Source organism: Bidens hawaiensis, unplaced genomic scaffold (genome assembly GCF_021521415.1).
Source record: "Bidens hawaiensis isolate Kalapana, Puna unplaced genomic scaffold, B.hawaiensis_p1.1 tig00012479_1, whole genome shotgun sequence".
Lineage (NCBI taxonomy): Eukaryota > Viridiplantae > Streptophyta > Magnoliopsida > Asterales > Asteraceae > Bidens > Bidens hawaiensis.
The window spans coordinates 687,122-759,210 of NW_027492022.1; the positions used below are offsets into that span (position 1 = coordinate 687,122).

The 72,089-nt window shown below is 36.7% G+C and overlaps 3 protein-coding genes and 4 pseudogenes across 6 annotated transcripts; 4 read left to right on the top strand and 3 right to left on the bottom strand.

Moving 5' to 3' along the window:
* The first annotated feature begins 7,468 nt into the window (after positions 1-7,468).
* LOC143541288 (beta-glucosidase 18-like) lies at positions 7,469-10,100 on the top strand (annotated as a pseudogene). The gene is made up of 12 exons (XR_013136736.1): positions 7,469-7,639; positions 7,705-7,771; positions 7,859-7,917; positions 8,007-8,082; positions 8,176-8,250; positions 8,336-8,423; positions 8,502-8,754; positions 8,842-8,957; positions 9,037-9,289; positions 9,386-9,488; positions 9,572-9,680; positions 9,878-10,100. The product of XR_013136736.1 is annotated as a beta-glucosidase 18-like (transcript).
* A 2,701-nt stretch (positions 10,101-12,801) lies between these two features.
* On the top strand, positions 12,802-13,949 carry LOC143541289 (uncharacterized; annotated as a pseudogene).
* A 6,474-nt stretch (positions 13,950-20,423) lies between these two features.
* On the top strand, positions 20,424-33,029 carry LOC143541267 (exocyst complex component SEC5A-like). Of its 2 annotated transcripts, none has more exons than XM_077034144.1 (21): positions 20,424-20,851; positions 20,951-21,102; positions 21,273-21,361; positions 22,781-22,975; positions 23,054-23,178; positions 23,261-23,419; positions 23,572-23,676; positions 23,947-24,021; positions 24,107-24,244; positions 24,322-24,483; positions 24,604-24,702; positions 24,841-24,967; positions 25,050-25,260; positions 25,433-25,545; positions 25,623-25,842; positions 31,346-31,439; positions 31,858-31,935; positions 32,032-32,088; positions 32,158-32,307; positions 32,470-32,634; positions 32,764-33,029. In XM_077034144.1, exons 1-21 carry the CDS (start codon positions 20,516-20,518, stop codon positions 32,971-32,973), a joined length of 3,060 nt encoding a protein of 1,019 aa, XP_076890259.1. In that variant the 5' UTR covers positions 20,424-20,515; the 3' UTR covers positions 32,974-33,029. The 2 variants fall into 2 exon arrangements, with proteins under 2 accessions (XP_076890259.1, XP_076890260.1); XM_077034145.1 differs by having other exon boundaries at positions 24,616-24,702.
* A 193-nt stretch (positions 33,030-33,222) lies between these two features.
* LOC143541236 (ultraviolet-B receptor UVR8-like) lies at positions 33,223-35,919 on the bottom strand. Its single transcript, XM_077034113.1, has 6 exons — positions 35,338-35,919; positions 34,939-35,151; positions 34,743-34,853; positions 34,192-34,560; positions 34,005-34,112; positions 33,223-33,631 (listed from the first exon to the last, which is right to left on the bottom strand). Exons 1-6 carry the CDS (start codon positions 35,680-35,682, stop codon positions 33,302-33,304), a joined length of 1,476 nt encoding a protein of 491 aa, XP_076890228.1. The 5' UTR covers positions 35,683-35,919; the 3' UTR covers positions 33,223-33,301.
* A 1,377-nt stretch (positions 35,920-37,296) lies between these two features.
* LOC143541268 (vesicle-fusing ATPase-like) lies at positions 37,297-43,515 on the bottom strand. Its single transcript, XM_077034146.1, has 20 exons — positions 43,310-43,515; positions 43,005-43,100; positions 42,821-42,902; positions 42,692-42,742; positions 42,429-42,596; positions 42,197-42,351; positions 41,995-42,103; positions 41,101-41,200; positions 40,963-41,018; positions 40,590-40,655; positions 40,431-40,513; positions 39,506-39,639; positions 39,215-39,425; positions 38,981-39,112; positions 38,825-38,885; positions 38,615-38,733; positions 38,442-38,529; positions 38,216-38,338; positions 38,080-38,145; positions 37,297-37,679 (listed from the first exon to the last, which is right to left on the bottom strand). The coding sequence occupies exons 1-20, from the start codon at positions 43,468-43,470 to the stop codon at positions 37,536-37,538; spliced, it is 2,205 nt and encodes a 734-aa protein (XP_076890261.1). The 5' UTR covers positions 43,471-43,515; the 3' UTR covers positions 37,297-37,535.
* Positions 43,516-57,543: 14,028 nt separating this feature from the next.
* LOC143541269 (choline transporter protein 1-like) lies at positions 57,544-62,233 on the top strand (annotated as a pseudogene).
* Positions 62,234-63,412: 1,179 nt separating this feature from the next.
* On the bottom strand, positions 63,413-66,347 carry LOC143541270 (uncharacterized; annotated as a pseudogene). Its single transcript, XR_013136730.1, has 2 exons — positions 66,269-66,347; positions 63,413-64,796 (listed from the first exon to the last, which is right to left on the bottom strand). The product of XR_013136730.1 is annotated as an uncharacterized LOC143541270 (transcript).
* Between the last annotated feature and the right edge of the window lie 5,742 nt (positions 66,348-72,089).

Consider the following 72,089-nt stretch of genomic DNA (forward strand, 5'->3'; position numbering starts at 1 on the left):
AGTTGGGTTCTTGAAGACACCCACATCCGCAGGCGCAGAAGAGATCGCGCGCATGGTCATGCGGATGGGGATCACACCAGCCCTGATATAAAAAAACCTCTCAGACCAGTCATGAAGGCTCTTGAATGAAACAGTGCAGCACTTGACCTTCTGACTGCGAGGAATAAATGAGAACCAAGAATCTTGGATCTTGGGCTTATAAAAAAATTGAAAGCGACGAGGGGTGGGCTCCTCGCGCTGAGATTTGCACATGAACTCAAAGTGAGTCATGCGCACGAGTCCAAACGGATGGACTTGGGATATATGAATCCCATAAAACCTAAGCAGCGCACCCACAAACCTTGTCATCGGAAGACGAAGGTTGCAGTGGGTGAAAAAATGGCAGTAAAGGGATATATAGCCGGTAGGCGGGTCCGCCGCCGTTTGCCCGGCCGCCGGCAGCATGCAGCCATACTCAGGGAGAAAACCCTGAGAGGCGATAAGGCTGTCAAAGTCGGCCTGCCTCAGTTTGCAGGGGATCTCATCCCACTTCTTCACTGCCTTGGTCCTCCCTACCTCCTCCGATGAGGCCTCAGCAGCCCTCTTCCCCTTGCCGGTCTTCTTCAATGTAGACATTACTAACGATTTCACACGGCGATGGATAGAGGAGATTGTGTTGTCTGAGCTATCAGACATACAACTGTAAAAACGGACAAAGGATGCTTCTGAAGAACAGAGATCTGGAAGCAGAGGACAAGTAATCGGAATAGAATGAAAGAAAGGAAAGCTTCGAATAAACAACAAAGAAGATGAAGAATAAAAACTCTAAGGGCTTGCTTTTATAGGCCCAGGAGAGAGAAAATTTGGTACTAATCGAAGTTCACGCGCCCCCACTCGCAGGTGTAAGCCAACGCGAGCGCGACACGTGTCCCTGACACTGTGTGAGGGGACACGAAAAGAAACAATACAGGTGCTGCCAGAGTTCACGCGCCACCACTCGCAGGTACGAACCAACGCGAGCGCGACATGTGTTCCTGACACTATGTGAGGGGACATGAAAGGCAACTGTAGCACCTCGAGCACACGAAAGGTCTGACACGTCTCCATCACTGACGCATGTCAACAACAACCAACCACGTACAAGGACGATTCGTTTTCAACCAAAAGGATAGAATTTCGCGCACCGATGAGTAATAAGAAGAAAAGACAAACCCTATTAAAAGAGCAACATATTAAGTCTAATATCTATCTTACCTCGCTCGCGCGAGACAACACACACATTAGACTGGGGGGGCTTGAAGAGGTATGTACCCGCCTCAACACCGAGCGAGGCGGGTCAACCCACAAAATATAGACAAGAGGTTTGAAATCAAGATATTATGAAGGCACAAAGCCAAAACATATGCGCATGGCGCATATCACATATGCTCACGCATATCACATATGCTCATGCATCACATGCTCAGGCATCACATATGCTCACGCATCACATATGCTCACGCATATCACATGCTCACGCATATCACATCTGCGCGTGGCGCATCCGCGCGTGGCGCATATCACATGCTTGTGCATATCACATCTGCGCATGAAACATCTGCGCGTGAGAATAAAGAGAAGACCTCGCGCATCCTCAGGATAAGCGCATATCACACATGCACATAATCAACCTCGTCCTTATCCAAATCAGGATTAGGGCAACCTTGATTGTGCACGTCAGACAACCTTCCAGAAGGTATCTTTTTAAGGAATAAGAATATGCTGATGTTGACAGCTGCCAATGAAAGGTGGACAACTCAGCAAAACCCATGTGCTACCACGTGATTATAACCAATGAAAAAGCACCAGGTGTCCCAATGACACGTGGCGCAAAGCAATTGGAAGAGGCCAACAAGGCCCTAATTGGGTCTGAGCCTAATCATTGGAAACCCTAACACTATAAATACCACATCAACTCCACAAGGAAGACACACCCAATTACAGAGTATTCAGCTATATTAAGCAATACACTCCAATTTCCTTACTCTCATATTATTATCTTCTCCTACAAACTCTTATTCTCACACCGGAGGGTTACCCCAAAGAGGACCCCTCTGTCCCTTTCTGAGGGGTAAGTTTACGGTGCTGTTCATTTTGTAGGTGGAAGAACCTAGATCCCATAGAACCATCGGTGGAATAGCATAATCACACCCGAGGAAAGTAGATCGTTTACCAGTGAGTCGATCCACGTTTCTTCAGTAATTTTTTTTGTTATTATTATCTTTTGAATGACCGTTGAGGTAATATTATCATTGGAGGCTTGGGGGTGCTCGATGACTACACCCCTCTCCATCTTCTTTTTTTTTGTCGATAGGGGTGGTGTGGTGTTTCCACCAGGATGGGCGGCATCGCTGGCCACCTCGTGACCACTCTGTCTGACCTTAGAGCATTCACAATTCATTCCCTAAAGCACGCTATCCATCTTTAGAGCATTCATAATTCATTCTCTATTCACATTCATATAATTACATTAAAAATTATAACTTTTTATCTCTCATTTTTAATTAAATAATGTTTTACCTTCATCATTACATTTTCTCTCCTCCAATCACAATAACTTTCAAAAAATATTAAAAAATTAAATAATGTGGATAGTGTATTCCCAAATTTACTGATTAACATTAGCATGTTTTCTATTCTCCACTCACAGCCACCACTATAACTAGTACTTTACCCGTATGCGAGAGTGTGACGACTACATCAATAGAATATTATCTTTCTAATAATATATTTAATATAATAATGACAAAACTATTTTTCTTTGCGCTTTATAAAAAAACATAGCTCATTTTACTTATGTAGGTCCCAAAACAACCACACGAATGGTTTTGCTCTTGATAAAGTGTTGATACGGGTGCGGTAAATCAAATGACCGAACTAAAGATAATATAAAGATAGAATATAATTGAACGATCTCGTTGTCAGCTAAAAGGTTAATAACATTAAACAAGAACCGACCCACCCAAGGTGAGCTCCCCTTGGGTGCATGATTTACACCTTACAAAACACACACAAATAAAGATGATAAACAACATATTTATAGCCTTAACAACATTCTAGAAAATTTCTCGTTGAAGTTAAATGCGTGCCGAAGCTCTAGTCTCGGATCCGGAATTCTTGCCCACTTTAATTATTTACTTAACCAAATATATATTTAACGTGTTTCGTCACATTGATATCGCAAGTCATAATTTGGCCCTACAATCACCCTCTTGACTTATTATATCAATTGTTTAACCGCGTCAAACATCCTCACGAATCACCCGACAAACCGAAACCGCTTTGCTTCAATTCACCCCCTCAAGGTAAGACCCGCCTAATTTAATGAAGGAGTTCTCGCTTTTCTATCCATCTCGGATCTTCAGTAATATAGGCTGAGATGAGCTCGAATATTCACAAATCGATTTCGAATTACCGGATTCAATGATCGATGACAAAACTTACTATTTCATATCCAAATCCAAAGAGTTCGAAGTTCACCGCTCGGATGCAACTTCCCGGACGTCTTGGAAAAATATAAATAATAAGTTTTGAAAACTCGGTCAAACAATGGCGAAACTCGAGCAAATTTGCTCCGGTTGCACCAAGTCTGTTGGTAAAACAAGCGTGATGCAGCTGTGAGCCGACACAAATTCCAACAATTTCGGGTTACGGTACTGAAACTAAACCAAACCTTAACGGCCAATTATAACAAATTAACATATCTAAAAAATCATGTGTTTTCTACGGCTAACCAAAAAGATTTCGGTCATTATCAAATTACGACACCAAAAACAAAATCAAAAAAATAAATTCGTCAACACCCATGTGGTATTCGTCATTTTTGGTTTGATTCATATTTTTATTTGTACGGTAAACCCGACCCGTTTGGTTTTTCGGATCCTTTGATAATAGTAAAATAGTGTATTTTAAGTTATAATCATGTTTCATAGTTGTCCTTTCTTTTAAGGCCCTTAACGGTGTTTAAAATGCTTATTCTATGCTCAAAACGACCTAAAACGAACTACAAGAACCAAACTTGCCAAAAAACTAACCAAGACAAATCTCATAAATATTTTACCAACTATAAAATATATTTTTTGTACATATTTCTTTTAATTATTATAATTTTTTTAATTAATTTATTTAAATTAAAGGTTTTACTTTAATTCAAAAGTTAATCAACCAACTTTAATGCATGTAATTCAATTGATAGAGATTGGTGACAACATCCTAAACTTTTCCTTATAAATACCAGCCCATTCCCACCCATTTTCAGCTGCTCATCTCTTCCTTTCTCTTTAATTTTTGGATTTGTAGAAGCAAATTAAAGTGTTCTTGCTTAAGTTGACTTTAAAACTCAAACGGAACAATTGCTTGTTTTTCAATCCGATTTGAGTAATGTTTTGGGATGTTTTTAGTTTGTATTATTCTTATATATATATACGTTTCATTGTTTTCCTTCTTCAACCTTGGTTGATTAAGGTGCTTATGCCATCATAAGGCACGTCTTTGCTTATTAAAGACTAGTTTGACCTGATTTGGGATTTTTACTCGTTTAAAGTTTCTGATTTTTATTTGAATTTGTTTGCTGGTTATTTGACCATAAGGATTTGTGTAATAAGATGGTAAATATGTACTAACATCACATAATGAGTGGCATAATTGTTTTGCATTAAAAACCATTTCAAAACATCAAGAACATAGTTTCTAATGGTGTTTCAATTCTGGACAGAATTCGATCATCAAATATTGGACCATAACTTAGTCATGAAAAACTGTATGGTGCAAGACCAAAGCCTATGATGAATTTCATTGAGTTGTGGTTCAGTGGTTATATAACTCCGTCTTAATTCATTCGTATGGCTTCTCAATTACTGTTTTAGTTTTAGTACGTAGATCTGTATCAATTGAGAAAACCGGCTGTTTCAGCCTATCTTGAGTCATAATTTGGTGAAAATTTTTAAATGAAAGATGTTCATAACACCCTAATTAAATAGAATGGAGATTAATATATAATTATTATTAATAATGAAAATCTAGAAATTAAAAAGAAAAGAAGATATCTTGAGATAAGATACTATTGAAATTACATATACGTTGTTAAATACATCACATACGCGACTGCATGCAATAAATAATGTCATTGACATTTGTCACAGTCAGTTTTTTATTATGTATGGATTGATGTCAAGGGGTCAAGTAATTCTATAAATGATGACAAATATAAGAATGATTTATAACAAAAGAAAACCTCTAAAATAATAATGAAAAACTAATAAAAAAATCATAACTTAATTTTTAGTAAAAAACGAAAAAATTAAAAACAAAAATATGTTTTCACCGTCTTTCTTGTTTTCAAAAACATAACACAATGTTGTGGAGAAAAAGATTATTGTGTCTTTTTATTTATCATCGTGTTTTGTGTTTATTTTTGTCATTAATTGTGTCTTTTTTCCTTGATATTGTGTTATATTACGTTCGGGATTGTGTTATATTTTGCGATATATTATGTCTTTTTATATTATCATTGTGTTTGTTGTTTATTTTTATCATCGTGTTTTTTTTGTCAGCATTGTGTCTTTTCATTGTCGTTTTTATATATATTTTTTGGAACGGGAATAACTGGGGAAACATTTTAGTTTTATTTTTTTTGTTTTTTATTTTTATTTTTATTTATGATTTTATAATTAATTTTTTTGAATTTTTTTTACCACAAATCATTCTCACACTTCTCATATTTATCTCTATTTGTATTTTAACTTTTCTCTTGTGTCAAAAGTTTAAAAACTTTTAAACAAAATTTATCATTTACACCTAGACATTATCAATTCTCTTTGTAAAGATCTCAATTTCTATTGTTTCAAATGACCTTTAAATTTAATGGCTAGGGGGTGGCAGTGGTCATCCAGCTCCCTCCCCCCCTCTCTCTTTTGCGCTTTAGCGCTACTTCGTTGTGTTTCTAACGACTCCTAAACCCTTACAATGGTCACCCAGGCCCATCTTTCAACCATTTTTTATATTTTTTATTCAACTAAAATAACTAACTTATTTTCAAATTTAAAACATAATATTAAATTAAATAAATAAAAATAAGATAACATAAAATTCATAATAAAAAAATACATCATTGAAAAAAATAAACATAAATTAAAATACTAAGTTCGTGATATATAAAAAAATTCCTCCACATCGGATTCGTCGTTGTTGGTATCGGAAACTAGAAGCGCAAGTGCGCAACCGCAATTGGAGCGTAAAACATGGGATGATGTTTAAGAAAATCCCACATGGCAACGTGACTGAAACCTCTATTTGTCACTTGGTTTTGTTACTAACGATGTGCCTCTAAATATGATTCGGTATTGGGTCTCACTACACATGCAGCTATGTACAATTAGTGAAATCTCATAACCTTCGCTTTCAAATCCTTTAACTTTGAGCAAACTTGATGTTTGGTACGACCGGGACGACCAAACTGATTTTGAAAAACGTCATGAACCGTTGTCCAAAAGTTGTTTTGTTGTTGCGCACGTTGTTTTGGTCCATCACATGTATCCAAGCCATTGTCAAAGCAACATCTTCATCGTCGGTCCAGGGATTTGGGCCATTTGTTGATTGATTATTTTAAGTGAGACATGAGAGAAAATTAACTGAAAGAGTGAAATTTTGTATCGGTTGAATAGGGATTGAATTTACAGGGTAAATTTACCGTTGGAGGTTTTAAGTGTGCTTGGCGATTACAGACCTCTCTTATTATTATTATTATTATTATTATTATGATGATGATGATGACAAGGGTGGGGCGGTGTTCCTGGCCGGGTGGCACCGATGGCCACTATGTGACCACTCTGTCCGCCCTTAAAGCATTCACAATTCATTCTTTATCCACATTCATATAATTACAATAAAAATCATAATTTTTCTCTTTTATTTTTAATTACCTAATTTTTTATACCTTATCATTATAATTTCCCTTTTCCACTCACAACCACTTTCATAAAATATTAAAATTAAATAGTGTGACAGTGCATTTCTAAATTACTAATAAATAGTAGCATTTTCACTACTCTCCACTCACAACAATATTTGCAAGGGGGACCGGACTACCTCTGACTTAACATAATTTTTTTTTTAAATTGGCCATCCAGCTTTGATAGGGATTTAGTTGATTTTCTTTTTCTTTTTTTCAATCCTAGAGCTCTACTCTCAATATTTTATTTCACTGATTGCAAATTATCATGTAAGCAATTTTAAGATGCAATATATAATTATGTATCACGTACGCATCAAATCTTCATCATATCTTATAAAAGAAAAAATAAATCGTAAAATACTGAAAGGATAAATATTAAAAATGATAAAATCTATATGTGAGTGATGGATTGAGCGGAATTATGTTGCTTATATAAGTTCTGATTTTTACCTGGATTTTATTCAAATCTATTGAGATTAGGAGAGCAAGTTTTAAGAGATGGAGTTAAATTCAGTAGCAGTTTATCTTCTTTTTGTCTTTTTTGCTTCTTGTTGGATTGCTGAGGCTTCCATCAATGCCGATGAGCCAAGATTTAATCAACATGACCCGATCAAAAGATCCGATTTTCCACCCAAGTTTCTTTTTGGAGCAGCCACTTCTGCTTATCAAGTATTATGAATTGACTCCTCATTTTTAAATCTATTTTCACCTTAAAAACATGCAATTGTTTGCAGATTGAAGGTGCTTATCTTGAAGATGGAAAATCTGTCAGCAATTGGGATGAATTTTATCATTCCAAAGGTTAGTGTCATATATGCTTATTGGTGGTGTTTGATCAATTAATTTATACGTCATTTTTTTTGTAAAACCGACGCCATTGGTTATTAGGATGTTCAGAAGATGGTGAGAATGGAGACGTTGCAGATGATCACTACCATCTGTTCATGGTATCATTCTTATACATGCTCTGCATTGTTACTGATCAGAAACAATTTTTTTTATTTTTTAATAATTATTCGATCTTGGTTTTATACAGCAAGACATTGATATGATGCATTCTCTTGGATAAAAAGCATATCGGCTTTCGATATCTTGGACTAGAATTCTACCAAGTAAACTTTCTAATATTAATGCCTTAATTCATAATTCATTTGTTTAGAATATAAACATTTTAAATTATATTGCATTTGTAATACTTCTTTTAGACGGGAGATTTGGTGAAGTTAATCCTCTGGGAGTCATGTTCTACAATAAGATCATCGATAATCTTATACTTAAAGGTTAAATAAAACTTGTTTTCTTTAAATGAAATACAAAAGAAAAAAAAAACTATTCTGGTTTTATTAATAAGGCGAAATTGTACAGGAATAGAGCCATTTGTGACAATTCACCATAATGATTTCCCTCAAGTACTCGAGGAAAAATACGGCTCTTGGCTTGACCCACAAATGCAGTATGTTTGAATGTCTATATAACCTTCAAAACCTACTGATATTGCGTGTTTGGGTTATTAGTAACACTTTCCTTGCAGGGACGATTTTATACATCTTGCAGAAACTTGTTTCAAAAGTTTTGGAGACCGCGTGAAATATTGGATCACTATCAATGAACCAAACGTGCTGGCAGAGATGGCTTATGAAAGAGGGTCGTTTCCACCGAACCACTGTTCGCAGCCTTTTGGCAACTGTCTAGCAGGCAATTCTGATGTTGAGCCTCTTTACGCTATGCACAACATGTTATTGGCCCATGGCAAGGCTGCAAAGTTATATCATGACAACTTTCAGGCAATTAATAATCTTTTACTTTTTATTTCATAAAGTACTTATTATTTTTAGAAGTTAGATGCATAATCTCTATACTTGTTCTTGCAGCCAACACAAGGTGGATTGATAGGACTAGTTGCAAATTGTTTCATGTTTGAGCCACTTACAGACAGTTATTTAGATCAAAAGGCTGCAGAAAGAGCCATGCTCTTCAATGTTGGTTGGTAGTATTCTAAACCATGCCTAAATATATCTTTTTTAACAAAAAGAATGAAAAAGTTCAAATATTTTTAATCCAAACAGGTCACTAGATCCGCCTATATTTGGCGACTACCCTCAAGAAATGCGTGAATATCATGGAAATGAATTACCAACATTCTCCCAAAAGGAAAAGGAATTCATGAAGAATAGTCTTGATTTCATTGGGATCAATCATTATTCAGCTTTATATGCTAAAGACTGTACTAATTCTAGCTGCACAGACACTGCTAATCGCGCAATCAAGGGTTTTGTGGAAATTATCGGAGAGCGTAATGGTGTGCCAATCGGTGATCCTGTACGATACTGATTCTTTTGCAAGTTCATGTGATGCTTATGTTTGTTTTTTTCTTATTTCAATTAGTATAAAGGTGAGTGATTTTGAATTTCACAGACATCAATGGCAAGATTTTTTGTGGTCCCTAGAGGCATGGAAGAGATTGTTAATTATATGAAAACTAGGTATAATAACACACCAATGTTTATCACTGAAAATGGTTAATTAGTTTTCTCACAATCAACGCATGTTAAGTATGTAATATTGTAATCCATATTACTATATCAATGAGTTTTCTTTCAGGTTATTCATCACCAAATATTCGGGATGTACGAGTTGAAGATATTGTGAACGATTTCAAGCGAATTGAATTCCATCAGAAATATCTTGCTGCTTTAGCTGAAGCCATAAGGTACGGTTGGTATACTTTGACAATAACAAACTTTTGTTTTCTTTTTTGTAGAAATTGATCTTTTATTAAATTGACTTTATTTAGAAAACAACATAAGGTCATGGCATTAAGTCTCGAAAATGTTAGTGTGATTTCAGTACATGCATGACATTAAGCATGAAAGGATAAAGGGGATTGAATTTTACTTTGAATAACAGGAATGGTGCCGATGTTCGTGGCTACTTTGTATGGTCATTGATGGACAACTACGAATGGAATTACAGGTACAATGTTAGATTCGGATTACACTATGTAGACCGCAAAACATTTGACAGGATACCCAAATTGTCAGCAAAATGGTACCAAGATTTCTTGACGAACAACAGCCTGGTTGATCCTTCATCAAACAGAAGTCGCAAATCACTACTTACCTCTTACTGAGTTAATAGCATACTTGTGGTTAATGTAGCAAAAGTATGAGAACAATAAACACAATGTATGGTATCAATCAAATGAACTAAAGGTTGAATATATTTAGCCCGATTATTTATAAAGTGTTTCAAGTTACCATTACTTAACATTATACCTGTATAGGTAGTCTCACTCATGCTTAAAGCTTTATCCAAGCTCCATAGTCCCAAACATAGAGCTAGCAATCCTCCTAGAGTTAGTAGCCAGATTTAAGCCATGACATTTATCTTTAGCATCCTTTTCTATATTAAATTATTTTACTTTTAATTCTTTAATCCACCATTATGAAAAGGAGTACCAAGACGACCATCAATACGTCGCATTTTCTCTATGTATGCACTCGTTGTCCATATCATAGGTTTTGACCACTTTCGTAGGTATCCTTAATTATCATGTTTCGACTTTATCTCAATGAACTCTTCTAGTTTCTCGAAGGAAGGGTAGGCTCCTCCGCTCCTTTGACTTCGCCTACTGCCTAAGGGCTCCTTGCGAGAAGGCGAAGAGACCCCTTTAACTAATTGCAGTCAACTCACGGCAGAAATATTACAATGGGAACTCGGTTGGTATCAGTTTGGTTCATTATGGTACCCGCATTTACTGTAGTAACTTATGTGCGTAAACAAATGAAAATATAGATAAAAATATTCCTAGAATGCCAATTGTATTACACGACACTACTAGAAAATTGAGCAATTGCTACCAAAATTTGCAACCGTAGAAAACGGTAGTAATTTTAGCGACCGATTTAGCAAATTTGCTACCGAAAAGCGTAGTTACTTGACACGGTTAGCGGAATTTTTGCAACAGTTTTTTTTTCGGTGGCTAGGCAGTCGGAGTTTTTGCAACCGGAGGCTAGGCGGTCTGAATTTTTGCAACGGTGACTAGTGGTCGGAGTTTTTGCAACCGCGGAGTTTTTTGCAACCGGTGGCTAGGTGGTCGGAGTTTTTGCAACCGAATGTAGACGGTCGGAAATTTTGCAACAATGACTAGACGGTCAGAGTTTTCATTTATTTTAAACGGTCGGGAGTTTTTACAAATGGTAGTTTCGATTTGCGACCGTCTTAGCGGTAGCAATAACTTATTAATTACAATACTATCAGCCCAACATGAAGTCGAACTCATGGTACAATTAAAACGTCAGTTCCTTATTATTTCCTCTTCACCCTTATCAATTTCATTCCAACACTTCCATTCCAATCCCAATTGCTACTCTCAATTTCTCCCTCGTCTCTAAAACCCTAACCCAATTTAACCCGGGTTCGGACCCTGCGGCCAAGCAGTCGATGGGGATTACTCGTCAAAGAGGAGCAGCAGCAGTGAACCCACAGCTTCTTCATCTTCATCGCCAGATCCCTCGCCATCTATCCATGCTCTCGATTCAACATTAGAGCTTCTTCATCTTCATCTGTAATTATTCGAACCCTAATTTTCATCTGTACTCTTATTTCTTCCTATTTTTCGTCATCGTTATTCTATAAACCCTAATTCATTAATTATTCGATTCGATACTTTATTTTGGTGAAATTGAAGCTTCGTGTGTGTAGGAGTTTGAATATAATGGTGATTAGATACGATTGATACGTTGGACCTGCATATGCTATCAGTGAAAGAGTTTGAATATAATGGTGATTAGATACGATTGAAGATTCTTCTTTCTGTCGTTCGAGTTCTTGCTAGGGTTTCCAGTTCACTGTAGTGCAATTAAGGTAAACATTATTTTAGGTTTTTTTATCTTCTAATTTCATTTTAATTTCTGACTAGCTAACGATTTAGTTTCAGATTTACGTTAGGTTTGCTGATTAGGTCAAATGTCTTAGGTTTTAATTTGATTTCTTCATAATAATCCAGATTGATTAGCTTCATAAGCATTATTTTCTGATTTGGTCCTGTTTTTTTGTTGAAATTAGGTCACATATATTCAAGCTCGCAGTAGGTATCCGGCCATTTAAGACGAGGCTGAGCGATGGAGGAAGATGATGACACATATGAAGGCGTTGTGATGTATCATGGCATAATCCCGGAAAGACGCCGGAGCAGGTTAGGGCTCACTACGAGGTGTTATGGGTAATTTTTGTTACGGATTTTATGTAGTTGAAATTTTAAGTTATAGATCTTGCGAATTGGATTATTTTTTACCTAGATCTTATCGATTTGGTATATAATTGTTTGCTTTGAACTTCACTTTGTTATCTTTTGGATTAAATTTGTGCTTACTAGTAGTAGGAATTGAATTGTTATGAATGCTCTTAGAGGAATAATATCAAACAGTTTGATAGCTGTTTATGTAATCGTTCGTGTGGTTTTGTAGTACTAGTTAAGGAATTAATCTTTAAGAATCAGAAGTTTGCATGTGTTTGAGTGTAAATCGTTTGTGTGGTTTTCGTATTGTGTAACGATGACTCGTAGTTTAAGTTACGGTAGCTGTTATAGATAGTTAGATGTAATCGGTTTGATAATCTAAGCTTGAATTTGAGTTTTCGGCTATGCGTCTGTTAATATTTTAGTTGGTTAAAGAAGACAATAACAAGTTTATTTTTTTGTTTGTGTTCTGAATTTTAACTTTGAGGCACTAGCACACATGCTAAAAGGCTGGTACACTGAAGATTCCAATAACACGTTCATAGTTTATCGCTTCGTTAATGAGTTGTTATTGCTTTAGCAGTGATAACTATTACTTAAGCTATCTTCTTTGTTGATTATAATAATTTCTACTGAAATAGATGAGCCCAAAGTAGCAGAAAAGACAAAGGGTAAGGCGAAAATTCGAGGAAAAAAAGCTCTTGCTGACATCAGCAACATGTCACGAGGATCTACAGGTTTAAACCAGGATTACAATTCAGGGCCAAGTTTAGATGATTTAAGAAAGCATATTGAGTAGCTTCAACAGGTACATCTTGTTTATGGTGACATCCCATGCTTTTATTGGAATATTAGTCTATGGTGTAATTAGTTTCCACATCAGCATCTATTTATCTTAACAGGGTCAATATTTTATATTTTCACTTGTAGCACAATAAGGTGACTGAACCAGTGGAGACAGAAGTTCGTACCGTAGCAGAAGGTGATGATGACAAACACGTTACTAACAGCAGCAGAGAGATATCCAAAGGTGTGTGTTTATTTATCTTTGAATCTTTTCTCATTTACTTTTTTAACATGCTGATTGTTGATTTTACCAGTAAACAATTCAACAGTTCAAGATAATGACAAGGGTAAATCCAAAAGGCTCCAAAAAAGAAGGCAATCTGCAAAGTTTAAAGTTGAAGACTCACTGAACATGAACGATATCGATGATGTTACCCCATGTTCATTACCTGTTGATGGTCATGATCATGATGATGGTAAAATGAAAGTGAATGATTCAACAGTTCAAGATAATGACAAGGGTAAATCCAAAAGGCTCCAAAAAAGAAGGCAATCTGCAAAGTTTAAAGTTGAAGACTCACTGAACATGAACGATATCGATGATGTTACCCCATGTTCATTACCTGTTGATGGTCATGATCATGATGATGGTAAAATGAAAGTGAATGATTCTAATTTTGGGACTTCATCGTCATCTAAAATGGAAGATAAAGGTGATTCTTCTCAAGACTCAAGAAAAACATCTCTTTCAAGGCCGATACGTGTATCAGCCAAGAAAGTTCAGTGTTATGAAGTGTTATATCCCATAAAGTGCTCAAGAAAATTCATATGTTAAAACTTTTCTCAAGTTAATCTTCTAACTTTTCTAATGACTGATTTTGTTTAAATCTCTTGTGTAGATTCCGAAAACTATTTATGCAACGACTGGAAGCAAGAGATGTTAACATCCTCTGACCTCCGAGTATGGTTTATATGTATTTCATCAAATACCGCAGTCGATTTTCCTGTCTATTTATGTGCAGGAACTTGTTAAAGGTACTTTAATTTTGCCTTACTTTAGTTACTCTTGGTGAGATTAAGTTGCCAAGTTTTTTATACAAGGTTTCATGATTATACTGTTATTGATTCTTCATTATGTATATTAGGAAATTTGAAGAGGTTTAATCATGGTTGCAGATATTTAATCCGATCCATGTGGTATGCAATGGGCTGATATTCAGAAGTATGCTATTTTTGGTTTTTGATGTGTATAATAGCTAGAATAACATGTTTTTTTATCGGTTATAGAATTTGAATAACATTATTTGTAGATATATTTGTGTTTGCATCTATATTTATATGATTTTGTAAATATATGTGTGTGTGTAAATATTGGGCAGAAGTAGTTGGAAGATTTGCGACAGCAATAATGATCAGAATATTTGCGACAGTGGGCAGAAGTAGTCGCAAATCTTGCGACCGCAGTCTTGGTCACAAGATTTGCGATCGCAACAAGGGTTGGAAAATTTGCAACCGCTACAGGGATCAGAAGATTTGCGACGGGCAGAAATGATTGCAAGATTTGCGACAGCAGAAGTGGTTGCAAGGTTTGTGACCGCAACAGTGAAAATGGTCGCAACATAGCAGTTGCGACCTGTGTTTTTTCGACAGCATTTTTGGTTGCAAAATGGTCGCAACAGAGCTATTGCAACCGTTTTCCGACCGAAAAGATCGTTGCAAATGCCTATTTTTCTTGTAGTGCGAGTAGAATAAGGGAAAATAATAATAAAGAAAATTTTGTTTAATTGTGCAAGTTATGTGTGTGTGTGTGTCGTGAACGGACAAAGGTGAAATAAGAAAAGCGAATAAAACTAGACTGGGTTACAGAAATGTGGCAAACGGCAGTGAAAACATATTGTGGATGCCTAGAAACGTGCAACGCGACACCCAAGATACTCTTTTATTAGAGTAAATAGATTGTTGTGGCAAAAGTGAGAAAAACTAAACTTTAGCGGCGATAAAAAAATTACTATTAATATATTTTACATTAAGAAAAGCTAAAGACATATGTTATAAATTAAACTTTACTATTCAGGTGTAGGGTATTCAACGAATTAAATTTCAAATATTTCGAATTCATTTGAATCGAAGTATTTCAATTTTGAAATTTTGAAGCTGGATTTGAATTTGAAATAGATTCAACAAATTCGATTCGAATTCATAATAGTTAATTCGATTTGATTCGAAAATGAAGTTCGAATCGAATTCGAATCTATAAGGCCAATATTTGTGACTTGCAATATCAAATTACGAAACTGTTAATTATATTATGGTCAAGAAAATATTTAAAGTTGGCGAGAAATCCGGACACGATACGAGAGCTTCGGTGCACGCGTTTAGCTTCAACGGGAGATCTTCTAGTTTATTTGTATTATTTAGCTATAACATGTCTTTGCATGTCATGTTTATGGTGTGTGTTGTATGTTGTAAATCACCAAACAATGGGAGCTCACTTTGGGTGAGTCGGCTTTGTTTAATATATCAAATCTTTTAACTAACAACGAGATTGTTCACTATTCATATTATCTTTATATTTGTGTTCGATCGTTTGACTTACTGCACCTGTCTCGACACGTTTATCGAGAGCAAAACCGTTCGGTGGTCGTTTTGGGACCTACAAAATTGATTCGAATTCAGTTAAAAATTATATTTCAAATTCAACACCACTATAAATTTGAGTTTTTTAACAACAAAAAGTATATGTCTATAGAACAAATAAATCATTTAAAGTTATCAATGTCCAATAACATTAATTAATAACCAAAATGATGAACTTTCTATTTTATTCTTTATAACTCAAAAGATTTATGTTGTTTATCTTTTCATAAGTATGTATATATATAATAAAAATAAAATGTATAATATGTAGTTTATGAATTTCGAATTTTGTACTCGATTCAAAATTTGATTACTACAATCGAGTTCGAACTGAATCAAATTCGAATGACTGAAAATCGAATTCGAACGGTCAAATTCGAATGCGAGTCGAGTAGAATTCAATTTCGAGCTATTTGAGTCCGATTCGAATACTGAACACCCCTGTTCAGGTGTAGGTTATTTTGTTAATGTATTGTCTGTTAAGTTAAAACCAAAGAAATAAGGGTTAAGATGTGATGTTTAGTAAAATGAGGTGTTATATTATTTAACATTTAGCCATAAATAGTAAATAAGGCATGCAAATCAAAAGTTAAAATTGCATCGTGGAATTCTTCAACGGGAAATTTGGGAATTTGTTCTCACGACTTTCGACCTCAAGTTACCATCGTCCTCCTATTTTCTGGTTAAGTGTCGTTCTTGTCGTTTCAAGCCCAACGTGGCACAACCATCTTGGTCTGGTGATTTGAAGATTGAGCATACTGCGCACCATTACGTTTTAACGCGATCGCTGTATACTCTTGGTGTTCATCTGCCACGTACAGTGATATCTTTGTTCTCAAATAAGGTAATCAAACAAGTTGAAAACAAAGATTTCTATACGACAATATATATGTAGATTATAGAATTCTGATCTAATAATATACCCATGATTATTGGTGAGGGAAAGGGGCTAATGAAAAAAGTTGAAAACATACACTGAACCGATTTGTGTGCTTATGCGATGTCAACAAACTATGTTAGAAATCTGTGTATTAGGTTGTTTGAATAATAGAACCCGACATTTAGGTTGAATTGTTGAAATCAATTTTTTTTTACTAAGTTGTAAATTTATATATTATGAAGAGCTTAAAGATGAAATAATATAAGGGAGTGAATAGTTAATAATCTGATAATAACACCTAAAATAGTATCAACAAGTATCTCAGTTGGAGACAACTTATGTGTATTCTTATGTTTTTTTTGGTTATTTTTAATTCTGTTGTTATATGGTCGTTGATTTTTGAGTTAACATTTTTTTTTCATTAATAAGTTTTTTTTTTCAACTTTAAATGTTTTTTTCTTACACATATAAACACAAACCGAGCCACATCTGAATAATGGGTAAGAGAGCAACAAGCTGCACCACTATCCCATTTTGAATCGCAATGCTTATTCTACTAAATATCAATCATTGGTTCCTCGGGCTCTGTGAGTCACTGTGGACTTCTGCACCCGCTCCAAAAAGCGAACTGCCTCGGGAACTAGGGATCCAAATTTGTCGGAGGCAAATGGAATGAACACGTGTTGATTATCCAAGCACGTTGCCTCATGCTTAGCAACCTTCCTAGACTCCGCCCTCAAAACCGCATGTCTCAAAACGAAACCACTGTCTCCCAGCCCCACCAATGGGACACCCCAGTGAGGTCGACACACGCATGCTTACCCTTTGCCCAGCCAAACACAAGAACGTCCACAAGACGCATGGTAGATCTTCCCTCTCGCGGATCAGTCAGAAAGTTAACAGGTCCTCTTTCTTGGCTGAGATTCCAGCACGCCTAAGCACAACCCATAAGACATCTAACACAGTCGTGATGATACTTGAATCGCGGCAATTCCTTACAGTGGAGGGCATGCTCACCAAATCTATCCAAACATGTTTTTTTTACAAATGGGGCATGATTCGTCTGGAGGGAAAAGAGGAATCATAAGCCGGTATTTAAGGATGACTCTGTATTCAACTGCCGACATTTGTTGCCCAAGACCTTCAATGGGCACAATAGTCAAAAAATCATGGGCATGATCCCTCTTGAGACAAGCAAAAGTTGCCTTTTGTCTCGGGGTCATATCGAATCGCTCCTCCAAGTCATATACGTGTTTACCATAAAAAGCACTCGCCAAGGTTTGTTAAGGTTTCTTGGGGGCGGTCTCCTTATCAGTAAAACCGCCTAGATCAAGGTCCGGGAGAGTTATTCCAATATTACCAAGTGCAAGGGAGTAGTCAGGATCTACCCTCATAATACCAGCGCTTCGCAAGATGTGGTCCTGCAATTTCTACGACTGGCCCTTGAAGCCACAAAGGCATATGCGGAGACATCCTCCGCCGAGAAAATTCCTAAGCCTCCGCAACGCATAGGGAAGGAAGCCAACCTCCACTGGAGGTCCCAAAATGTGGTCCTCCACACACAACAATATCTTCAATTGCCCCCCGAATGCCCGCATCAAAGATGGACACAACCTCTTTGACATGTTCAAGTTGACAGGTCTGAGCCCAAACACTAACTTAGCAACCCCTATGCACGAGTGCAACAAAATGAGCTCACTTTAGGGGTCCGTCAGGTTCGGCAGACGTATAATAAGTTCAACCGTCCTCAAAGCTCTTTTAGTTGCCAAAGACCGAATAAACCCTGCATCCCGACTAACCACTCCCCCAGGAGTTTAACTTCCCTCACAGGCCAGCTAATATCTCTAGGGAATAAGTCCGGCACTTTCTTCAAACAATTGCATGATGGCCAAAAATTCTCGATTTTCCGAGTATTAAGCCTAAGCCCCATAGACGCCCCCCCCCCCTAAGCGAATAATGCCCAACGACCTATCAACCTCCTCAGTGTTACCAATGATAGTGTCATCGTCTAAATACCAAGCATGGAAGGGCAAGGAACAAGTCCCCTGCACACTAAGGATGAGTGGATAGAGGACCAACGCAAAAAGAAGAAGGCCAAGGGGGTCCCCTTGCTGCACCCCCAGTAAAAGCCCCAATATTAATAGTTAATCGATCAACATTAGTAGAGGTTGTTTCTTAGACCCCTTACAAGATATATGTGTATTTCATTAAAAGGTGTTTCGAGTACTGCTATGACATGAGCAAGTTATAAGTGTGAAACATGAAGAATGCCGTGCCAAAAATTTCAGCATTGTCATTTGTCATGTTCTTTCTGCATAATTCAATTCAAAAGTAATGTGAAAGAGATTAAAGTTGTACTCGCTAACTGTCGTAAGTTTTTACAATTCGCGTATGTTTCAAATATAAGAACCTTGTGTTCCCGAGTTTCATTTAACGAAGGAAGAGAAAGAATTATTAAAGATTTCAAAGAAAAAAGTTCCATAGCTTTTTTAATCGAAAGAATCAAGGAGAGAAAAGAAGAGAATTTGATGGAAATGTTTATTTCCTTCATTCCAAATCCTTCTAAATTTGAGAGATTTGGAAGTAAAAGTTTTTAAACATATAAAATCTCTTTTACTTTTCCTTCCATTCCCTTCGAACTCAAGAACACCGTAGGTAATTAAATCTTTCCATTCCACTCCCATTTTTTATCTGCTTAATTCTTAACAAGTATTTCTACCCGTGTGTTATGGCGGGCACGCAACGGGAAGACGGTCGGTTTCGGTACGATTCATTACAGTAAAAGTTTTGTGACAAAAGTTTCATTACCAAAGTTAAGGGGCTAGAATGTAAATGTGAAACTAAAACTAATGAGACAAAAAGTATATACGTAAAAGTAAAACTTTTGTGACGAAAGTCTAATAAACCAAAGTTAATAAACAAAGTTGAAGGTCAAAAAATAAATATGCGAAAGTTTGGGGCAAAAGTCTAACAAAGAGAGAGAGAGAGGCTTTTGTAACCGATGGGCCACATTGGTGAGGAATTTTTAATGGTTATTATTCAAATGTAGGTAACGTACGTGTTTCACATTAATTTTCCAGTTATCACATAATCATTATCAGACTATAAGCCTTAAGTCATATTACAATTCCTCAAAGATATGTGATTCTAATTAGAGAAGAAGATTAGAATTTTGTTGCATATAGCCATATAGTGATGACCGCCTACTACGGGCAGCTGCGATTGATCTCGATCAGAAATGTGGTTCTTGGTGATCAGAATATTACAATGAAGGGGAGAATCCAATTTGTTTAATTGTTTTTCAACGTTCGATTTTGGGCAATCGCTACAATATCCGGAGATTGGTCTTATAACAGTGGAGAAGCATGGATGTAGCTTAGTGGTGCTGCCCCTCATTACTTTGCAAGATAGTTGATTGATATCAGCTTGCAATCTGAACTTATCAATTATTGAAACATGATGAAGAAAACAACACCGGATGGTTGGAAACCGAAAAAAATATTTATGAACGGATAGACAATCGTGCTTATAAGTTATAACGTGAAAGAAACAGCAGAGAAATATTCGTCCATTGGAGAGTAAAATTACAACGGCCACTTACATTGCGTAAATATACATACAATCCAAACCTTAAAGCCCCATGAACATACTACTGAATGGTGGTGGCTTGATTTTTCAGGCAATACTGCATGATCATTCGCTGTCTCGTTAAAAGCTTACTAAGAAAGCCTAGTGGATTAAAACTTCGTTTAATATGAGTTTTGATAAGAAATCTGTCATATGTGATATGAAATATAAACTCTGCTTATGATCTGTAATGTAATCCGTTAATCGATTATTCATTAATCTATTATATTATTATGAGCATATGTATTTCGGTTTTGGGTGTTTTTGTTATTTGACATCCATTAATCTGTTTTGTCGTATTCAGGGCAGCTCTAGATTTGAAACGTCGAGTTTTCCTTGTTGAATTTGAGAAGTTCTAATCCGAAAAGAAACAAAAATGAGCGACAACGATGAGGAAGAGGTACCAAAACGAGCGAAAGGTAAATCTCGTAAGTCTATGGCAAAAAAACCTGTAGTTAATTTCATGCAAACGCTTGGGAAAGGAATACCTAAAAAGAGCCGTAAGAAGGCTAACAAGCGTAGGATTGCCGCGGAGGAATCTGATGACTCCGATGAAGAGGAGGAGGGGGAGGAAGAGGTTGAAATGCTTAGCATATCATCCGGGGATGAAGATGCTGCTATTGATTCGAAGGCCGGACCAAATAAGGAGGAGGTTGAGAAACTCCCCGAAGGGGTAGAACCTACTAAATGGAAGCAAGTAAATGAAAATGAGGTACCATATGTAATCCATATATATGTGCTTAACAGTTATAATTTCATGTCTCTCTTTCTTTAGTGTAAATGTTTATTTTTGGAAATGGTCTTGTTGCAGCTTGCTCAAAGGGTGCGTGCGATGAGGGAGTCAAAAGCAGTTCCGGCTCCAGTAGTTGTGGTTCAAAAAATAGAGAGGAAAAAAACACAGGGGCTCAACAATTTACAGTCCTTGCCACGTGGCATGGAATGCATAGATCCTTTAGGACTCGGGTAGAGCAATTTTCTCTACCTTTAATTTATTCCTATTTTGTTATGATTTTCAGAATTGGATTTTATTTATCCCAAACTTTTTTGGATTATAGTTCTTGACATTGTCCATCTGCACATGATATGTTGATTTCATGTTTTTATTAACTAATGTAACTTTTTCTTTTTGCTAGAATTATAAGCAGCAGAACAATGAGGTTGATTACTGAACGTTCGGCAACTGATCCTTCCACTAATGAAGTAGTGGATGCAGACCTTAGAGGTATTCATCCTCCAAGAAATAGATTTTCATATGAAAGTTCATTGGATCTGCATTTACTTTTCATTTTTGGTACATCTTGAAGCATTAGTTGTATGTTTTGCATATTTTAACAAGTGAAACATACGCTCTACCAAGAATCTCGAACACTATATTTTATTTAGAAGGTGAAGAAGAGAAAGAAAAGGATAAATTTAACAGGCAATATTGTTTAGATTTATAGATTACACCGAAAGATATTCGTTAAATCTTCTTAAAGAATTCTAATCTTGATATGTGAAGAGGTAGGTCCCCGCAAAGCCCAGTTGGACCCGCAAGACACCTTGAAGAGGTACGTCTGCGCATAGACCAGCTGGTTCCGCAGGACCCACCATGCTCAGAGAGAAGACCTTACACGCAGTAAGCCAGCTGTTCCCGCAGAAAAGCCTCCCTTGGTACAGTACCCTGTCTGTTCCCGCAGCTATGGGTACAAGCCAAGAAGGAAGGCTACCCGCACTAACAGTAAGGCTACACGCATAAGGCACTAACTCTTATACTTTAGTAATGTCACCTGAAGAAGGAATGAGCAAGGCGGGAATATTACCGCCCAAAAGAGCCAGTCCGTACGCTTCTGGAAGATCTTTTGTACTATACCTGCCAAGGTATGGACAAAATAGACAAGATCTGACCAAAGCAGCCCATGAATCAATCACAGGGTGACAGCTCACCGACAATAGTACGAGGAGGAGCACGCTCCAGTACAAAATGTCACTATCAGCCGCTGCCTACCCACCAACTCCCATCGTGGCACGTACATAGCCCGTAGTTGGTGGAAAAGGAATATTATACAGCTGGCCGTACCTGCTTGGAAACCTACCTTCGGCTATGAATACTCCAACACCTTGGAACGGTATCATCATCTCATATTATCTTATCTTCTCTCTAGCTATTTCTCTCAATATACACTTATATTCAAAGCAATCTAGTCTGATTCTCACGCCGGAGGGTGGTCACAAGGAGGAACCCCCCCCCCCCCCCTTCTCAGTGACGAGCTCACGGTGTCTGTTTTGCAGGTCAAGAAGAATAACCATCTTTGCCGGACCTAACCCTCGTGTGAAACATCTACTTAACCCTAAGATTATCCGTAATCTGCCGGGGTCTTTTAGTGTTTCTTCAATATGTTTCTAGGGTCCTGAATTGGATATGTTTCTTTGAATGAGAAATTTTTGTGAAACAGTCATAAATTGGAAACAATTAACATGTAACTTAGTGGCATTAGAACTTCTAGCAATGTTGATAATATTTGGAACCCTTTGACTTAACAGTAGATAGTAGAATCACTTTGCATTTATGTCATCTTGTATACATTTATGAGAAGTAATATTTTTCATGTAGTTTTAGTCAAAATTATGTACTCCTAATACTAATACCGGGTTGTTGCAGAGAGGTTAACGTTTTTCTCGGAGAGGTTTGATCCAATATTATTCATTAGTCGCATACACCAATTTACTAGCGCAGCAGACTTGGAGGCTGGCACTGTGGCTTTAAAAACTGACCTCAAAGGATGGACTCAGCAGAGAAAACAACTGGTCAAAGAAAATTTTGACTGCTTTGTCTCTTGCAAGACCACTATTGATGGTAATAACTTTTAATGGGTTGATTCAGGTTATGTTTTTAAGGTGAAAAAGTTTAGATTTTAATGTATTAACAATACAGATATCGAGTCAAAACTCAAAAGGATGGAAGATGATCCTGAAGGTGGAAGCTCGCATTTAGATACTTGTATCCAAGGAATCAATTCAATGGCTAACCGCGCTTTTGAACCACTACTTGAAAGACAGGTTGGTTTAGGCTTAAAGTTATGAAAGATTCATTATTTATATATGATTTTAAATAAATCAATGAAGATCTTTTTTTAATAAGGCTCAAGCAGAGAAAATCAGGGCTGTTCAAGGAACGCTTCAGAGGTTCCGCACTTTATTCAATTTGCCAAGTACCATCCGTGCAAATATTCGTAAGGGGGAATATGACTTGGCGGTTAGAGAATACAGGAAAGCAAACTCAATTGTTCTTCCTTCTCATGTACATATCCCTTAACTTCTTTTTTTTTTTTTGGAAAATAGCATTTAGTCTTTAATTTAATATTCACTGTCGTCTTTTGAGCTACATAACTATTTTACATCGGCAGGAAACCAAGTATTTCCAAACAGACCGATTAATTTTATAAGTTTCAGGCTGGAATACTCAAACGCGTCATTGAGGAAGTTGAGAAGGTAATGCTTGACTTTAAAGGCATGCTTTACGAGTGGATGGAAGATCCGCACATAGATCTAACAAATGTAAGCCTTCCTCATGGATTATTCTTTTGGGTTTCATGCATTAACTTTATTAACAAAAAAACTGTTTTTGGATGATAAACGATTTCACAAGCTACTTATTCTAATAGAATTGTACGCCAATGTATTTTGATGTAAGAATCGGGTCAACTAATGTTTCCTATCTAATCAATTCTGCTGTCATCTGATGCTAATGTTTTTAGGATTTTTCCAAGCACTTAGAATATTATTAGTTTATTCCATGGTTTGAACAAAAACTACAACTTTTTGTAGCTTGAAAATGCTGTGAGGCTTTTGTTGGAGCTGGAACCCGAGTCGGATCCTGTAAGGCGATATTTCAGCATACAGGTGAGAGGACCGGTGATTGGCGATGTGAAATTGAGTTATCTTAACAAGACAATAGACTAATATCTAAGTAACTTTTGATTATCAGAACTACAGGATTCAGTGTTCACTTGAGAAGTGCACATTAGATCATGAAGCAAGGATGGAAAGCTTACGAAATAAGTTACAGGAAAGAGCAATGTTAGATGAAAATTGGAAGAAAATTCAGCAAGACCTACATGAATCAGTTAACTTCCTTATCTATTTCCAAACAACTGCCAAAATTTTTGGAGAAATAATATATTAAAGCTTTTTGTTGTGTAGGTGGATGTCAGTATGCTACATTCACAACCAATTGATTCTGGTGCGGAAGAACTCGATGCACTTAGGGGAAGGTATATACGAAGATTAACAGCTGTAATTATCCAACTTATACCACCTTTCTGGAAAGTCGCACTTTCGGTTTCAAGTGGAAAATTTGGAAAGGTAAAAGCTTCAAACCTAAATTATTAAAATAATAATGGAACTTTTTATAAGAAACTAATTAAGAGGTTGTAAGCATTTGAAAATGTTCAAATATTTGTGTTTCAATTTTGTGCTGAACAGAGTAAAAGTGAGGAAAAAGGACAAGGAAGATATTTTGGTCATTCTCTTGAAGTTGTGACTGGAATGATACATGATATTATATCAGCATATGAATCCAAGGTACAAGAAACTTCTGCAAATCATTGTCACATTTACCGTCTTTGACATGAAGTTGAGATAAAGATAATAGTTTTGCGTTTTCTATTTGTATTATGTATGAATCACTTTTTACCAACCAAAACATGTTTGAATGTTCAGGTCCAAAACACACTTCTTGAACTAGAAGAGTCAAATGTTATTTGCCCATATATGACTGATGCATTAATGGATATATCTAAAGCATGTCACACTTTTGATGCAAAGGAAGCAGCACCAACAATTGCAGGTACTTCAACTTTTGGTCTTCCACCTTGTCATCCATCAGATATAAAAACACACTTAGTGCTAACAACATTTGATGATTCCAGTTGAAGCACTGCGGGCGCTTCTGTTCGAGAGCACAAAACTTTATATAATAAAGCTTTGTTCATGGATGAGGGCTTCAATTGATGAGAAATCAAAATATGAATCATGGGTCCCAGTAACTGTTTTTGAAAGGAACAAATCCCCGTATGCGATTTCTTCATTACCATTAGAGTTTCGTGAAGTTATGGTGTCCGCAATGGATCGGATTGAAGTGTAAGATCCTATATTTTGTTGTAGATTTGTAATATGTGGCAAGATATTATGCTTTATAACACTTCAAGAATTTTCATTTGATATATTTTCTTGTTTATCATATTCATGTAAAATCTAATACATGTCAAGATTGTACTTATAATCATGTCTCTTGGTAACTATTTTTTTCCAGAATGATTAAGTCGTTAAGAAATGAAGCTACATCTGAAGATACTGTTATGTTACTTCAAGAAGTTCAAGAATCTGTTAAGATTTCATTTTTTAACTGTCTGCTTGGTATTGCTGGTATGGAATGAAAAAATAACATGTTTTCAATTGTATTAGTTTCAGTCACTACTTAACATGCTTACTGTATGTATCAGGCGAAATGGAGCAGATTGGAGGGCAGATTGGTCAGATTAATAACAATTCGTCCTTTGAAAATGGATATTATTCTCATGATGAAGAAAATTTATTTCGCCCAGGAAGTATTACTGATCCACACCAACAACTGTTGATGGTTTTGAGTAACATTGGATTTTGCAAAGATGATCTTTTTAGTGAAATGTACAATAAGTACAAAGATATTTGTCTCAAGTCCAGGTATGTCAATTGACACTCTATTTTGTTTCTTTTCCAAAATTGTTAGAACATTAATATGGCTAATGTTAAGAGAAAAGACATGAATATTGGTTTATCAAGAAGCTGCAACATTTGGGGATTGTATTGAACAAGTGAGAACTGAACAAGATTGAGATAAAACACAAATTGTATTGCAAATCAGATACAATGATAACTGTTATCTGCAAGTGTTATCAATTAAGCGGAATTACAATTGATAAGAACTGATTATGAAGATCAACGAGACTACTAACAAAAGCTTAGGGTTTTCGATTAACAAGAAGAACTGATTACAATACAAAAGGAATGAATGAATATTATTCAGAAACAAGAAGTAATTGAATTGAATTAGTTACAAGCCCTAATTCCTATTTATAACAAACATCCTTAGGTCGTTATAAACTTCCAAGTCTTTTTACACCTTTTGTCCTTCAGGTTTCAGAAATGTCACAACTAGTCCCTCAACAATTGTTGACTATGTTTGACCAAGTTCATAATACTAACAATCTCCACCTTTATGACTTGGCTATAGGAATCACTAATCACCAACATGCAATAGATCTAAACATAGATCAAACTTTGCACCAGAAACCACTTTAGTCAACATATTTGCAGCATTGACTTCAGAATTCACCTTGTTGACTTCCACCTCCTTAGAGCCAATTATTTCTCTAATAAAATGTAACCTAACACTTATGTGTTTGGTTCTATCATGAAACACAGGGTTTTTCGACAGTTGTATAGCCCCTTGACTGTCACAACACACCATAGTTTTATCAACATTAAGTCTTAACTCAGCAACAAATCCTTTCAACCACATTGCTTCTTTGATTGCTTCAGTTAAAGCAATGTATTCTGATTCAGTTGTTGACAAAGCAACTATATGCTACAAACTTGACTTCCAACTCACTAAACTACCATACACCATGAAAGCATAACCAGTCACAGATCTTCCCCTATCCAAATCTTTAGCAAAGTCAGCATCTACATACCCCTTTATCATTGCTTCTGGACTTGGATCAATCCCAAAAACCAACCCCACCTGTTGACTTCCATTCAAGTATCTCATAATCCACTTGACAGCTTCGCAATGAGCCAAACCAGGACATGACAAAAATCTACTAACTAAACTTACAGCATAACCAAGATCAGGTCTAGTGCATACCATAAGGTACATTAGACAACCTACCACATTAGCATAAGGTAGTTTTTCCACTTTTACCCTTTCTTCTTCTGTACTTGGAGAATCACTTTTTGACAGTTTAAAGTGTGCACCCATAGGAGTAATCACAGCCTTACTAAGGTTCATTGAGAACTTTTCAAGTATCTTTTTTATATAAGACTCTTGTGATAGCTTTATGACCCTTTTACCCCTATCTCTTTTTATCTCCATTCCCAGTATTTTCTTTGCCTCTCCCAGTTCTTTCATCTCAAACTCTTTCATTAAAAGAGCTTTTGTGGCTGCAATCTCTTCTTTACTTTTGCAGGCCACCAACATATCATCCACATATAACAGCAGATACAACATGCTACCACAGTCACATTCTCTAAAGTATACACAAGTATCATAACTACTTCTAGAGATCCATGAGTAGTCATATACTCATCAAACCTAAGGTACCATTGTCTAGGCGACTGTTTGAGCCCATACAATGACCTTTTCAACAAACACACCTTATCCTTTTCCTCCTCAACCTCAAACCCAAGAGGTTGCTTCATATAAATCTTCTCTTCAAGATTACCATGCAAAAAAGCTGTTTTAACATCTAGTTGCTCAAGTTCCAAATCCTCACATGCCACTAATGACAATAATACCCTTATTGAAGTATGTTTAACAACCGGACTGAAAATTTCATTATAATCCACACCTTCTTTCTGTGTGAATCCCTTTGCAACTAACCTAGCCTTAAACCTTGGTGCTTCACTTTCCAGTCCTTCTTTAACCTTATAGATCCATTTACAATCTACAAGTTTCTTATCACTAGGCTTTTTACTAAAACCCAAGTTTCATTCTTTATAAGAGAATCCCTCTCTTCTCTCATGGCACTAATCCATTTATCCTTTTGCTTTGAATGAATTGCTTCCTTGTAAGTAATAGGTTCACAAACATCTTCACTTTCAGCAATTATTAAAGCAAACGCTGAGACATTCTCGACTGAATCATCTCCCTGTACCTACGAGGCTTTACTACTTGCCTTCTTGCTTTATCTCTTGCTAATTGGTAACTATTTGCTTCACATTCTTTATTAGCATGAGAATCAGCACCAATATCATCATCTTTTACCAACTTAGGAATTAACTCCACCTCAGTCTGACCAATTTTCCCTTGATCAGACTTGACTTTTTCTTTATTCAGAACATCTCTATACATCACATTTTCATTAAACACTACATCTCTACTAATGATCAACTTAGGGCTAACATCATCTAATCTCCACAACCTATATGCCTTAACACCTTCTGGATACCCCACAAATACACATTTGACTGCTCTAGGATCCAACTTATTTTGTTTCACATAAGCATATGCTAATGACCCAAAAACTCTTAAATGACTATAATCTGAACTCTTACCATACCACATTTCCATAGGCGATTTTAAACCTTCATTAGCAGTTGTTGGAGATCTATTCACTAAGTATGTTGCAATAGACACAACCTCTGCCCAAAATGTCTTAGGCAGCCCTGATTTTGACAACATGCATCTTACTTTGTCAAGTAGTGTCCTGTTCATTCTCTCTACCACACCATTTTGTTGTGGTGTTCCTGGAACAGATAAATGTCTTGAGATTCCATGATCCCTGCAATACTTATTAAACCATCCACTGCAGAACTCTAATCCATTGTCTGTTCTTAACTTCTTAATTCTTCTATCTGTTTGATTTTCAACCAGGGCTCTCCATTCTTTAAACTTGTCAAACACTTCATCTTTAGATTTTAACACATGCACCCATACCCTTCTTGAGTAATCATCAATAATACTCAAGAAGTATTTAGCTCCACCTAAAGATGTGACTTTAGCCGGCCCCCACAAATCAGCATGTATGTAATTTAAAATCCCTTTAGTACTATGTATCCCTTTAGTAAAACTTACTCTCTTTGCTTTACCAAGAACACAATGCTCACATTGTTCTAGATCACAATTACCCAACTTATCAATTGCCTGCTGTCTCTTTAATTCAGAGAGACCTTGATTACTTATATGACCCAGTCTATTATGCCATAATTCATCCATATTGACATCTCTACCCTCAGCTACAGACACAGATCCCTTCTCAGCTTCACCATCTAGTACATATATGTTAGTACCCTTTCTTGAACCAGATAATAATACTAAAGAACCATTGATTATTTGGCCTTACCATTTCTAAGATTAACTGTTAAACCTATACTCTCTAATGATCCTAGAGATATTAAGTTTCTTTTAAATCAGGAATGTACCTAACTTCTTTCAGTTTATACTTAGTACCATTTCCTAATCTTAGAACCACAGACCCAATTCCAATAATCTTGCATGGTGTATCATCACCTAACTGAACCATACCTTGTTCTTTAATCACTAGATCACTGAAAAAACCTTCATCTGGTGTCATATGATATGAGCATCCAAAATCCAAGTACTTCCTGAACCATCCTTTTCAGCCACCATTACATTACCAACATCAAACCCTTCTGATGATTCACCATCAGAAGTATACCATGAGTCTTTGATGAATTCATTTGTCCCATCTTTTTCTCTTTCTCAGGACAATCTCTTTTGAGATGCTTATCAGAATTACAGATATAGCATCTCCTCTTCACTTTGGACTTGGATCTTGCTTGTCCTTTGGATTTGAAAGACCTTTGATCAGATCTTCCTCTTGCAAACAACCTTCACCAGATTCCTCCTTACCAACTGACCTCTTCTTTAATTCTTTGGAATTTAGGGCTGCAAGAACTTCCTCCATTGTTAAAGTTTCTCTACAATACATCAAAGTATCCACAAAGTGTTCATATGATGAAGGTAGAGAAGTGAGGAATATAATAGCCTGATCTTCATCTTCCAACTCCACCTCTATATTTTCAAGATCTAATATGAGTTTATTAAACTCATCTATGTGATCCTCCAAAGACTTTCCATAATTCATATTGAAGGTGTATAATCTTTTCTTCGAATATAGTCTGTTCGCCAAAGACTTGGTCATATACAATGATTCAAGTTTTGACCAGACCCCGGTTGCCGTAATCTCCTTTGACACCTCCCTGAGAACTCGATCTCCTAGACTCAAGATTATAGCACTATGTGCCTTTTCCAAGATATCCTTCTTTTCCTTGTCGGTATAACTCTCTGGCATATTTGGTTCACCCAATAACGCATCAGAGATGCCCTGATAAACCAAAAGTGCCCTCATCTTAACTCTCCATAGCGAGAAATCATTCCGGCCATCAAACTTCTCAAGATCAAACTTCGTAGTAACCATCTCGGTAACAAGATCGTGAAATTGATTACACCGTCTTCACTAATCAAGAGCAACAAGGCTCTGATACCACTTGTTATCAATTAAGCGGAATTACAACTGATAAGAACTGATTATGAAGATCAACGAGACTACTAACAAAAGCTTAGGGTTTTTGATTAACAAGAAGAACTGATTACAATACAAAAGGAATGAATGAATATTATTCAGAAACAAGAAGTAATTGAATTGAATTAGTTACAAGCCCTAATTCCTCTTTATAACAAACATCCTTAGGTCGTTATAAACTTCCAAGTCTTTTTACACCTTTTGTCCTTCAGGTTTCAGAAATGTCACAACTAGTCCCTCAACAATTGTTGACTTTGTTTGACCAAGTTCATAATACTAACAGCAAGGGTTTCAAGATTGATGATCTGTATATACAATACGAATCATTGTGATTGAATCGACACGCCGATTCACACTAAACGCATACTAGGTGGCGTTAAACAAACCGCATACTAGCTAACTCTAAATGATGATGTTTAAAGTTATAAATACATTAATACCCTTGCTACATAATTAATAATACACATATAATAACACATTTTTCCTATGATAAATTATGATTAGATTCCAATTCATCCACTTTAATCATAAATTTATCTTAGGCCTTCATTGATCTTCAATTGACAGCTTTCTTTTCTTTGTTTCAAGATGTGTGATACGAACCTGGTTATTCAAGTTCCCACTTAAACCTAATTGACCAAAATATTGTAAGAAGACGAGTGGGAGAGATATCTTTCATTTCGATGAGAGAGCAATCCTCCAACGGTAACAAGACCTTATATCATCAATACAACAAGTACAAAAGTTTTGGAGTTTAGGAATTTTAAAAATATTGATAACAAGAATTAGTGTATTTGTAACAAAAGCCTAACAATGATTTATCTTGTAAATCAACCCTGTGTTGGTGTGCATGTGCGCATGCGCGTGTGTGCAATATTTATAGATATATAGTTAAAATGCATTAGTTCTTACAGAGGAAGGGAAGATGATGATGATGATAAGGACAGAGAAGAACTGACTGAGTGTTTTACTGCTGCCGAAGAGAAAGTCCTTTCAGAGTATACATTTGCAAAGGTATATAACAAGATATGACAATTGTTTCATGTGTGATTCAACTCAGAATCTAATTAGCAACTATTAAGTGCATTGAATTCTATATAATCTGGTAGAGGTGTCAAAATGTGCGGGTCAGATAAGCAGTCAAAGGTTGGGTTGGATTCGAATGAATTAATTACCTTCTTCTAAAAAGATTTTACCGACCAAGAAGTTATTAATCCATGAAACCTCCTAAATCATTTTATATTAAAAGTTGATTATTTTTAAAAACATTAATACTTGACAAAAGCTGTTTCTAACTACCTAAAACCAAGTAGATATGTGGCTAGACACTTAGTGTTGACCCTGTACTATTAGCTTTAAGGCGGCAATGTAATCGCGAAGGGCATCATGACATGGTGTAGGTTAATAAAGTGGGGTTACTGTGTTGTCTTAGGCACATTATGTTAGAAGCGGTGCTACAAACTACTTGCTAGATGCTGGACTACAATGGGGAGGAGCACCCGCAGTAAAAGTGAGCAACATATATTTTACTTCCTTAATCTTTATCAGTTATTAGTTATACGGCTAGCAGCAATTGCATGCTTCATTTATGTTCTGTTCCATGCAGGGTGTTCGTGATCCGGCTGTGGAATTAATGCATACTCTTGTCACTGTCCACGCCGAGGTATATTCTCTTCTATGCTAACATGTTATCACTCGTATTTTGTTACTGTTTACACATGAATGTTTGAAGGTGTTTGCTGGTTGTGAACCCTTGCTTGATAAGACCCTTGGGGTTCTCGTGGAAGGTCTAATTGACACGCTACTCAGCCTTTTTCATGAACATAAAGACACTAATCTTAAGTCATTGGATGCGAATGGTTACTGCCAACTCATGCTTGAGGTGAATCAACTTTATGCATGTAATCGTTGCCTCATTTTTATGTAATTTCATTTTGTTGACATTATGTTCTGTCATTTATATTTTTTCTTGATTGATAAATAGAGCTATACATTGTATCATAGTAGAAGAAATGATCATTTATGTGTGTGCGTGTGCGCGCAGCTTGAATACTTTGAAACGATATTAAATCAGTATTTCACGTCTGGTGCGGGTGAATCTCTCAAGTCTTTACAAGGGATTTTATTGGAGAAAGCCACCGAGAGCTGCTCGCAGATAAGTGATGATGATGACAAACAAGGAGGGGCTATATCACCAGATGACCTCATAGTAAGAACTGTTTGTACCTCTCTTTATAGTTTGACTTTTATCTAATGGCATAACATTCCATGATGCTATATATAATGACCATGAAAAATCATATGATTAAAATGTGTTTTTGTTGGTGTTTTTGGTTAGGCCCTAGCGCAACAATGCAGCACCGAGCTGCTACAATCTGAGCTTGAGAGGACTAGGATCAACACTGCATGTTTTATGGAGTCATTTCCATTAGAGTTTGCTCCAGAATCAGTCAAAGTTGCGTACGCTTCGTTTAGAGGGTCAATGGATGCTTCTGGTGGGTTATTCATGGCCCCACAAGGTGTCGGGTCAGCACAGAGATGGAGATGATTTTTGCATAAAACAAATAACACATGAGGTTATTGATATTTTTGTATCCTAGTTGTCTCTATAATATCACCTGATTTTTATGTTTTAAATTTTGTTTGTACATTCAATATCAAAATCTACATTTATGTTCACCTAATTCCTGGAGTATTTGTACTCACCGTGCTGCTTATACAGGACCATAGTTGTGTTGCAAACATCATTAACTTGGTTGTGCGAGACGGACTTAAAAGAACGGAGGATACTAAAGAAACTTTTAAACAAACTTGGTTGGAACGTACCTCGGACTTATAATATGTTTAAAATCGCTTTACGACAAAAAAATGAGACTTTACAAATGTTTCACGGACCTGCTTTCTTCTTTAACCAAGATTTCAACCGGGTTAAGACAATTTCTCAACTTATCATGCCCGAGTTGTGCCCGTTCATTGTCTCCAAATCCAAATATTAGGCCTTGGTTTGTGACTACAACCGAGTGATATAAACCTATGCTTACTTGAGATATATGACGATCTTTTAGACTATAAATCATGCTCGGCTTCAACACTTTTTCAGATAAACTTCGGTCTGGAAACCCTAGACTCCCAAAACCCGTCCATCCAAATCCATATAAACATCCGCTATCCATCAACACGAATGTCTTCCTCTTGCTTGCGCACACCTATAATCATAACAATAAAACTTGTTCTAATCCATAGGAAATTGAACATTTTTTTAAAACGGCGTGTTTCGATTCATACCCATTTATGCAAAACCCGTTCAGGCCCAAACCAAAATGATCATTTTTAAAATGGCCCGTTATGACACGAACCAAATTGACCATTTTTCTATAACAAACCATCTCGATTCATACCCATCTGTGCACAACCCGTTCCAACCCGAACCAAAATCATCATTTTTTTTAAAACGACCCATTTTGATCCGTGCACATTTCTCCAAAAACCTGTTGAGACCCAAACCAAAATGACCATTTTTAAACCAGCCCGCTTCGACCTGAACTCGTTTTGCCAAAAGACAGTCATCGATTTACGAACCTGAACAGCAATGTGAGTATCGAGACCCGTCACAAGCTCAGGGATCGTTTTATCATTCTCATCACCATGACCAAGTGCACCACAATACCCCTTCCCCCATGTGTAAACCTGAAATACAGTTATAAAACGGTTTATCCAAAATTAAAACACGATGACCCGTGTTTTAAAAACCATGGTTCAAACTTACCAATCCATTAGAATCAAGTGCAACCGCGTGTTCATCACCAGCAGACACACGGACCACATGAACCCCTTTTCTCCTGAACCACTGCACCGGTCTAGGTTTGGGTTCATTGTGCGGCTCACCATGACCAAGACATAAATGGGTTCCAGACCCAAACGAGTAAATGGTTCCATCACTGGTGACTGCAAGTGCATAGCTAGGACCAGCAGCAACTTGTACAACCGGACCAACCGTCACAAGTGCTTCCACAAGTTTTGGTGTTGGTCTGTCCATGGTGTCACCATGGCCTAGTTGACCGTGCCCACCGGTCCCGCAGGTGTATACTTGACCGCCTTTTGTGAGAAACATGGTAAAGTTAACCCCTGTAGCAACCTGAAACATGTATGGTTTATGCTTCAAAAAAACTACTTTGCATATAAATAACAAAAGTTAATAATATCATAAAAACCATTATACTTTCCTTCCCTACAATATTTTTCGTGAAACATAACAAAATATATATTTTTTTATAATGTTAACACATATAACAATTATTGTACATGTTATTTATATACCTGTTTGCAAGGTACTTTTTTTAACGCTTCAACAAGCCTAGGCTTAAATATTGGCCGCTTCGTATCACTATGCCCACAACAGAAAGACGAATTATCCCCACACGTGAAAACCTATAAACATTCATATATAATCAAAATCCTTATGTTTCATAAGTTCACAATAACACAATATGTATGATAACTGAAGGCAACAAACCTCTCCTGACTGTGTGACAAAAGCAGCATGATTATGCGAGGCCGAAACATGTGTCACCCGCGCACGAAATGGGAACTTAATCGGAGTAAACGCTACACATTGTGTTGTGTTGGGACCGTGACCAAGAACACCACATAAACTCGAACCACATGCGTAAACAATTGAATCTTTAACTAGTAATGTGTGATACCTTCCACTTTTAACTTGCAACTTCTACCAACCATACAAAATTAGCAACCAATTAGACTAGGTATGTTAATCATGTTTATTATTTGGGTTTCGGGTAGTTTGGGTCAGGTTATTCACGTATTTCGTGTATTCGGTAATGAAAACCGACCCGCATAAATTAGACACCAAAATGAAAACAAATTTGAAATCCAACCCTGAAACAATACATACATTGCCTGCACTGGTTTGAACCATATCTGAAGACTGGTGTACTGACTGCAAGAATCTTAAAACCCGTTTCCAGTTATGACTACACCGAGTCAAAAGCTGTTGTTGAGCTCTGGGGTTTAAGGAACTGTAAACAGGGTGTGAGTTGCAAAGATGGAAAGCCGCAGAGTCAACCAAAGACTTTGACTTTTTAAAACCCGGTTCATGTGTGGTTCGAAATAATGTGGAATTGGTTAGCTCCAGAAACACGAGATCCACACCGTCCAATCGACCACCGGATGTTAGTATTTCAAGGATTAAGTGTGACGGTAAGTCGTTAATTGTAGTTGGTTTTGATGGATTCTCCATAATTGGTTCGAATTGTGGGTGAAATTGATGGGAGTGTGGAGGTTTATTAATGGCTGCCGGCTTGAAGGGATTGGTGGAACTCGGCGGACTAAACTATTCCGTCGTGTCCACGTGGAGGGGTGTGATGTAAAATAATATGTGGAAAGTGGGGTCGGTAGGCTACTAAACCAAACTCCATAGGCGGTTTTGTTGTTTGTTTTAAATTAATACTACTACGTGTTAATGTGTTACAGGTAAATGTTTATACGAGTATTCTCAGCCCATTTTCAATCCATATCTTTATACTTACATTAAAAAACATTATATTTCTCTCTCATATTCAATTAAATAATATTTTTTATATTTTTATCATTACAGTTTTCTCTCTCATCTACTCACAACCAATCTAACAAATATTAAAAAATAAATAGGGGCAAACAATGTTTCCCCAAATTTATAAAAAATCACTACATTTCTCTCTTCACCCTATATTACACCCACAACCACTCATAACCTCACCCTATAATTTGCAAATATCCCTCACATAATTACAGGAGATGAGATGAGAATGCTCTAAGATGAAAGTGAGTGTAAGCGGTGTTTTAAAAACCAATACGTATCGCTCGGTATTTTTGGACAATTTGTTAAAACATCATAAAGTTGGTTTTTTTTTAAATCCCGGTTTCAAACCCAAAAGATTTTTGGTATTTTTTTGCGGCTCATATTTTTAAAAAAGATTTTTAACCTAGCGAATAAATTTGAAACAAATAAACACAGTAAGTGACGATTCGTTAATCAACTAATTTTGTATTATGCAAATGTAAGGTTGGTTTCTTTACGTCTTTTGTAATTGATTAATTTCGTATACAAAGTACAAACTCCCTATTTGACTCGATCATTTTTCATGTGTGATGTTACTAATGTATTTTTAAGTTATATTTTAGGTTGAAGTTGTATTTTTATGGAATTACAGGGTAAATTATTCAATCCGGTTGAACCTTCGGGCGGCTTAACCGGTTGTACCATTTTTAAACCAAACCTAATACAAGTAAAAAACCGGTTATCAAAACATTGAGTGTAAGTCACTCTGATTATAGAAAAATTATTATACATCTACTGGCCTGATTCATGAGGATGGTTTGTTTGTTTATTCATCTAAAGATAATTAATTTACTTCAACTTTCATTATATTTAATTAATGAATTTAAAGTTTATTATTTCATGTTGGTTTATTCCTTAACCCTCTACAAACGGCGTGTTCATTTGAAAATTAAAATTCCTCCCACCTAATGTGATTGCCTGCTGCACGTCAAACCAAGTGCAACATGAATCAACACTCCATGGTTCCTACACGTGTATGCCTCGGCAAACCACACCGCAATGACTAGATGGTGAAAGAAAACTGCACAAGATACCCCGACGATAGAAGATATTACAGACAAGGACCAAACATACGTTCATGGAAAGAACGCATGCTCCCTCATGACGAGTCTGACAGGGATTATGCAACTTGCTTAAAAGCTGTTGTGGAACAGTATATTTCGGAACGATAAGATGAGACTTATTAAATGCATATACAACTATTTAAAAGAAATGATAATAGTTAATTAAAAAGTTCATCAACAATATGCCTCTCCAAAACCAAAATTCTCACATCAGTGGTACACCACTCCAATCAAATCAACATGCATTCAATAGCCACCGTTTTAAAAACCAACATACAAAAACATTGCATTTTTCTAAACTCTGCTGCCAAACTATACCAAGGTCTTGTTAACTACAACTCAAAGCAAGTGGCGGGAACCAATACAAGCCAACATTCAAGAATTCCGGCCTTCTTTGTAAAAATCAATGCACGTGCATAGAAGAAAAAACTAGTACCGAACAATATCTTTGAGACACTCGTAGAAATGTGAAATTTTAATCGTTTCCTTGCCTGAGTAAATTGCTTCTGCACTTCCACCAGATTCACCTTGTGCCGCCATCTCTACCACCATATAGAGTCTCTTGATTGGCATCTACACCGCCGCCACCACAAATTATATATATAACAATTTGCAAACCATGAATAGTAACTTGACCGATCACAATTTGCCATGTTCTTTTTGTTTCAATTTCACCAATAATATATCTTTAACCCATTTAATTCATTTATATATAATTTTTATTTCTCTAATAACTATTCTTTTTTTAAAATAAATTCAAATACACAACTATGTTTAATTTTTTTTTCAACATTTCGATACAAAATTTATAGAAAAGAGTTGTGTGCAAAATAAAGTATTTTCTTTTCATGTCATAAATAACTTTCGAACGTGCTTTGATAGGTCATATTGTATATCAACATTTAGCTTTACCAAAGAAAGCGGTTCTATGGTAATTGAAGCAAAAATAGTTGAAGGAGATTAAGAATCTTACATCATTCAAAGCCTCGGCTGCAGCATCAACGTCATCATCAGAGAACACCTTAAGTTGTTGCAACACCTGAAAACACAATATTAAAAATAAATCAAACATTAAATACATCAAAATGGAATTTAATATTGAAACTTGCCTTTTTAGCATCCTCGGTCTTCAATGTAGGAACATGGTAAGTGACAGAGAAAGCATCACAAATACCAACCGACTCCAAAAATGACACCTCACTTGTTGTTCCAATCACCAACATATTTTTACCCTGAATGTTTTAATAACAAAATACATAAAAATCTATGTTTTCTTGTGTTTTGTTCACGCGTTATTATAAATATACCAGAAATAACAAGGAACATATTAGATACCTTTGGAGGAAGTCGTTTAAGGAGGACCATCAATGTCTGAGATATCAAGTTTGAAAAACGAGGTCCGATTGCAACATATTCAAGCAATCTGCAATAATGAAATAAAAATAAATAGATTAGCTAGCAACCGACAGAAATGTCATTTGTACAATATTAACAAGTGAATTAGTTACCTTTCAATATCATCAAGTACAATTATGCTCAGGGTTGACTTATAAGCATCCTCAAATACCTTGACGATTTTTGCACATTTACTGGCTTCACTGAGTCCAATCATCGATTCAGCAGAAATCTACAATTGTCAAAAATTTGCTGATTTCATATAATGATATGCAATGAATAAACTATTTTAACTTCCAAAAAAAATATAAAATAAAACTTACAATCTTGACATATGGGAAATCACTACCAATACCAACAGTAGCTGCCATTGCAGTCTTACCACTGCGAATAGCCAAATACGTTTAAAAAGTTATGAACCTATGAGAGACGGATTATATTACAACTAATTATTATAAAAAGTTAAAAACCATAATTACCTGCCACTTGGACCTTCTAGAAGAACTGTGACAAGTGGACTGCCTCTGCTAACTTTAACTTGTTCTGCTAATAACATAGTTCTTTTAAAGATATGATCATGTCGTTGACCACAGTCAACTATTCCATTGAGCCTGCATCAAATAACAAAAAAGATTAATATAAATTTTGGTCATCATTAACAAAGTCAAGATTATAATTTACTCTTAAAGTGAAAAGATCAATATTATTTTGACCTGCAACGTTCAAGGTCGTCAGTGGAAGCACCAAATGAAGGAACAACTTCATGAAGAGCATTCAAGAAATCATCCATGGTGACTTTAATGCTCTCCTCATCTATTGTTTTAGTTAAATCATCAAGGCTGAGCTGGCGATTAAGAGCGTAAGAAACTGCACTTTTCACAACACCTTCAAGTTCTGCTCCACTGTAGTTCTTTGTTCGTGCAGCTATATTAATAATTATTAAAGTTAATCAAACCGTAACATGATTTTTCAATAATATGAATAAAAACGAGTGAAAAATATACCAAGCTCTTGTAGGTTAATATCTGGAGATAAAAAGGAATTCTCTTTCATCTTGTTTGTATGAATTTGAAGAATTTGAAAACGACCGTTTTCATCTGGAAGGCTGATTTCCACCTGGACTTCTAAACGGCCAGGCCTACGCAAGTTTTAGAAAAAATGATTAGTAAAAGCTTAATACTAATGAACGACAGTCAACACCTTATAAGAGATAATTAGGCCTGTAAACAAACCGAACGAACACGAACCAGGCAAGTTCATGTTCGTTCTTTTGACTTTAACAGAACAAACGATAGAGCACATGGTTAAACAAGCGAGGTTTTCTTGTTTGTGTTTGTTCAATAAGAAAATGAACGTGTTCTTGTTGGTAAATGCTCGTTTTTTAAAAAGTATATACTGTTCGTGTTCGTCCAGTTAACTTTAACCAAACAAACGATCGAACATGAACAATTGAACGGACAGGTTTTCCTGTTCATGTCCGTTCGTTAAGAAAATCAATGTGTTTGTGTTCATTTAAGAGTATAAACGAACGGTGCACGAACATAACTTACATAGATGAACAAACATAACATATTGAAACTTAAAAGTAAACGTGAACATCAATCTGTTAGGCCAATAAAGTTAACAAAACTATACTAAATTGTAATAGGCCTAAAAGTTTGTATGAATGTATATAAACAAGCGAACTTAACCAAATGTGAACTAACGAACATAGATGAATGTAAACGAACGAACATAAACGGATATAAATGAACAAAGTAAACGATTATTAACCAACGAGATCTATGTTCATGTCCGTTCATTTAACCAAATGAACAAAAAGTTTGTTCATGTCCGTTTGTTTCTTAAAAAACGAACATGAACAAACATCCCGCCAAACAGTTCACCGAAAGTTCGATTCGTTTACAGGCCTTCGGAGAATGGACTCACCTCATCAGAGCTTCGTCAAGTAAATCCTTTCTATTTGTCATTCCAATGAGTAACACATTGTTTAAAGCTTCCACACCGTCTATCTAATAATAATATTAACATATTTTCCAAACTCAGTTTCTTATATCAATTGTCAAATAGTTCTTTATAAATTCCAACCTTTGTAAGAAGCTGATTGACAATGCTATCATGCACTCCTGTACCGTCCCTAGTTGACCCTCTAGACTGCAGATGCAAAAAAACACAGTTTACAAAATGAAGAAAGAATTACTGATAGGCCTGTGGCGAACTAAAAATAAACAAAGCATGTTCATGTTCAGTCGTTTAACTTTACCCGAACAAACGATCCAGCATGACCAGTTAAACGAACAGGGTTTTCTTGTTCATGTTCGCCCAATAAATGAACTAAATTTTTAGTTCATGTCCATTCGTTTATTAACAAAACGAACTTCCCACCGAACTAAACAAATAGTTTGATGAACGCTTGGTTTGTTTACAGGCCTCATTACTGAATATTTGGAAATGAACTTACCTTACAAATAGCATCAATTTCATCAAAAATGATGACATGTAAGTCACTTTGATCCCCTGAAACAATTTGAACAAAGGGTATAAGAACCAAAACAAAATTTGTTTTAGATTCTAGAATCTTATCAATCTACTGTTCTACCTCGTGTTCTTTGATCTTGTTCAGCATCAGCAAACAAGTCTCTTACATTCTTTTCAGTTTCACCAACGAATTTACTCAGTACTTCGGGTCCGTTGACAATCTAGTTTTTAGAATTGACCAAAAAAGTCAATATTAGACGCAGTCATGGGTATTATGTAAAATCATATCATGTGTTCTTTACAACAGATGGAACTATGGCCAGCCCACAAAGGGGGTTTGTGGGAACCATGACCGGCCAGGTGGCGTTTGTCACAGAAGCCCGTGTTGCCACAGATGTCCCATGAGCATCCGTGGAATATGAGACCGTGGTGAAGAAAAAAAATACAAAAGCACTTGAAACAAAAATTCTCTATATTTTTTTGTGCTATTAACAAACATAAACATTTATAATGCAAGAACAAACAAATATCCCCTCTGATGATTTTGTAATATTTGATTTTTTTATTTATGTAATATTGTTTTGTAAGCATCAGTAAAAATGACAAACCAATATAAAATGTGTATTTTATATTATAAATAATTGGTAAATAGAGGACTAAGTTGTAAAGTTTCTGAAGTACCCAAAATGTCAGTACACCCTCCGTCCTTATCTAGCTACATAACTTATTAAACTAAATAACACAACGTGTAGATAAAAAATAGTCTGGTTATGGAAATAAATGTAAAAGGTGGTGATGATGTGGAAACGGGAGGATGTTTGTGAAGGATGGTGGATTGGTTGGGAAGAGGATGTTTTTGAAGGATGGATGCATTGATGATGTGACACATTTGTGGACGTTTGTTGGAATCTAAGAGCCAAATTAATTACTTTATATTTCTACCTTAAATGCCATTGTGGATAGCAAAATGCTTAAAATATATCTGATATGACATAAAAAACCAATAATTGCATACCTTTGGATCCTTCCCGTTTAACATCTTCCCAATCTGGCGAGCCATGAGAGTCTTGCCAGTGCCAGGTGGACCATATAACAGCATTCCCTTAACATGCTTTACTCCCAATCTGATACATAAAGATTCCCATTTCATTGATAGAATGAAAAAAGTTAGTAAATTATTAACTGTTATATATTACGACACATAGATAGGACATTACTTGCTTGCCACATGGGGAGGGAAAACCCGAGAGGCGAAAGCTCTTCTAAAAATATCTGCAAACTCATTGCTCAGACCACCAATACCAAGTGTTTGAAGGTTAAACTCTTTGTGCTTAAATATGTTGCTGCTAGCCGCCTCACGTTGATTAACAATCTGCACATAAAGAAAAACCTTACAGAACTGAAAAATGAAAAAACAAAACATAAATGCAAAGAAATGGAAAATAAAACCTTTATTCCACTAGAATTGGAGGCCTCAAACACAATGTAAGAATCTTCAGAAAGCATGCCTCTTTCAATAGCTGATTTTTCCTGCCCTTCAACAGCAACCTGAGTGACTGTGAAGATATAACCATTGCCATGATACTCAAAAGTCACCCTTTGACCTGATGTCAAAATCTGCATTGTATAACAAATATGTGTATAGTAACATTGGTGTCTTACCGTCATTACAATCATCAAGATGCACAACTCATAATGTCAACGAGGCATACCTGGTTCATGAATCTTTTTTTAAGTTGTTGACCTAAAAGGACAGCATCAACCTGCAAACACAAAATATTAAAAACTTAAAACCGTGTGCCGGTAAAAAGCATGTGATTAAGCTAATATTCATAATCTACCTGCTCTTCTTTATTCCCTTTTTTCACAAACTCCAACTCAAGAGTAAGCAACGCAACGTTAAAATCTTCTGGTGGAATAAACCTAAAACGATTAAGGCAGAAACGATCTGTGAGAGAACAAACAGAAATCTAGCCAATACATTAATTAAGTAAATAAATATATTAATATAACTAGAGTAGAAACCTGGTAAGAGATATTGAATCACCAGTAGAAACCCTAGCATGACGCCGTTGGATAGCATTAAGTGCAATTTGTCCACTTTGTATGGTATCAAACGCAGTTTGTTTCAGTTAAGTGTAACAATAAAATGATATTTCATATAAATAACAGTCAATTGAAACAATAATAAGAGATAGGTTAGGGCTACAATCATAATAACAGTTTACAAACTGAAACAATAATAGTGAAGGATCAGCCAATTTCAGAATATTTAAGCATCGCATTGATCAAACTATAACAAATTATTAAAAAAAAGGTGTAAAGGATATGCTATAGAGAGAACGAAGACGTCACCAACGAGAGCAAAAGCGAGATTGGATCCAGGCACGGCGAATTGACGGAGATCGGACGGTGAGCAATAGGCGCAATTGGTGTATGCGAGATCTTTGGCCGGTGTATTTGTTACGGTCATCGTCAATGATGACGCCATTGTTGAAACAGAAACAGATCAATCAAATCACAGGGCAATGTTAATAATGTTTAATTGTTAAGAGAGAAATGGAAATGGAGGAAGAAATGAAATGGTGTAATTAGTTGTAAATCGATTTCGTAGGATCGATTGTTGACGGGGCCAAGAAAGACCCGCCGGACTCGAACCTTCGCACCAGCTCGTCGTTTTATTGTTGTATTGTTTCTTTAATGAGAGTATGTTACAAAAGTTATCCCTCAAACTATACTCAATCTGCAAAAACGAGCATGTTGTGTTCGTTCGTTTTAAAATATAAAAGACCAATTGAACATGTGTTTATGTTCGCTCGTTAAATTAAGTAAACACAAACTATTTGTTCATGTTCCCAGATCATGTCCTAAGAGAGGTAAAAGTGTAGCAAATCTTGCTTAATCCACACATCCCATGTTAGTTTAATTCTGCCTCTACTCCTTCTCCCTTCCACGGTGAAGGTTTCATAACTCAAAGTGGAGTTGTCAGCACTATCTTATTCACATGCCCAAAACCATCTCAATCTTACATCTCTTATATTTTATAGAAATACTATTAACCCCCTTATATTGTCCTAAAAACCTCGTTTTGTATCCGCTCTAATCGTGTGTGCCCGCACATCCACCAAACATCCTCATACATGTTACTTCATGCTTATACACATATGTCTTCTTTATGGCCCGACAATATGTGTTTGTATAACGATGTTGGTCGAACTGTAACCCTATAAAACCTCCCCTTTAGTTTAGTTGGGACTCTCTTATTGCACGAAACACATATGGCTACCTGCTTACGTTGTACAAACGATCATAAATACTTGAACCATCCTACCTACATGAATGCAATGGCCACGTCACTATCTATGCCTCCATTATGTTGTACAAACGATCCTAAATACTTGAACATGGTCGACTATTGAACCGCATGGCCTTCGAGATTAATGTGTACGTCCTCATCATCATTTATCCCACTGAAATCATAGTAGAGGTATGACCCTCCACTCAACTGTCCATTCGCCGGAATCAAAGTTAAACATCAATTCATTCCGCTCTTCTGGGTCTAGCTCTAATTTTTTGTGATGTTACACTATACTCTATAGACCTACTGTAACCAATTGTTCTTCGGTTTTTAAATCTATTTATGCTATGCATTGCGAATTACGGTTACATTCATCGTTATCAGTATTATGTTAATGTTAATGTCAATAACATTGCAGTTGTATGCGGAGAACATGATAATCAATTCATCTCGATTCAAAACCACATTCATGTTGCTTGTTTCGATTTGAATGAAATGAATATCTAAATTTCAGTTTCATAAATTTATCATGATTTGCTTAGGCTAATTACATGTAACATCACGTAAATATCGGGCCAAAAATGTCAAGTTTCCAAAGTCAAGGGACCAGATTTGCCAAAATCCAAACTCTAGAGACTAAAATGAAAAATCTGTCTTCTTGACCTCTCGCGCTACGCGACAGGCCAAGAGAGACACCCATCGCGTACCGCGATGGGATGTCTGACAGATCGTGACACGTGTGCCACGTGGCACACGGTGGCAGCGTCTGCCGCCACGTGGTGCGGTGCCTGCCACGTGTCACACTTGGCAGGTCTACGTTGTGACTCAGCAGGCCTATATCGCGGTACGCGATAGGCCTGCCAAGGAACCCATCGCGTACCGCGATGGGATCCAATTTTGGCTATAAATAGGAGGGCTACGGGATTTCATTTCCCACATCCCAAATCACACACTTTACTCTCTCTCTAACTTCTCACTACACCTCGAAGTTCGTGCCATCGATCTACCTCGAAAATCCGTGCGCCGTTACCTCGTTTTCCGTGCCCATCGTTCCGATATACGTACCACTCCCCCGACGACGTTCCAAACAAGAAGTAGGTGTTGTCCCGACGTTCCGATAACTACCTCGAAGTACGTGCTGGTGTCTCGATAAGCGTGTCGAAGCGAAAGTGTTGATTAAAGTGAGCGTTGAAAAGCAAGCGGCGTCGAAGTGTTGCCCAAGTGTGAAGGGTATTTCTAAGCCAAACAAGGTAGGCATAATGCCCGACCAAAATAATAATAAAATATTATAAGGGTTTAATTCCCTAAGTCGAAATTATTCTCGATAAACAAAGAAAGAAATAACAGAGAAAATAAAGAAAGAGAAATAAAATATATGAGTATATATATGTATATAAATATTCTTTGTTATGAAATATATTATTTAAGTGTAATGAGTATACTTAAATAAGAAAGAAAGAAAAATACGTTTCTTACTGAAGAAGAAACGTCGGGTTTTACAAATAAACTAAAGGTTTATTAATATTACTTTTCAACTAAAGGTTTTAAAGTAAAAAGAGATTATGAACTAAAGGTTCATCGAGATAAATAAGACTAAAGGTCTTAAGCCGGATCGTGTATCCGACTAATGAAAGTTATACTCGTACTATAGGTGCGAGATAGCGAGAAAGACTCAACGGGCGGTGTTGGATGCCGATCCCATTTGAAAGGTGAATACGCCCCACTTTTATAAACTTGTTTTCAAACAAACAAACGTGTTATACGTAAAACTTTATATGAGGCTACGTGTCTCTAGAAACATTGTAAATAAGAGTATAAACCTAGCCCTCAGGCTGTGGTATACGTTTGTCTGGATCCTTACATATGTGGTATGCGGTGGGCACATCGCACCACGCCTGGTCACGACCTCCAGCCACGATGGGCCGAACCAAAGTATGTTCGAGTGAGAATGACCTTGTGTATATTTATGGTACCTAAGTACGTCGAAACGCTACAATGTTTTGCTGAGGTGACCTAGTGTAAAGACTTGAGTTTATGGTGATTGTTTAACTTGATTATTCCTAAGCCAAGATGGGCCGAGGCTTACGTGGTCTCGAGGGGTAGTTAAGTAAAGAAAATATTTTTAGAGTCAGCATATTCACCAGCATTCGTTGCTGACGTATTTTTATAACATTTTGCAGGTAATCAAGATTAGAGCTTGTGAAGACGAAGAAGCTCAAGAATCCGATGGCTCGGATAATTTTGTTTAAATATTAAAATATAATATTTTGGTAAAACATATAAATAAGTAAATACTAAACGAGACTCTCGTCTCGTTCTTTTGTAATGTAAATATTTATATCGATCCTTATGTTTTATAAAGTCTTCCGCATTAATCCGCAACTCTGATTTATTTACAAATATGGTACCAACTATTGATCACACGCCTAGGCCTAGAATGGGGGTGTGACAGGTTGGTATCAGAGCCATTGATCTTAGCGAATTGGGTATCATAAAACAATACCCAAGCTTCGATCCAAGCATAGGGAATAATTACTTGTTTATTTGAATGGGGATAAGATTGGTTGGTAACCTTTTATTTCCCTCACTTCAATCTAAACTACCTATCAAGATGTCTTATGAGAAGTTAATGGAATACTATGATAATGAAGCAAGAAGAGCAAGGAAATATTACAAATTCCCACAAGGCATCATGAGCAAGGATTACTTTGAATCATTCTTCAACTCCAACGAAGAACATAACCAAAATCCCAATCCAAGTCCAATTTACCATCTAGATAACACTCCACATCAAGTGTACAAAGCACCAAGGCATTCCAGCTATCATCCAACAAGTCTACCGATGTATCAACCGTCCAAGGTCCCGACATATCATCCTACCGAAATCCCGACTTATCAACCAACCGAAATCCCACCATATTACCCATCCGAAGGTCCAACACATTTACCACCAAATCCCCATTCTTCGTATGCTTTCCTCTCCAATATACCAATCAAGGAGGAACCCAAGTCTCCTTCATCCGATTGGATGCAATGCCACTCTGATCAACGAATGTGGCACACCGGCACTTCAACCATGGATTCTGCTGATTCTCGCATCAACAAGGAAGGGCAATATCACAAGCCCAAGATGAGAGTGACGATGCCATACGAGAAGATTCACATGCCGGCAATGAACGAAGAGGAACCGGAAGAGGAAACCGACCCTGAGGAGGAATATCCGGACAATCCGAATAAGGTGACCACGTCAATGGAAGAACAACACTCAACTCCAAGCTATGGCTCTGTGGATCCATACATAAAATTTCTTCATGAACTCAAGGGAAATGTGTCATCAAGTTTCCCACCATACCAAGGTGAGATTCCATCCATTGAAGAACAGGCCAATGAAATCCGTGAGCAAAATGAAGCAGCCGATGCATTCTTCAATTCTTCCTCTGAAGAGACTGCAACTCCATACCCTGATCCCAAGAACCACTATGACATTGTGATGATGGGTTACCGCGACCCACCTCCAAGATACGGGTATCCGACTGACATGCCTCAGTCCCAGGAGGAACATTTGGACCGAGTCTTGCACGAAACTGACAACCTTAGGAAGAAGATTGCTGTGGATGAGAAGAAAAAGAAGAAGATAGGAGACAAGCTTCTTCGCAAATGCAACAAGTTGACAAAGGTTGTGAAGAAGTTCATGAGAGATTAAGAAGAATGATGGTGTCATAAAGAGAAGTTTATGTGTGTAATATAGTTTGTATGATATGTGTGATGTATGTAATATATGCAATAAAGATAGGTCCTTATATATCGCTTGAACGATATATAAGTGTGTTGTAAAATAATATACATATCATTTATGATATGTATATGAATATGAAATAAATAAATTTGTATATTAAAGAAAAGAAATATGTTAAATTTCAGATAAAAAGAATAAAAGATAAAGAATGTCTAGACAAAGTGATAATCGAGAGGTTTCCCGAAAGGAAGCCGAGAGACGAGAAGCAAAAGGGAAAGGTCCCGAGAAAGAGGAACCAATCCCCGACAAATATATGAATCAAATCCAACAAATGATCAGAAAAGCTGTTCGGGAAGAATCTGAAAATAGATCCCGATGACAAACTAGACATACTCAATCTGAAAATCCTTCCCGAAAATCTGTTTCTAAACCCCGTACTCGACCCTCACACGAGGAAGAAAGCAAGAATGAGTCAAACGCCGATGGGGGCGTTAGAAAAGAATTTAAGAAACTTAAGATTAGTGGATGATCGTTTAAAGATTTTAAGTACTATGGGCCAAAAGAATTTCATGGCGACAAAGGAGCCATCACAACCGTAAGGTGGCTCGAGGAAATGGAGACAATAGTTATTACAAGCAAGTGTTCAAACGAAGAAAAGATCCAATACTCCGTCTTGATGTTCAAAGGCGAGGCACTAGAGTGGTGGAACACGCTAATGATGAGTAGAGGAAGGGAAGTGATGTATAGTTTGACTTGGAACGAGTTCAAGGAATTATTGATGTCGAAGTTCTGTCCGATGCACGAGACAGATCAAATTCAAACCAAATTTTTGACTCACAAGGTGGTTGGAATGAACCTTCGTAGGTATAACACGAAATTTCACGAATACTGTCGCTTAGTTCCCCAGCTGGTCACCCCCGAATCCAGCAAAGTCACTCGTTATATATGGGAACTGCCACGAGAGATTCGTGACATAGTGAGGTCACACTTACCACAAACCGCTGACTCCGTGATGGAGTTAGCTGGATACTTGATGGGCGGAATGATCCGCAATAAAGAAGAAGACAAGAAAGTCGTGACGACACAAGACTCCAAAAAGGAAGGAAATACCCATTTCAAGGGTAAGGGAATTGACCAACGAAGGTATGGCTTCAACCCCGGCATCCCACAATGCAAAATCTGTAAGAAATATCATCGGGGTAGATGCCTTCTAACTCCACGACTTTGTGAATCATGTCACAAACCCGGCCACGCTGCGGCCGATTGTTGGAAGAAGAAAATGACCTACTACAACTGTAAGGAGACGGGACATCTCAGTTTTGAGTGCCCCAAGAACAAGCCCGCGACTGGTGGTGCGGGTGGTAGCGGACAGAAGAACAAGCCCAAGAAGGGTAATGCAAGAGCCTTCGTCCTCGATACGAAGAAAGCGGTCGACACACCGGAAAACATCACCGGTACGTTCCTTGTTAACAACGCTTATGCTAGAGTCTTGTTTGATTCAGGAGCCAACCTAAGTTTATAGATTATAACTTTTGTAGTCTATTAAACGAACCTTTAATCAAACTAAATAAAACTCTAAGCGTCGAGACCGCTAGTGGCGAAACAATTAAAATCTCCGAAGCCTTAGAAAACGGAAAAATCTTATTAGCCGGTTATGTTTTGCCTATTCAATTGCTACCCATGACTCTTGCTGGTTTTGATGTTGTATTGGGTATGGGTTGGTTATCCGACAACCATGCTAATATCCTCTGCAATAGCAAGACCGTTGTACTTCAAGCCCCGGATAAACGAACTATTCGAATTGAAGGGGATAAAGACACTGGCCGAGTTACCCTAATCTCAATGATAAGGGCTAACAAATGCTTAAATCAAGGATGGTTAGCATTCATGGCCTACATCACTGAATAATCAAAACCCAAAGAAATCAAAGACGTTCCTGTTGTTTCTGATTATACCGATGTCTTTCCTGACGAACTTCCCGGCATTCCTCCCGATCGTGAAGTAGAGTTTAGAATTGATCTTATTCCCGGTACTGCTCCGGTCGCTAAAGCTCCATATCGCCTCGCGCCAACTGAGATGAAAGAACTGAAGAAACAATTGGACAAACTTCTTGAGAAAAGCTTTATACGACCGAGTTCATCACCATGGGGAGCGCCGATACTATTCGTCAAGAAGAAGGACGGGTCCATGCGCATGTGTATCGACTATCGAGCTCTCAACAAAGTTACAATCAAGAATCGATATCCACTTCCCCGAATTGATGACCTTTTCGATCAACTTCAAGGTGCTAGCTACTTTTCTAAAATCGATCTTCGTTCCGGCTATCACCAACTTAAATTTCAATCCGAAGATATCCCGAAAACCGCTTTTCGAACAAGGTATGGCCATTATGAGTTCACCATTAAGCTATTAGGACTTACTAATGCGCCAGCTGCGTTCATGGACATGATGAACCGAATTTGTAAGCCTTACTTGGATAAATTTGTTATCGTTTTCATCGACGACATACTCATTTATTCTAAGACTAAGGATGATCATGAACATCATCTTCGAACTTTACTTGAAATCCTTAGGACCGAGAAGTTGTACGCCAAGTTCTCGAAATGCGAATTCTGGTTGCACGAAGTGCAATTTCTTGGTCATATCATAAACGTTAACGGTATTCAAGTGGACCCCGCTAAGATTGAAGCTATCTCAAAGTGGGAGATCCCAAAGTCGCCAACCGAGATCCGAAGTTTCTTGGGATTGGCCGGCTATTACCGTAGGTTCATCGAAAACTTTTCCCGAATCGCTGTTCCCTTAACTACTTTGACTCGTAAAAATATCAAGTATGAATGGGGAACAAAGCAACAAGAGGCGTTGATATACTCAAACAAAAGCTTACCCAAGCTCCTATACTGGCTTTGCCAGAAGGTACCGAAGACTTTGTTGTCTTTAGCGACGCATCTCATTCCGGTTTGGGATGTGTACTAATGCAACGAAAGAAAGTAATCGCTTACGCCTCTCGTCAGCTCAAGGTATACGAAAAGAACTACACGACTCACGATCTAGAGTTAGGAGCCATAATCTTTGCACTAAAGATATGGAGACACTATCTCTATGGAGTAAGATTTATCGTGTACACTGATCACAAAAGCTTGAAACATATCTTTGAGCAAAAAGAGCTTAACATGCGCCAACGGCGCTGGATGGAAACTCTTAACGACTACGACTGTGAAATCATTTATCACGAAGGTAAAGCCAACGTTGTGGCCGACGCCTTAAGTCGTAAAGAGCACGAAAAGCCAAAAAGAGTCCGAGCGTTAAGGCTAGAACTTCAAATCGATCTTATCGACCAAATCAAAACTGCTCAAGCACAAGCTATCCATGAAAACAAGATCTCCGATGAAAAGCGTAACGGCACCATTGACTCGTTAGTCAAAGGTGACGATGGTATCCTTAAAATGGGAAACCGAATTTGGGTACCAATCATTGGAGACTTGCGTGAGAAGATTTTGAACGAAGCCCATAAAACCAAGTACATGATGCACCCCGGTAGTGACAAAATGTATCAAAACTTTAAGTCGAACTACTGGTGGAATGGGATGAAAAAGGACATCGCTTCGCACGTTGCGAAATGTCTAACATGCTTGAAAATCAATGCTGAACATCAAAAGCCTTCGGTACTGCTTCAGCAACCCGAACTTCTCGTATGGAAGTGGGAGTTAATAACCATGGATTTCATAACCAAACTCCCGAAGACGACTCGACAACACAATGCTATTTGGGTGATCGTCGATAGATTAACCAAATCCGCACATTTCATACCTATCAACGAGTCGTACTCAATGGATAGATTAGCGCGTATATATGTGAACAACATTGTTGCTTTGCATGGAGTATCGCTATCATCGAGAGAGTCGCTTTACGTCTCACTTTTGGAAAAGCTTCCAACAAGCACTCAGTACAAAGCTAAGCCTTAGCACCGCCTATCATCCACAAACTGATGGGCAAAGCGAAAGGACAATTCAAACATTGGAAGATATGCTCCGCGCTTGTGTGATAGACTTAGGTGGAAGTTGGGACGACCACTTACCCCTAATGGAATTTTCGTATAATAATAGTTATCACACGAGTATTCAAGCCGCACCATTCGAGACATTATATGGTCGAAAATGTGGAACGCCCATATGCTGGTCTGAAACTGGAGATAATCAATTGTCTAGACTCGAAATAGTCCAAGAAACCAACGACAAAGTTCTTCAAATTCGAGAACGACTTAAGACGGCTCGTGATCGCCAAAAGAGTTACGCCGATATCCGTCGTAAGCCTTTAGAATTTAATGTCGGTGATAAAGTTCTTTTAAAATTTTCGCCATGGAAGGGCGTAGTCCGCTTCGGCAAGAAAGGCAAACTAAGTCCTCGATTCGTTGGACCCTTCAAGGTACTCGAACGAATTGGTACCGTCGCATACCGTTTGCGACTACCCGATGAAATGCAAGGAATACACGATGTATTCCATGTTTCGAATCTATGAAAATGTCTAGCCAATGAAACTATTTCGATGCCACTAAAAACGTAGAAATTAACGAGAACTTAAAATTCATTGAAAGACCAATTCAAATCGAAGATTCGAAAACAAAGAAACTTAAAAGACAAACTTTGAAAATCGTGAAGGTAAGATGGGACTCACGAAGGGGGCCTGAGTATACTTGGGAACTCGAGTCTGAAATGAGAAAGAAATATCCCCACTTGTTCTCGTAAGCAATCTCGAGGACGAGATTTATTTCAAGGTGGGGAGGATGTAACATCACATAAATATCGGGCCAAAAATGTCAAGTTTCCAAAGTCAAGGGACCAGATTTGCCAAAATCGAAACTCCAAGGACTAAAATGAAAATCTGTCTTCTTGACCTATCGCGCTACGCGACAGGCCAAGAGAGACACCCATTGCGTACCGCGATGGGATGTCTGACAGATCGTGACACGTGTGCCACGTGGCACACGGTGGCAACGTCTGCCGCCACGTGTCGCCACGTGGCGCGGTGCCTGCCACGTGTCACACTTGGCAGGTCTACGTTGTGACTCAGCAGGCCTATATCGCGATACGCGATAGGCCTGCCAAGGAACCCATCGCGTACCGCGATGGGATCCAATTTTGGCTATAAATAGGAGGGCTACGGGATTTCATTTCCCACATCCCAAATCACACACTTTACTCTCTCTCTAACTTCTCACTACACCTCGAAGTTCGTGCCATCGATCTACCTCGAAAATCCGTGCGCCGTTACCTCGTTTTCCGTGCCCATAGTTCCGATATACGTACCACTCCCCCGACGACGTTCCAAACAAGAAGTAGGTGTTGTCCCGACGTTCCGATAACTACCTCGAAGTACGTGCTGGTGTCTCGATAAGCGTGTCGAAGCGAAAGTGTTGATTAAAGTGAGCGTTGAAAAGCAAGCGGCGTCGAAGTGTTGCCCAAGTGTGAAGGGTATTTCTAAGCCAAACAAGGTAGGCATAATGCCCGACCAAAATAATAATAAAATATTATAAGGGCTTAATACCCTAAGTCGAAATTATTCTCGATAAACAAAGAAAGAAATAACAGAGAAAATAAAGAAAGAGAAATAAAATATATGAGTATATATATGTATATAAATATTCTTTGTTATGAAATATATTATTTAAGTGTAATGAGTATACTTAAATAAGAAAGAAAGAAAAATACGTTTCTTAATGAAGAAGAAACGTCGGGTTTTATAAATAAACTAAAGGTTTATTAATATTACTTTTCAACTAAAGGTTTTAAAGTAAAAAGAGATTATGAACTAAAGGTTCATCGAGATAAATAAGACTAAAGGTCTTAAGCCGGATCGTGTATCCGACTAATGAAAGTTATACTCGTACTATAGGTGCGAGATAGCGAGAAAGACTCAACGGGCGGTGTTGGAAGCCGATCCCATTTGAAAGGTGAATACGCCCCACTTTTATAAACTTGTTTTCAAACAAACAAACGTGTTATACGTAAAACTTTATATGAGGCTACGTGTCTCTAGAAACATTGTAAATAAGAGTATAAACCTAGCCCTCAGGCTGTGGTATACGTTTGTCTGGATCCTTACATATGTGGTATGCGATGGGCACATCGCACCACCCTTGGTCACGACCTCCAGCCCACGATGGGCCGAACCAAAGTATGTTCGAGTGAGAATGACCTTGTGTATATTTATGGTACCTAAGTACGTCGAAACGCTGCGATGTTTTGCTGAGGTGACCTAGTGTAGAGACTCGAGTTTATGATGATTGTTTAACTTGATTATTCCTAAGCCAAGATGGGCCGAGGCTTACGTGGTCTCGAGGGGTAGTTAAGTAAAGAAAATATTTTTAGCGTCAACATATACACCAGCATTCGTTGCTGACGTATTTTTATAACATTTTGCAGGTAATCAAGATTAGAGCTTGTGAAGACGAAGAAGCTCAAGAATCCGATGACTCGGATAATTTTGTTTAAATATTAAAATATAATCTTTTTGTAAAACATATGAACAAGTAAGTACTAAACGAGACTCTCGTCTCGTTCTTTTGTAATGTAAATATTTATATCGATCCTTATGTTTTATAAAGTCTTCCGCATTAATCCGCAACTCTGATTTATTTACAAATATGGTACCAACTATTGATCACACGCCTAGGCCTAGAATGGGGTTGTGAGATTACATTACATATGAAATTGAAAACCCTAATTGTGTGATTTCAGTACTTCATGTGAGTGGTGGAACATGGCAATCACTTGTTCTTGAATCTAAGCTACCTGCGTTGGTTGAGTTTTGGGCTCCATGGTGCGGGCCCTGTCGCATGATCCACCTGATCATTGATGAGCTGGCAAAAGAGTACACGGACATGCTACAAGGTTAATACCGATGAGAGTCCTTCAATTGCTACTAAATATGGTATAAGAAGCATCCCCACTATCATCGTCTTCAAAGAATGAGAGAAGAAAGAAGCAACTATTGGTGTGGTTTCAAAAACGACTCTGTGTACCTGCATTGAGAAGTTTTTGTAGAGGTATTATATACTATATTTGCACCACTTTACTTGTTTCGTGTCATTTTGATGGTATATTTATATTGTAATAGGGGTAATATAGTTGGATTCTGATATGTTTGCTCTAGGAATTTTAATGGTTTCTTGTTGATTTTTGTTTTTGTGTTGCTTTTAAGTACTTGAACAACTTTGAAGTTCGGTGTTGGGTGTTGGTGGAATGATTTGATTAGGGGTGTAACCGAACTTCATAATGCTCGGCATCATGATTGTTAACTAAGTTAGCTTTATAGGAGGCTCGAGTTCATTACAAGCTTTTACTGCTCTAACTCCAAGGAACTCATATGGTTTACTCCAATAATAATTATAATAAGAGTAAACTACTATTTTCTCTAGAGTGAGCCCAAGTATTTCCACTTCTATTAAATTTAAGGGTACTTTGGTGCATTAACACTAATTGATTGAACAAAACTAAAACGTTAGTGAGTTGGACCGAAATGACTGGAAGATGAAACCATAAGGTAGTCAGAGCAAATGGATAAAAGTGGCGAAACAAGTGGGATGAAAATGATAGTTTGCTCTTGTAATACTAATGTAGCGTTTGTTATGCATGATTGAGAGGCATAATGGAATAGACCATTATGATGGAATGAAAAAAAATGTGTTTGGTTGGTTAATGGAATGGAATCATCCATTACCAAGTTCATTTAATTCCCTCTAAAACACCTCAAATTCATTTTATCCACCCCTCTTGTTTTTTTTTCATTTCTTCCCTCTTTCACACTATATCACATTCACCACCCTCCCACCACTACTACCCATTGCCATCTCACCACCACTACCACCGCCTTCGTCGCCGACCACCACCACTGCCGCCTTCGTCGCCCGCCACCACCGCCACCACCACCACCACCCACCTCCGCTGCCACCACCAACCACCTACCATCGCCGCCCACCATCAGCCATCCTAGCCATCACCACCACTACCACCTACCATCGCTGCCCACCACCAGCCATCGCTCCTAGCCATCACCACCACTGCTCGCCACCTGACGCTTACCACCGCCACCGCCACCTACCATCGCCGCCCACCACCAGCTATCGCTCCTAGCCATCACCACCACCACCCTCCACCCGACGCTTACCACCGCCACCACCACCCACTGTCACCACAACATGCCACCGGCACCCATCGCACCGCCGCCCACCACCACCATTACTGCTCGCCGCTCACCACCACCATCCCACTGCCACTCACTGCCATTTTATTTTATTCCGGCATTTTCTATCCTACCAAAAAATAAAAACTAATAATTCATGTCATTCACACATGGTAACCAAACATGTCAGTGAAATGATAATGGGTCATACTATTACCTCGCTTATTCCATTCCATCGCCCGGCCATTCCATTATCTTATACCAAACATACCCTGATGAATAAACGCATGGTGACATTTTGATAGTTATTTTGAATAAAGTGTGTTGACTGTAATGTCTAAACGGATAATGGACATGAATCAATAAATCTATATGCACATAACAACATTAACATCATTTATTATTGAGATTTGTATTTCCAATAGGTTCCAACTTCCAAGTACCATCAACGATCAATTATGGCAAGATGTTGGAGGTTAAACAAGTTGACGATATGTATATTTTTAATTATATATCATCTATTTTATATTTTTCTTATCTTTCTAAAAGCGTACAAATATTAAAAGAAAATAAATTAAAGTTTTTCTCTTTGATAATGCATTGTTTGTTCCAAACATGTGATATAATTTTGCTTATATTGACGAACTATCAAACTCGTGAAACTACAAGGACCATTATGCAAAGATTTACACGAGCATCAAAAGATGGGTTAAAAAGTTATTGGCTCAACAGGAGCCGACTTTATCTCGGCTCAAGACGGTTGGATCAATTATATGGAAATCTTTGTCTTAAATCTAAAAGCTGTCTCCCCTAAAATAATATAATACTAGGATGGACAATAATGTACTCATTTCCGGATATCTTTTGCTTAAAATACTATTATTATTATTATTTTAATAATAAAATATTAATATTCATTCATTTCAAATTAAGCTCAGAAAGACAGTTAATCCCCATTTGATATTTTATTTAATGGCCATAAAAAGCTAGTAGAATCTTTGGAAAAGAATTGAAGTCTTAATTTTTCTCACTTTCTTTAATAAAACAAAGTTCAAAAGATTATTTTTTTTTATAAAAAACCAAAAAGGGCTGAAAGACTGTAACATGAGATAACTAAACAAATGATATTTCCACATCTTCTGAAAGACTGTCACATGAGATAATTAAAAAAGGCTGAAAGACTGTCCCGAGCGGGGTCTTACCGGAAGCAGCCTCTCTGTTCTTATGGGGTAGAGGTAAGGTTGTCGACATTATATTGTTAACAGACCCTACCATAGTTTTGTATTTGTGGGATATAATGAGTATGATGATGATAGATGATATATTTCCACATCTTCTTTGTGAACAGAACACCCTTCACACTCTTTCAAGTCTTTATCTTGCTTTCACTTGTTCTTTCTCTCTCATCACAACACTGTAACATGAGAGGATCAAATATGAAGTACCCATCAAGCGATGAGATGGTGGTGCAAATGCAAATGGAAATGGGATCATAAAACACAAGAGGAAATGCGGAGATGTTGTGTTTCTTGTTCTGTTTATAGCTTTCTGGATTGCCATGATTGTTAACTCCAGCTTTGGATTCAACCAAGGAAACCCATTGAGGTAATAAAACTATAAAGTTTTATGCTTTTTGCCTTTTGGTTTTATCTTGAATTTTAAAAATTATTTCAATGGCGGTCAAGGTTTTATTAAACTAAATTTGTTGCATTTAGTTCTGTCTTGACACTTAAATAAGCTTTAAAGGCGGTCAAGATTTGGTTTGACTTGACTGTTGCATCAATCTGCTTGATTATGCTGATAAGTTCATTTGCTTCTTTTATGAAAGTTGCAAAAATTTTTAGAGGTTATTATTTGGGGGAAGAATTAGCTACATGTTCATTGATTAGGGGTTTCATTTTCATGGAAACTGTTAAATATATTATTAATAGGCAAATTGGATTTTAATAACTCAAACTACGGCTCCTGCAGATAATAGCCCATGCTAACTTTCACTTTAGCTGCCAAGGGCAATCTGAGTAGCACAATTATCGTGGATTTTGCACTCGGTTTCGCTTGTAAGTTTCCTCATTTTGTCATTATTATGAGCGCCCTCGAGTGGAAATCAAGTATAAAACTTTGATGATTATGTTACTTGGTTGACCTTGGTAACATAAGTGAAAGTTAGGAGTGTCATTTGTCAAATTGGCAGTCTGGATCATTATTTGTCATATAAGTAATAGTTTGTATTATTAAATCCAATTTGCCTTATTAATATTGTATCTTTAAGGTTTATTTGTATTTAACCAACATGTTCAAGTTAGTTTTTTCGAGTTTCATTCGTGTATATATGGTTCTCCCCCTACATTGTAATTGATTTAGTTAAAATAAAATCCACTTTAAATGCTAAGATTATAATTTGTTAATCATGTGTAATCTTTTACATAGGCTAAACTTTGGATTAGATTACAAAGGAAATGTATGTGGAGGCAAACACAAAGATTTCAACCTTCGCGAATTGGAACTCAAATATTATGTTAATCCTAATCAAGTTTACCAAAGTGGAATAAAAAACAGTGGAGTACAACTATCTAACGCACGGACAATATGTTTAATGGATTGCCCGATACCATCAGAAGACTCTTTAAATTGGGTTTGCGATTATCCGGAGGGAGATATTCGTCTTTCGTTAGACGATTGGATCGATATGAATTATGATTACTTTGCTGACCTCACTCCTGAACTAAGAAACACTTCTCTTCAGCTTCAAGGGCCTTGTTACCCTGTCATTTTCCCAAGCGTAAACGGTATGTTATTTGTGAAATTTGTGTATGAAAATTATTTAACAAGGGAGTTGTTTATTACAGAAGACTAAATTATTGCGAGAACAAAAAGAACAAACCCAAATCATTTACTTTACATATTTTTAAAAACTTTTATTTCGTTATACAAATGTCTATGTTATATAAATGAAAATACTATTAAACTAATTTTTCATATGTTCTTTTTATTTTACACTTTTTTAAAAATTTATCTACACACATGTAGGTTATGTGTTGGAAGTTTACCTACACATGTGTTGGTTCTATAAACAAACGAATTTTGTTTATGTATCTTTTTAGAATGTTAAACATATTAATTAACATGGCATTTTACCATTTTCTTGTACTTTAAAATTTTCAATATGCGAAAAAAAAAGAATGTGAATTATTTATTTTGTTCTTTCTGTTCTCGCAAAAAAAAAAAAAAACTGTCGTTTGCTTAGAATTCTCCTCTATTTAATAGTTGATTCGTTAGTTGTTACTTGTTATAATTAGTTGTATTGGTGATGTAGTTTATTGGAGTTGCCAGTTTATTGATCGTCCATCGAATGTGTCGTTAACGCATTGGAAGCAAATGAATGGAGTTACTATTAATGATGATATGGTCATAGATAAATCTATTCACAAGTCCATCAATGCACGGTCTTCGGTATTGAAGGTACGGGTGACATATTGGGTAACAGGTCAAAATGGGTTCTGGTTGAAATGGGTTAGTTTCCGGGTAATGGGTCAAAATGGATTCTGGTTGAAGCAAGTTAGTTTCTGGGTAATGGGTCAAAATGGGTTCTAGTTGAAGTGAGTCATTCTTTGGTTAACGGGTCAAAATGGGTTCTGGTTGCAAGGGGTTACTTTTAGTGCATTGTGAAACGAGCCTGGTTGACATGGAAACACTTCATATCTATTTTTCAAAAGCATTTGAAATAAAAAACCATATATAATGAATTAAGTGTTGGAAATATACTATCTTGGATGTCATACGCGTGAATATTTCAAGATTTAGATTAATGTTGGTGTAACTATTTCAGAGATATGTTGCTGATGTTGGAAAATCATGGCCCGTGTTGATTGTGTGTGGAGGACTCTTGCCTTTACTTTTATCAATGTTATGGCTTTTAATGATTTGACATTTTGTAGCCGCGATGCCATGGGTTACAGTGTTTTTATTCAACGGCCTCATTATATCAGTCACAATGTTCTACTACTTAAAAGGTAAAAAAGTTAAATGAATGAACTCATTAATCTTGTAATATCATGACATTTTTCTTTTATTGAGTTTTTTCAGCTGGATGGATCGGAAACGATGCTATCTCGCCCATCATTGGTGAACATGATCCATACTATCATGTTTCTGCAAGGGTAAATTCATACATTAATCAATTCTTTAATTTATCTACTCACAAAAACGCGTTGCTAACCTGTTATACATTTAATTTCTTAATAATTTTATTTTTGTTCTTTAGCTACATCATATCCGTGCAGTTGCGTTTCTCATGACTTGTGTTATGATTGTTGCTGTTCTATCATCTATAGCTATTGTTAGGCGGATTCTTATGGCAACCTCAGTACTCAAGGCAAGTTTAATCATATCTTTAACTTTTTGTATGAAATAATTCTAACATTAATATGTATGAAATAATACCACAGGTTGCTGCAAAGGTTATTGGAGAAGTTGATGCTCTAATAATTTTCCCTGTTATACCATACACAATCCTCACAATTTTTTACATGTTTTGGTTATCGGCGGCTCTGAATCTTTTTAGCTCGGGTCAAATAGTCAACAATGCATGCAACACGAATTGTTGTGCTTATGATCTTAAAGCCAAACGAGTGAATTGTAACGATTGTTGCGGCTATAGTATCCATTACACCCCGCATATTGGAGCTTCAATATTATTCCACTTGTTTGGATGCTATTGGGCCACTCAGTTTATTATTGCGTGTTCGTCAACTGTCATTGCTGGTTCTGTAGCTTCATATTACTGGGCCCGCGGGGAATCTTCGGTTAGCCTTTTTACAAAAAAAACTTTTATTTTTTAGATTTTGAATTTTTTTTTTGTCTAATTATTTATTTTTGTTCGATTTAGGCAACGATTCCATTTCTTCCGGTTTTTTCATCAATGAAGCTACTCATGCGATATAGCCTAGGGTCGGTGGCGATCGGGTCCTTGGTTGTGTCGTTTGTTGAGTCGACTCGGTTCATACTTGAGGCCATACGCCGGAGACTAAAAGTTGCTGACATCATGCCCAAAGGTTGGATTAAACGGATGATGTTTTATACTTACCGATTTTGCTTAAAATGCATTGAGTTGACCGTAAAATGTGTGAACCGCAATGCATATATTATGGTTAGTAAAGACTTAAACCTCGTCTTTTTTGTCGAATTTCTATTTTATTATAATTTTTGAGTAAATTATTTGATTACGATTACAAAACCAATATTATTGCAATGTTATAAATCTTGTATTAGTGATTTAGGAGGTCGTTTGAATCATTTTTCTTGTATCTAAGTTTATAGTTTGACCCTTTTGAGATAAAACGCAACATTAATGGATTTCACGCGTTTTGAATAATATATATATTTTTTTGTTTTTTGCAGATTGCTATAACGGGAAAAGGGTTCTTTAGAGCTTCGGAAATGGCAACGGATTTGATAATTAGTAATATTCTGCGTATAGGCCGAGTAAACGTAATCGGGGACATTATTCTCTTTCTTGGAAAGCTATGTGTGAGTCTTGCAAGTGCACTTTTTGCATTTCTCATGTTGGATACTCACAAATACAAATCATCCCACAACAAGATCACCTCCCCATTACTTCCTGTGCTGGTATGTAATACGGGTTCGGGTCAAACTTGAATCTTTGACCAGAAAGACTGATACTAACTTGATTTTCTTGGATTTTGTAGGCGTGTTGGGGGCTCGGGTATGTGGTGGCTACCCTTTTCTTTGCGGTTGTTGAAATGTCGATTGATACTATTATACTTTCGTACTGTCAAGATTCGGAGGAACATCAAGGGACCGCGCATTATGCGCCTTCACTTTTGATTGAAACATTTGATGAACAAAATGAGTTGCCAAGAATTGGACAATGAAGGATGATATGAAATGTAGTGGGATTTTGTTTTGTTGTTACTTTTTTGTGGTGGTAGCATTTAGGTTAGGTTAATGTATGTGTAGAAAACAAGTGGAATAGAGAACAATATGTTCAAGTTCATTATATATAGCAATATAGGTAACAGGTGCAAGTTTTGAATGAATGATTAAAGTTTGTGTTAGGTTTTGGGCTACTTTTAATTACATGGCCTAAAATTTTTTTGACTTATCTTTCATTTTGAATTAGATAAGTCAATATAAATTGGTCCTTACATATAGTCATCTTAATAGTAATTTAGTATATAATCTTAATAGTTTAGTAACTTAATTTGATTTTCGTCATGGTTTGACCATTTTAATCTATTCGGTTTCAAATAAGATTTTTTTTTATTATTTTGTTTCAACCTTGTTCTTCGTTTTCATTTCATTTGTGGGATGGTCGGATTAGCCTACCAATTTGTTTTTTGTTTACCAGAGTGATGTGGATAAGCTTGATTGTATTTGTTGGGTGACTATTGGTAAGGAGTGAGAATAATTTGTGAAGTCCGTAAAAATAAAACACACCGCACTAAACCTACCCGTTATCGGACTGAGCTGTACTCCATAAGTTGGTCTTTGGTTCAAGTTTTAAAATATACTAGGACCGAAGTTAAAACTAACATACTTTTAGTTATTGTTACGTAAAATTGTTTTTAGAGTCATTTGATTGACTTGTACCGTTAAATATCTATCATACATCTCATTTGTTTCGTTTACACGTTTTGGCTAATCAAGGCAATGACGTTGATCGACTAATAAGTATGTATCTCAAAGTTCACCATACTGTATATGAAACGCTAGGAACCACAAAGCATAAAAAACTTATTTTCCCTTCAATGCATAAATAAACAAGACATGTAAACATATTGTTGTCACATAATCTGAAAGTCACGGGTTCAAGTCTTGGAAACAACCCCTTGCAAAATGCAGCGTAAAACTGTGTACATCAAGATCTATTTTTGAGCATAAGGTTTAGCGGGGGAAAATGGACACAAGTAGAGGTTTCTATAACGTGTTAATAAGCTATGCTCATCAACGATGATTATAATTATAATATCAGGTAACCCTGCTGAAAGCCTAGATAGCTGAAAATTGGTGCTACCATATACATTTGTATCGTCTAAGTTCACGAGTTGGACAACCCATGTCCTTTTCTGAATATACAAATACGCCGAAGTTGGCCTAAAACCCTTTCGGATTCCACGCATGCATGAGCTCTATAGCATAACCAAAGTAACAATGTCAAAACCACCTGTGCTATACTATGTTAATTAACAGAATACAACTTTGAAAAAACCACTTTAAAGATTCTAAAACAAGATAGCATAATCCAAATCATCCATCTTCCAAGTACAAATCTTTATGCAAAAACACAAAAACTAAACAGAACAAAAAACATTAATCACTCCAAAGTTTTAAGAAGCCTAAACAAACCTGCTGCTTCACGAATCCTCGAAAACTCGATGCAAAACGCTTGAACCTCAATGAACAAATCTTGCACATTTATTATCTTGTTTCTGATCAAACTCTGCAGAAATACACACACCAACCTCACCAACCGATTCTGCATATACTTATCCTTTATATTCTCACACGATGATATACAGTTCGTTATGTACATATGCACAAACTCAGTTGGTAACTCAACTGCGGTCGTTAACCGGTTCACAACTTCCATCGAGTGTAAACTCATATCCATGTTCACAAGAACCGTGAAGTAATCTGAGATTTCAGGTGAGTTCATAAGTTTAATCAAAACTTCAACTGCAATTAACGGATTGTTTTCGACTAACTCTGGTAGTTTTCTTGGAGTCAACCCACAGTGGTAAACGAGTTTTGGGTCGGACGTTAGTTCAAGTAAAACTTGCTCTTGTTGAGTTGGTGCAAGCGGGCCTTTTAACGCTTTAACAATTAAGTCACGAACTGCTGCACCACGGCTCGTGTCGGCACACATACCCAAATCCCAAAGCGGTTCGTGAGTGGTGTCGGGGTTGACCCACACGAGTTCACCATCTAGAATCGGGAGTCTAGGTGGACGCGGCCGGGTCCAATGAGGATACAGCCCTTCTAATGATGACGATTGAAGCAGACCTGTTATCGTTTCATCTCGGTCACCAGACCCGATTTTGGGTTTGACTGAGTCAAACTCAGGGGAATTAACGTCACACCCGCGTGGGACGTCCGGGTCAGATATCACGTTTTTAACAGCAACGTCTTTGAAAAAGACGTTAAACAGGTCGGGCTCGGTTTTGGTGAGGTATTGTTTTTGAAGCTGGTCAACGGGTGGGGGGCTGAAAGATGACGGATCAAACTTGGTGATGTAATCAGCTGCTGATGATTTTAAAACATCTTTGGTCCCACTTAACAGATGAAGAATAAAAGCCTTTTCATAGTTTTCTGATTTTTCATTGGTTGCAGCATTAATAAGCAGTTGAAGATATGGTCTGGTGGAGGGATAGGTGTGATGAAGTAACGCGAACGCAACTAAACGCTCGACGGGTTTGAGAAATTTCGGTGTGTCTTCAAGGAGAATAATTAGTGAAGAGCAGATTTCAAGGTGGATAGAGCGGGGAATCTTTGTGGAGAAATCGGTGATGATGTCTTCAACAGGTCGTTTTTCGCCATCTTTGAGTAGGGAATATAGGACCGCAGTTGCTGGTTTTCCAATCATCTTCTACCCTACAAAACATGTGCCGGGTATGATTACAAAACTCATATTATTGTGATTACAATCAACATATATTGTATAAAGTGGTTTGAGATGTTCTATGAATTTGAATACACTTTGCCCCGTTAAACCAAATTGGGTTTAAGGCTTTTAACTTAACCCATATGAATGACACATTAGAGATATAAAATAACTTAAATCAACCCATCAATCTTTGAAATGTGATGTGTAATATGATATTGATGATTTGATGCTTCTTACAATCAACATAAGTTAAATATTTGAACAGTTTTCCCTATTTAGTTAAACCTTTTAGCATAGCCATTTGACCCGTTAGTGATAAAGCATAAGCAAATCAACAAACAGTTGAATTGAGTTGTATGACGTTGAGTCTGAAACTTAAACGAATATGTAGCAGATTATACAAATATAATCATATGTACAGGCTATGATGGAAGTCGCAAAAGATAACATATACACAAAGATCTTTAGGTAAACTAGGACTGCTAACAAGAAAACAAATAAAAATACCAATAGCATCTTGAAATATTATAAAACATCATACGGATTACTAAATCACTGCTTCTTCAAGAGAAACAAATATGCTTGTTGTATAAAGAAAATGCTACAGAGAACAAACAAGAGAAGCGTCCCATATCTCTACGACACAAAAGCATTTAACACGAACAGAATATAATAATCCTGAAGCAATTTAAAAGCGTCATCAAAATCAGGTAAAACATGTTTATTTCCAGGTAGTTTTTACACATTCCAAGATAAAAACTGAATATAATCTTAAAACAGTCTAAGCATCATCAAACTCGTTATTTCACTACTTAAGAGCATCACATGCTTGCTAGTTCTCTTTGAGTTTATATATATGTCTCTATAACAGCTTAACAATAAATAGCATCCTACATTTTCTAAGAACCATACACACTTAGTGCATACAATAAAAATAATATCTCAAAAGCATCAATTAAAGCAGCATTTCATTACTTAGAATCATCAAAAGCATCCTATATATCTGAACAACATATGCAATCAACAGGTAAAAGAGAATGAACTCTTGGTGTAAGCTAAAAGCATCATAAATCAGCAATTGATTACTTATGAGAGCAAAATATATGAAGAGATAAACCCTAAAGTACAAACTAAAGCAATCAGAACAGCATATACACTGATGAAATGAATTTAAATTGACAAATTAGAAACTGAACAGCAAATTAAAGTAATCAAAACAGCATATCAAATGAAATGAAACTAACAAATTGGATACAGCTGCAAAACTCAAGAGAAAGCGTAGGTTATAGAAATGAAAATAAGAGAACAGATCTAGTAGTAGATCAGAAGAAACCCTAATTGAAGAAATCGAGTGATGAAGATACCGATCTGGAAGCTAACACTAACGATCGATGGATATATTGACTCCAAATTGCAATTTGAAGACTGAATTGAATCCACAGTTAGTGAGTTACCTTTGATTTGATTTGATTTAAGTTGGCGGTGTTGAACGAATTGTTCGATTGCAGCTCGCTCTCTCTAGGGTTCTTGAAACAAATCCCCAAACATAATAATAATAATAATAATAATAATAATAATAATTTCAATTCGATAATTACCTTTTTTCATTTATTATTATTATTATTATTATTATTATACGGTCCATTCCACCCTCGTAAAGAAACCCGAACGGCTAATCTCCCCTTTTAGACCCGATATAACGGGGCGTCATGGGCCTTGAGAGCACCCCATAGCATCGGAAACACCGCCCCAGGGTGCTATGGGCGCTTTTGGGGCTCCCCATGCAGCGCCGTGATTTGTGGATTTTTTTTTTGATGATAATATATAATAATAAACATAATAATAGGGTAATGATTTGAATAGACTCCTCATCCACTGCACTTATTTTAGCTAAAAAAACTCATATACTGATGTGACGTCACATGTCGCACACAAAGACCACAAAGAAGCTTCATCCACTGCACATAATCTTATATTGAAATCTTTAGGTGTCTTACTTTAATCGCTATGGCCGAGGAGTTGTATCATAGTTTTAGTGTTGTTATTATTTGATAAGACCTAAGTTAAACGAGCTAAAATAATAAAAGTATTTGTAGCATTAATCATTATTTTTTAACTGCTAGTATCATCAATCGTAATTAGATGAATGTAGTATAAAATGTAATATACAATAACGTAACTAGGATGTAATTATATAAATATAAAATACTAACATGTATTTTCATTTCGGGTGTTTTGGTGATACAAAATATCTAACAAATTAACCATGTGTAGGATTGAGCACTGATTATATCGTTAATCAAAACCAAACTAAAATTAGTCAAAAGTTGGTTAACCAAAAATCGATTATTGATATTTTTAGTACCTCTTGTTAATAGAATCATTCATATTTTCACATATCTTTAGCTTTTTATACCTTTATTTTATGTATTTCATGTTTATATCTCCATTTTATGTATTCTTTACCTCTATTTCATGAATTTATATGCAAATTAGCTAAAGTTTGGTTTAGGTAATTAACCAAAACTAATCGAACAAAACCAAAAACTAACAAACTGGCTGAATAAACCGAACATATTAAACGAAAACTTACTAGTTAATAAGAAGATTAACCGTTGACTTCGATTTTGAATTTAGACTAACAACCGAACCGTACACGTTCCTAGCATATAGTTACCCCATTCTATCTTTATCTATTGACATCACCTCAACATACAACATAACTTGTCATCGATCTCGCCATCGCCCTTGCTACTTCATAGCAATCTCTTAAACCTACCTTGCTACTCTACTTTACTCCACCACATATCATCCATATTTATTTTTAGCTTATTTTAATATCTTGAAGTAAAATAGAAAATCCTTCAGATTTGACGTCAAAAGACCTTGCATTACAATTATTTTAATACTTTGTTAGGTAGTTGTTCTTTTTAATAGTTATCCATTGTGATTGAATATTGGAATACAAAATATTAAGATATTGGTTTGTGATGGAGGGCCCGATAGGTATTTGACGGTGTAATTAGGAAGTATAAGTATAACCTTTAGGATACCCTAAAGGATATGTGTCATATATTTTATAAACTATACTAGTTTTTATCCCCGTATTACGAGGGTTGTTTTATATTGTTTATTTTAATATTTATTTAATTTTTGAATTTATATTTATTGTATGAAAGTTAATAATATATTTATGATTTGATGATAAATTGTTTCACAAATAAATGAGATGTTATAACCCAGTTTAAAAGCTATATGGTTTTGATGAGACTCAAGACTCGTTTATTTTTTACTATAAAATTGGTTTTTTTAATTATAAATAATATTTATGAAAGTTAATAATATACTTATTGTTTGATGAGACCCAAGACCTATTTATTTTTTTACTATAAAATTGGTTTTTTAATTTGAATAATATATATGTCTTTTTAAAAATAAATAAGATATTAATTTTTAGTATATCCTATTTTATAGGATTTTTACATCAATAATTAGGTGAGAATAATTTTTTATTTAATGAGATGTTATAACCCGTTTAAGGAATATCTGAGTTTGGAATGGTTGAACTATTTGTTCTCGAACAAAATGGTGTTGGCAGCGGTGGTGAAAATCCCTTCTATCTTGTTTGATTTTGTTGTCAAAATATAGACTTTAAATATGTATTAACCTAATTGGACTAAAGGCAATAAAATATTTAGGCCTTAAATAAAAAAATGTGTTTTTTTATTAGATTTAAACAATTAAAAGTTTGAATTTTCATAGTTGATTATGATTTAGATTGTACAAATTTATTTAAAAAAATAGACTTAAATAAATTAGATAATTGAGTTTAAATAATAACATAAATTTTTTTCACAAAATATATAATTCTTAAAAAAAATATCGGGCCGGAGCGGACACCCTCTCCGCCCTCCTCAAAGCCGACAGTCCCCACAACACCCAAGTTAATGAATGAGCTAGTTAAAACTTCACTGCCAACGTAGAAATGACGTGACACTTTAACTAGCGCATACTAGTTTGCCCGTAACACATAGCTTTACGTTAAACCTCACCCCATTTGATTAAAGAACTCCTTTTTTATACTCTATTTAAATATGAAATACTTCCTTTTAAAGGAAAAAAAAGTTATCATGTTGTTAGGTTACTGTACAGCTATTCATTAATGTGCACATATGGTATATAATTATATAGTCTCATCAATCTTCTCATCTTACGTGATGATGACTTGTCTGGATTTGGATTAAATCCCAAATTTGACATGAGGTTTTTTATTTGATAACGCCCCACAATAAGACTAAGGCTGAGGGGTGTGGAGCGCGAGAGGGGGCGCGTGAGCCCATCCGCTCGCGCCCCGGGGCGCGAGCACCACACCACCGAGGCGCGAGAGGGGCGCGAGAGGGGCGCGAGCACGCAGACCAAGGCAGGCGCAAGAGGGCTAGCGGGAGAAAATAGGCGTAAAGTTGGCCTGGGAATGCATGAAGAGCCGTTGGGGCTTAGAAATAGAGCCGTTGGCTCTTTATTTTTATTAAAAAAAAAATTGTGATGAAGATCCGGTAAGAAAAAGATGTGTGATGAAGATCCGGTAAGAATGAATGCAATTTTTCCGGCCATTTAAACCATTTTAGACTTTGTAAATGAATTGTGATGAAGATCTGACAAAGATGTGTGATAAACTATGATTATGTTGATTGAGGCAGCTGAGTGGCGGTGGCTATGAAGTACTAATTAGGGTTTGAAGTTTTTAGAGTAGGGAAGAGGAGAGACGTGAGTTTATATATTTAGGTTATTTACCCAATTTTTTTTATTAAGTTACACTTTCCCTCCTGCAAGTTTTAGTTTTATAAAAGTTAACCTTAAACCTATGCTAATGTGTGTAGTTTTATGTTCTTGTTCTTAAGTTTTTTTACAAAAGGATTGTTAAATATGTCTACTTAAAAAAAAACTACATGTCAATATTTTTAAGACTAAAATTGTGATGAATGTTTTGGATTTTTGATTATAATGTATGTTTTTTTAGTTTCTAAGCCGTTGGGGCTTAGAAATAGAGCCGTTAGATATTAATGTGTTTTTTTAATTAATGTGTGTTTTTTTAAATAATTTATGAGTTTTTTAATAATACGTTTTTTTAATACATTTATAAAAAAATAAAAATAAAAAACCGCTCGCGCCCCTGCTCGCGCCCCTCCACACCAGGGCCAGGGGCGCGAGCGGGGGCTCCAACACCCATCTTATCAAGTTTCTCTCTCTGCCACACGTCACAATATTATTGGCTGGAGCCCCCACTCGCGCCCCCCACACCCCTCAGCCTAAGGGGTGTGGGGGTTTTAATGGGGGGCTCTAATGGGGGCTCTAAGAGCCAAAAACCAATAATATTATGACGTGTGGCAGAGAGAGAAACTGGATAAGGGGGTGTTGGAGCCCCTGTTAGAGCCCCTGCCCCCTGGTGTGGAGGGGCTCCAGCGAATTTTTTTTCTTTTATTTTTTTATAAATATATTCAAACAAAGTATTATTAAAAAAACTCATAAATTATTAAAAAAAACACACATTAATAAAAAAAACACATTAATATCTAAAATTCAAATTACAAAAAAAAAAAAACAAATCATCCACCACGGTTGCGGTCAAAACTTCCCCTATATGAAGAAGCAAATCATCCTATTCGGAGGAGTCGGAATTAGACGAGTACCATGACATTTTTTTTGTGTTAATTTTGAGAGGATTTTAGGAGGATAGGTGTATAATTGTGAAATGGAGTATATTTTATAAAGGTATATATAAAAGTTTAAGAAAATAATTTTTTTTTAATTTAATATGAGCTCAACGGCTCTTTTGCTAAAACCTATGTACCTTTCTCTCTCTCTTCTCCCGCTAACCGGCTCACGCCTGCATTGTTTTTCACGCTAGCGCCCCGTTAGCGCCCCCGCTAGCGCCCCGGTTGTGTGGTGTTAGCGCCTGGGGGCGCGAGCGGAGGGGCTCTAGCGCCCCCGTTGAAGCCCCACACCCCTCAGCCTAACCAACATCACCTACCTTCCTTTTTACGGTAGAATGTTGTTGGGTTATGTACATTATTTTCAAATAAGACTTTATGTATGAACCGTTCTTTATATAATAAGGAATGACCTTCAAAAGTATCTGATCTTGTAACAGTCCCAAAATTTTAATCTAAATTTGACAACTTAGAAAAGTTGAGGAATTAAAAATAATATCAAAACAAGTCATGGAAAATATTAAATAAAAAACAAAATAAAGATCATAGTCATCCTATATACATATTGTTACAAAAGAACCAGATTAGATAGAATCTAATCAACAAAATGTTTGAAAGGTAAGAACCATTCACACTTCAAACTACGAATCTCGAGAACGAGATTCATTTCAAGGTGGGTAGGATGTAACATCCCCAAAATTTTGATCTAAATTTGACAACTTAAGAAAGTTGAGGGATCAAAAATAATAACAAAACAAGTCATGGAAAAATATTAAATAAGGAAATATAAGAAAAATAAGGAAATAAAAATATTTCCTAAGTAAAGTTTACTTATATGAAAGAAAACTACATCCCACATTGGAAGATGTAAGAAAGTGGAAACATTCCACTAAGGTATAAATAAGGAAAATGGAATCCATCCCACATGGAAAGTGGTAAAGAAATGAAAGCTCTTTATAAAGAAGAGATTTTCCATAGTAATATTCTTTTATGAATATCATGCACCAAGTGGTCCTAACAGAGGGTGCGTAGCACCCGACGCGCACGCGCACGCGCACGCGCTTGGGCTCGGGCGAGGACGATGGCGATGGCAACGGCGCAGGGCGGTGGGCGCAATGTGGCGCTTTGATGACGCACTTTGCACTTCGCACGCTTTAAGAGCCGCCTTAGTATTTTTGGACAATGAGAATAAGACTAGAAATGACAAGCTATAAAAGACGAGGGACTGAAAACGAAAAATAATATCTAGTGACCCATCGCGCTACGCAATAAGTCCAAGAGGACGGCCATCGCGTACCGCGATGGGCCGTGATGACTCAGGGACACGTGTCACACTCTGGTGACACGTGGCAGCATGCCAGGAAATCAGCTATAAAAGAGGAGGCCACGAGCTCATTTGCAGCACACCTCTCCACTCTCTCTCTCTAAATAACTTTCTCTCCCTACCTCGGTTTGCGTGCCGAACACCGTTTTGCGTACCACCAACCCGAAAAATATCACATCGTAATCCGTGCCAAATACCCGGTGTTTCCTTGAAGTGCGTGCCACTCAAGAAACCCGGCATTCC

Excerpts from the sequence above, each read along its gene's own strand:
- LOC143541267 (XM_077034144.1), top strand. The coding sequence starts at position 20,516 with ATGAGCGACAACGATGAGGAAGAGGTACCAAAACGAGCGAAAGGTAAA. Across the intron at positions 24,245-24,321 it reads AGCAAGACCTACATGAATCA|GTGGATGTCAGTATGCTACA; the intron begins GTTAACTTCCTT and ends TTTGTTGTGTAG. Across the intron at positions 32,635-32,763 it reads TATCACCAGATGACCTCATA|GCCCTAGCGCAACAATGCAG; the intron begins GTAAGAACTGTT and ends GTTTTTGGTTAG.
- LOC143541236 (XM_077034113.1), bottom strand. The coding sequence starts at position 35,682 with ATGGAGAATCCATCAAAACCAACTACAATTAACGACTTACCGTCACAC. Across the intron at positions 34,854-34,938 it reads TTGTCACACAGTCAGGAGAG|GTTTTCACGTGTGGGGATAA; the intron begins GTTTGTTGCCTT and ends GAATGTTTATAG. Across the intron at positions 34,561-34,742 it reads AAAAAGTACCTTGCAAACAG|GTTGCTACAGGGGTTAACTT; the intron begins GTATATAAATAA and ends TACATGTTTCAG.
- LOC143541268 (XM_077034146.1), bottom strand. The coding sequence starts at position 43,470 with ATGGCGTCATCATTGACGATGACCGTAACAAATACACCGGCCAAAGAT. Across the intron at positions 42,104-42,196 it reads CCTCCCCATGTGGCAAGCAA|ATTGGGAGTAAAGCATGTTA; the intron begins GTAATGTCCTAT and ends TTTATGTATCAG. Across the intron at positions 40,514-40,589 it reads TCAATCAGCTTCTTACAAAG|ATAGACGGTGTGGAAGCTTT; the intron begins GTTGGAATTTAT and ends TATTATTATTAG.